The sequence below is a fragment of the Musa acuminata genome, chromosome BXJ3-5 (assembly GCF_036884655.1).
Source record: "Musa acuminata AAA Group cultivar baxijiao chromosome BXJ3-5, Cavendish_Baxijiao_AAA, whole genome shotgun sequence".
NCBI classification, from domain to species: Eukaryota; Viridiplantae; Streptophyta; class Magnoliopsida; order Zingiberales; family Musaceae; genus Musa; species Musa acuminata.
Window position 1 is genome coordinate 12,860,274 of NC_088353.1, and position 72,089 is coordinate 12,932,362.

General features: G+C 39.7%; 1 protein-coding gene and 1 pseudogene across 3 annotated transcripts; both read left to right on the top strand.

The window, feature by feature from the left end:
- Positions 1 to 8,965: 8,965 nt before the first annotated feature.
- Positions 8,966 to 22,358, top strand: LOC103973441 (monosaccharide-sensing protein 2-like; annotated as a pseudogene).
- Positions 22,359 to 23,671: 1,313 nt separating this feature from the next.
- On the top strand, positions 23,672 to 49,974 carry LOC103973440 (ras-related protein RHN1). 3 transcript variants are annotated; one of them, XM_009388003.3, is made up of 8 exons: positions 23,672 to 23,820; positions 23,897 to 23,974; positions 24,082 to 24,249; positions 24,347 to 24,395; positions 24,465 to 24,562; positions 48,551 to 48,644; positions 49,145 to 49,245; positions 49,726 to 49,974. In XM_009388003.3, exons 1-7 carry the CDS (start codon positions 23,782 to 23,784, stop codon positions 49,243 to 49,245), a joined length of 627 nt encoding a protein of 208 aa, XP_009386278.2. In that variant the 5' UTR covers positions 23,672 to 23,781; the 3' UTR covers positions 49,726 to 49,974. The 3 variants fall into 3 exon arrangements, with proteins under 3 accessions (XP_009386278.2, XP_009386280.2, XP_065007069.1); XM_009388005.3 differs by having other exon boundaries at positions 24,489 to 24,562; XM_065150997.1 differs by lacking the exons at positions 48,551 to 48,644; positions 49,145 to 49,245; positions 49,726 to 49,974 and adding an exon at positions 25,701 to 26,323.
- Positions 49,975 to 72,089: the final 22,115 nt, after the last annotated feature.

The window sequence follows — 72,089 nt, forward strand, 5'->3', positions numbered from 1 at the left end:
TTGTTTACGAGTTCAAAATCCAAAAAATATTTTCCAAGAGCTCTTAAACTATTGACGACATCCGTGAAACGGGTGTATGTGTCGCCTATAGTCTCGCTTGGTTGCATTTGAAAAAGCTCAAAATCATGCAATAAAATATTAACTTTCGAGTCTTTGACTCTACTAGTTCCCTCGTGCGTGATTTCAAGTGTTCGCCAAATGTCAAAAGTCGTTTCGCACGTAGAAATCCGATTGAACTCATTTTTGTCCAAAGCGCAAAATAAGACATTCATAGCCTTTGCATTTAAAGAAAAATACTTCTTCTCCAAATCCGACCATTCGTTTATCGGTTTAGAGGGAAGTTGAAAACCGTTTTCAACGATATTCCATAAATCCAAATTCATATAAATCAAGAAAACTCTCATTCGAGTTTTCCAATAAGTGTAGTCCAATCCGTTAAACAAGGGTGGACGAAAGACCGATAAGCCCTCTTGAAAGCCATGAAGAGCCATTTCTCTCGGGTGTAAATCCGAAATGAGAAATACCGAGCTCTGATACCAATTGTTAGGATCAAGAGCACTAAGAGGGGGGGTGAATTAGTGCAGCGGAAATCTTTCGACGATAAAAACGTTCGAACGATAAAAACGATTTCGGTGTGAAAGCCGATTCTAAGATTACTTTAACTTAAGATCAAGCGAGATGACGTTAAAGTCAATCTATGAAGACAGTTTACAGTTATGATGAAAACCAGCATACGAGCGCAAACTGAAATATGACGTTCGTACGAAGAAACTGATTTACGTCTAAATGCTGATTTGTAAATCACTTGATTAGGCGAGATGTAGCTTAAGCAAGGATATTAAGGCAGTTTGCAGTTAAGATAGAAATCAAAACGTAAACGCAAACTGAAATATGATGATCGTACGAAAAAACAGATTTACGTCTAAACGTTGATTCGGAAAGTGCAAAGCTGAAACCCGATCGTATATGCGCAGAAACTAGTAAGCTTTAGAGGAGGTTTGCAGTAAAGATAAAATGCTCAAAGTAAATGCAAACCGAGATTTAGAGTGGTTCGGTCAATCTTGACCTACTCCACTTTTGGCTTCCTCCACCGACGAGGTCACCGACATCAACTAGAGGCCTCCTTCAATAAGCGAAGGCCAACCACCCTTTTATAGTTTCACTCCTTTTGACGGGCTTAGGAGACAAGCCTTACAGAATTTTCTCTCCTCTCCTCTCTTTACAGCTCAGAACTTGGAAGAAAAGAGGGAGAAGGACTTTTGGCCTTTACAATAATTTTGAGCTCTAAAAATCACAGAACAAGATCAAGATTTCGGAGTGTATTCTGTATACTTTCAGTGCTGAATGGGTGGGGTATTTATAGGCCACAACCCAGTTCAAATTTGGAGCTCAAAACTGTCAATTCCCGAAATTTCGGGATCAGGCGGTTGCACCTCCTGACTGGAGCGGTTGCACCGCCTGGTAGAGCTCGAAGACTGAGCCTCTCGGCGGTGCCACCTCCTGTCAAGGGCGGTTGCACCTCCTGACTGGAGCGGTTGCACCGCCTGGTAGAGCTCGAAGACTGAGCCTCTCGATGGTGCCACCTCCTGTCAAGGGTGGTTGCACCTCCTGCCAGAGCTCGAAGACCGAGCTCAGGCGGTGCAACCTCCTGATTGAGGCAGTTGCACCGCTCACCCAGTGCTCGGAGACCAAGCCCAGGCGGTGCCACCTCCTATCAGGGGAGGTTGCACCGCCCAGTCTCGCTATGAGACTGAGCCCAGGCGGTGCCACCTCCTGGCTCGGGCGGTTGCACCGCCCAGTCTCGCTCAGAGACTTAGCCCAAGCGGTGCTACCTCCTGGCTTGGGCGGTTGCACCTCCCGCCAGAAATCAGGGTCTGAATGGGTTAATTCATTCGGCCCAATTTGGGTTTTTCAGGGGCCCAATTGCCCCAAGATTAAGTTAATGGGATCACCTCCTATTTCCAACTTAATCATTGTGCTAACTACGATTTTTCCTAAGACATTTACTGTAACATGCTCTGGTGCATCAATCGCTTCTTCCGACGAGCTTCCGATGAACCCTCGGTGATGCTCCTGCGGACTTCCGGCAAACTCCTGGACTTGCGATGATCCACTTGGTAAGTTTCAACGAGCTTCTTTGGCAAGCTCATGGACTTCTCGGATTTGTTCCCGTAGAACCTCCAACGATTGTCCGAACTTCCGTCGAACTCTCGAACTCCCAACGTGATCATTGTCTTTACTCCGGTGCAACTCCTACTGCATGTCTTTCTTCTATCGTAGTTAATCTTGCACACTTAAAACAAAACTTCGATCGAGACAATTAATCCTAAGCAATTAACCAAGTTGTTTGGCATGTCATTGGTCCCTCGACGCTTCGTTCGATTCTTCGGCGCATCATCCTCTCCTGCAGCCTATTGCCCAATTGGCCAGTTGACTCCGCAACTCCGATATCCTAGGCACAATACCCGCTCTTTTTGGCCCGATACCCAAGTCCACGGCCCGAAGCCTTCTGTCGATACGTCGACCGATCCACCGGCCCGACGTCCAATCTTCTGAAATGTTCCTTCGGCACAACATGATTTTCCTGCTTTAATTGTCTCATCCTGATCGAAGCATCCTGCATCACTCAAAATGCAGATTAAATCATAAACATATATCAAGTGGTTTCATCATCAAAATACGAGATTCAACACTCTTGCCCCGTGCTAGGGCCTTCAGAACCCAATTTCGCCTCCGCAAATTGAGTCGCCTTAGTTCCTCCATCAAATGCTTCTCCGAGATAAGGTGCATGTGCCCAGAAGCTCCCTTCGTCTTCGGCACCATGCAAGATAAGTCCGCTCCGTCAAAATGAAGGACCCATGGGACAACATGATCCTACTCTTGCCTCTGCAAGAGCTCATGTCCTTGACCTCTATCTAAGGAAAGCATTGTGCCTCTGCTCCATGTTCCAACTTCTATGCTGGCTCCCTTCATGCGGCTTGGGTAGTTCGCCAAGTTACACCCAAGTTACTCCGCTCCTCATTTTTGCATTGAGTCGATGGTAGCCCTCGGGCCCACCATTCCACGGGTCAGCCCTCCCTTGAGTCCGATCTCCATATCGACTCCAAGTATTCTTTCATTTGAGTTGCTTTGGGTTGCTCCCCCACTTAATCTCGCAATGCATCCACCAATGCATTCTCTCGAGCAAGATCATGCAATGACTCCTCGCTGCTTGCTCAGTCCATTGAGCTTCGTATAGTTGTTGTTTGTTGAGGTACTCCTCAACTTGTGAGGTCTGTCCCACATGATTCTCCCTATAGAGAGCAGGGACTTATCCCTCCTGGATAACTGTCCCATTGGAGCAACATCACTCTTTGTTTCGGAGACCACCATCCCCTTGGACTACTCCGATCTGCTGAACAAACTGTGCATTGTTCTGCCTCCTGCAAACGCACTTGCTAGATTATGACTCCACATCAATACAGCCCCCGCTACACCACTCAAGGCCTAGCAACATGCTGAACTCGTTGCACACTTTAGCCTCCTACGGACGTACCCTTCACATGCCGAAGAGAAAGTTTTAATGCTCCATGGTACCGAGTTTCGGTCGCCTTGGGATGGCCACGAACATTCCATCGTCCGCATATAAGCCTATACATGAGTACCAAATTCTTCGAGTTAGCAATTCCCCTTACCTCTATGAGCTTTATATAACACTTTTGGTCGTTAAGCAACTCATTCCACCTTGCATGGTCTCATCCTTTACCAAGCGCCTCGCTTGTCTTGAGCATCATCAAGTATAGTTGTCAACGTTGAGCCATAGCTCAAACTCAACCATCCCAACCTTTGTGCACTCCGCATTCTTCCAAGATTGCCTATTCTCGTGGTGCCTCTTGCACGAAGGGTTGGCCATTCCTCTGAATGCCAATGTCAAATGCCCGCTCCTCCGAGCGACTCCGTTTCCCTACATCTCCATGCCCGTTTATTAGGACTCTAGCTAGGAGAGTCCTAAGTGAGAGGGACGTTCTGTTAGGACTCTAGCTAGGAGAGTCCTAATTGAGAGGGACATTCTGTTAGGACTCTAGCTAGGAGAGTCCTATTTGAGAGGGACATTCATGTAGGAGGTTTTTTCTTAGAGAAGAATTAGGAGTTGTAAGGGAATAAGAGTCTTGAGTAGGAGTTCTATTAGGAGTTGGTTAGAAGTAAGAGTCTTTAGTAGGAGTCCTATTAGGAGTTAGGGTTTATAAGCCCTATAAATAACTATATATTCCTTCTCTTTTGATAAGCAATAGATGAATCTTTTCTACAACCTTTGAGCAGCAACTTGGAGGGAGGAACCCCTATAGAGTTCCAAGGAGGCCGATCCCCTAAAGAGATCAACCCCAAGTTTAGAATCTGCAAGGGTTCTAACACCTGGTATCAGAGCAGTGTTCTTGGCATCTCGCTACCCTTCCACTGCCATCCATCAACCCTCCACAACCGCTCAAAGCAATTCCCACAATTGCTTAAAAGATCATCGCCAAATTCCACCGTCATCTCCTCCATCGCAGATCATCCTTTGATCTCCCCGTGAATTGCAATAGGTTCTGGTTTCCTACCTTATTGCTGCTGCAATTTAGTTATCCCTATTCGAAAATCCAAAAAAAAAAAAAAATTCGTTCCTATATTGCTTCAAATTTTCATCGTAAGTTGCTGAAATTTTTCGACGAGAATTCTGCTATCGCAACTTACACCAATTTTCTTGCTGTTACTGCTAAAATTTTCTTGATTAAATTGGACATCCTTGTCATATAAACTAAGATATTGCTGTCAATTCCCTCCCCAAATCTCTCAAATTTTTTATGGAGATTTCGTCGAGAAACCACTGTTTCTTCGACGATAATTCTGCTCTTACAAGACAACACAATTCTGCAGCAAACTTTCATTGATTTCTATCAAACCTATGCATGCCTTTAACCCGTCAACAAAAGAGAGATCTTAACATCACAGATTTGGAGTCATACACTATGGCATCTGAGGAGGCAATCAATACTAAATTTGAAGCCTTTGAGGCACGAATGGAGGATAAGATTCGGACTCTCCTTACCGAATTCAGTTTGGGCCGACCACCAAGCCCGAAGAAATCACATCAAGGAGAGAGCTCTAACCAATCACATTATGCCTAAAGAGATGACTTCCAAGAGAGGGGAGACTCTATGACTGACCCCAACTATTCGCACATGAGAGTGGACTTCCCTAGATGGGAAGAAGGAGACCCAATTGGTTGGATCTCGCGCGCAGAGCGATATTTTCAGTACCATAAAACTGCGGATGCATCCATGGTGGAAATTACAGCTATACATCTTGAAGGGGATGCCATACAATGGTTTGACTGGTTTGAACACACTTATGGAGTCCTTTTATGGCGATAATTCAAAGAAGGACTACTGATATGCTTCTGACCAACTTATTACGAGAACATTGACGGACAACTAGCAAAGATCCGACAAACCTCCACCATTCAGGAGTACCAAACCAGGTTTAAAAGATTATCTAATCAAACTTGTGATTGGTCTGAAAAACTACTATTGGGGATTTTTATTGAAGGCTTAAAGCCGGAGATCCGGGGAGAAGTTAAGGCGCGACAACCATACACGCTTATGGCAACCATCTCTTTCGCACGACTTCAAGAGGAGCGATTGAACCATGAAGCCCGGAGGACTAAGATCACTCCACGACCTACAATACTAAAGCCCTTAGCCCCCCCTACTATCAACAGCGTCCCTGCACCGAAAAGGTTAACAAGAGAAGAACTTCAAGAGTGATCTACGAAGGGGTTATGTTGTCATTGCGACGAGCCGTGGAGCCGTGAGCATCGCTGTAAAAAAGGTAGACTTCTTATGATTGAACCAGTAGAAGAAGAGGTCATTGAACATCTAGAAGAGAGCCTTGAACATGAAGAAGAAGTTATGGAAGAAGAGCCACAGTCGACCGACATTACGGTACACGCACTAGCCAGCTACTCAAATCCGCAAACGATGAAAGTTGGATGCCTTCTCAAACAACAGTCGATCACTGTTCTCATCGACATGGGTAGCACTAATAACTTCCTGAATAGTAAGGTTGCTGCTCGGATGACACTGCATATTGAAGGTTGCAACAAGTTCGATGTAAAGGTTGCCGACGGCAGAATCCTAAAGTGCGACCAAAGATGCCTGCAAGTGAAACTATTACTGCAAGACCAAGAAATTATCACCGATTTCTTCCTCCTACCAATCGATGACTATGAGGCAGTGCTTGGTATAGAATGGCTGACTACACTAGGTGATGTCTCTTGGAACTTTTCTAAATTAATTATGAAATTCTACTGTAAGGGCAAACATATCATTCTACGCGGGAAGTGCGGAAGCAACGTTACCACTGTTTCGACCCAACGAATGGAGAAAGTTTTGCACAAGATAAATGGTGGCTTTTTGATGCATCTCCAGCCACAACCAGAAGAGAAGAAAATAGAAATTGAAGATCAAAATCTTGCCCAATTGCTTACTGAATTTGCTGACATATTTGCTAAACCACGCGGTCTTCCTCCTTCTCGGCAACATGACCATCGAATTACAATCCTTCCGGGCAATCCACCAGCGAACACTCGATCGTACTGATATCCTCACCTCCAGAAAGATGAAATTGAAAAGATCGTAAAGGAGATGCTTGAAACAGGGGTGATTCGGCCAAGTTGCAGCCCCTATTCCTCATCGGTGCTACTTGTACGCAAGAAGGACGGAATTTGGCGGATGTGCATCGACTATCGAGCTTTAAATGGCATCACTATCAAGGACAAATACCCAATACCAGTGGTGGATGAACTTCTTGATGAATTGAAAGGAGCTCGAGTCTTCACAAATATGGACCTCCGATCCGGTTACCACCAAATTCGGGTATGTGACGATGACATTCCAAAATTTACATTTCGCACATATGATGGCCATTATGAATTCTTGGTAATGCCTTTTGGACTCACTAATGCTCCTTCAACCTTTCAAAGTCTAATGAATAATATATTTCGGAGCTTTCTTCGTAAATTTGTGCTGGTATTTTTCGATGATATTCTCGTTTACAGCCCTTCTCTTGAGACTCACTTTCAGCATTTACAGATTGTTTTGACGATCCTTCGGGAGAATACTCTTTTTGTTAAGCAACCAAAGTGCAGCTTTCTCCAACAAAAAGTAGAGTACCTTGGGCATATAATATTAGAAGAAGAAGTGGCAGTAGACCCAACAAAAATTGAGGCAATGCAAAGCTGACCGAAACCTACAAATGTGAAATTACTGCGGGGGTTCCTTGGACTAACGGGCTACTACCGAAAATTTGTTAAGGACTATGGGAAGATCAGTGCACCACTCACTTCTTTACTGAAAAAAGATGCTTTCCAATGGTCGAACAAAGCCTCTGTTGCCTTCGACAAACTTAAAGTAGCCATGACAACGACGCCGGTGCTTGCGCTACCAGATTTCAATAGACCCTTCATCATTGAGGCCGACGTATCTGGAGTCGAAATTGGAGCTGTTTTCATGCAAAATGGTCGACCACTCGCATACACTAGCAAGACATTATCTCCCTCCCATCAAAACATGTCAGTATATGATAAGGAGATGCTTGCCATTGTACACGCAGTAACGAGGTGGAGACCCTACTTGATCGGTTGACAATTTCAAATTAAAACTGACCATAAAAGCCTCAAATTAAAATGCAAGACTCAACATCTGCTATTTTAACATCATTAAAATGCAACACAGTAATTAATAATTACACATGGAGACATCTAAACAACTTCATTTACTACTAATTACTGCGTCATGTCTTTTGCTTTGTAGCTGTTGGCTGCATATATTTCCATCGCAAGTAACCAATTGTCCTCTTAGTTAGATACTATTCTTATTCCGTGACATAATGTCGCTTTATTGATGATGCAAACATAATGCAGTGAATGATATTTCAAACTCCATGCGATGGCAAGGAACGTACGAATAAATGCAAAATCAATTATATTACTAAAATCAATCATATTGCTCAAATGTTGAGCGTTTAAGATTTTATCTAATATTTTTTTACATCCAAAATATTAGTCTAATAATAATATACTGGATCAATTTATCAAAAGCTGAAAGTCCAAAAATCTCATCCATCATATATTTTGAATGTGCTATTTAATATATCTTTTGAATGTGTTAAGCTAACTTAACTGAAAAAAAGATGTTAGATCGGCTTAAGAAGGTCTTAGGATCATATACTATTTTCATCACTTCAAAAAAAAAAAAAAAAAAACGAAAAACCACTGTAAATATCTAAAATTTTTAATCGATGTCTTAGACCACATTAACGTGAGACTAATCAAATCGAAGTATTATAATCTCTTTCTATAAAAATCAAACATCATGTCATCATTATGTTTTTCATGTAATTATTAGTTGCAGATTTTTTAATTAAAAGATAAGATTCGAACTTAAAGTCTTGTGATGCCACCTACTCCCGTATGTACAACAATATTTTCAATAGCAAGGCACACGATGTATTCCTTTCTCTTAGTGATGCAATGAAAGCATCTATCATGAACTTGTTACAATTGCTACAAAGTTTAACGTGTTAGCAACAACCATATGGTTGAGATCCCCAGAAATTTTTCCACAAAAAAATTTCATAATATCCGAGGAGAGGAGAGGAGACGAAGACTAATGAGAGTTGATCGATGAACTAAACAATTAATTTTTCATAACAAATCCCCATATTATATATATATCATAAAGAAGAAACGTCTTGAAAAATTGGATTAGTTACTAGGCATCTAGATTTTGGATTTATGTTTATTTTGAAAGTGATATTCTTTAATAAGATCTTTTATTTTCATGCGTATTTTTTGTTATGTCTCTTATTAGTGCGAGGGATGAAAACTAAATTAAATATATTTTTTCAACACAATCAATATTCATCTTGATAACCCAAAGAGGGAGGGCGTCATCAGGTCCGAGTAGAGTAATAGCGCCGTCCCATTCGTTCGTTAGAGAGGAGCAGGAAACACAGCGGACGGGGCTCCTCTTCCTTCGTCTTCCTACTCCCATCTCTTTGACGGGTAGAACAAATGGTAGCTACCACGTTCAGACTCCACGAGGACAGCCCAAAGCTGGAATCTGGAACCGCCTTCTATATCTAGCGACATGCAAAGGTCCAGCAAATCCAATACAACAAAAGGAATCGTCTGATAGCCTTCATACAGCTGCGGTTACAGCCACTGATTGATCCCATTACTACTTTCCTTCTCAGATTTCCCAAGCTTTCTGAGGATTTTATGGCTTAACTAAAGCAACACGGAGGATTTTGGAGGTGTGCAGCCGAGTGAACTGACCAAAGGTCCCAGCATTTTGAACCGAATGATTTCATTTTTCAGGGCACTTGACGCGTTGCTGAAAGCCGTCGGGGGTTGTTCGCGTGAAAGGTGTGAACTTGGAGACGTTCGGTGGAGAAAACCCTAAAACTCTGAGATCCTTACCCCTGTTTCGACGAATCGAAGAGGCCGTACCTGTGAGTTCAGTGACTTTTGGCGTTTTCTGCAGCTTTCACTCGCTCGTTTAATTGCAGTGATAAGCTCCAAACTCCAAAGAGAGGAGGGAAGACAAGGGGAGATACAGTATCCCAAGTCTCGTATGCTAAAGGGCTGTAGCGAAATCTCCTGCTGCTGTTTAGCCCCATTTCTTTTATTTTTTTATTCGGCCACCAAAGAGAGTATCTCTCCCGCTTCTCTGAGCTTCGTATCAACGCGCAGAGCCCGTGAAGGTCCAGCGTGGGAGCATCGAATCTGCTCTGGGTTCCACTGCAAGTAAGTTGTCTCTTTTCTTCTTGATCTGTTGCCATTTCCGGGCAAAATCATTTTGTTTCGTTGGTTTAGTCACCAAGTCTTCAACATTTTGATATATCAACTCGCTTCAATGGTTTCGTTCAGGGTATGAAAAATTCTCTAAACTTTGTGTTAGATTATGTGGCCCTATTTAATTAGGTAAGATATATTATAGATATTATTGGATTTTGATTATGGTTATTGGCCAATAGAAAAGAAGTCCATATTAAGGTAGGATTCCTTAGGAGATAATCTTGATGGGAGGAACTCTCCTAATAACTTATCCTAGACCCTCTGCTCTCGCCTATAAATAGACAGGACCTTTAGGGGCTAAGGGGGCATATGATAGATAGGACCTTTAGGGGTTAAGTGTGCATCTGAATAGTGCATCAGAGTGCGTCTGAGTAGCATCTCCTAATCCATCAATCTAGATGGTCCTATGAAATAAATGGCACTTCCTTTATTATTACTATGGCACTTCCTTTATTGTGTTTCTGTAAATGTCTCTATACTTTCTGAAATAAATGGCTTGAGCATATACAAGTTGTATTGAGTAAGTGAGACCTTGATCATATTAATTGAACAGAACACAAACTTAATTACAGAAAGTTCTGTGAAATAAATAATTGAGGTGACTGATCAAGAAAGGTATGAAAGACTCAATTTTAAATTTTATGATATTTAGATTTCAGTACAGTTTACAACTAGCGCATGAGAATATCTAAGGATCAATTTAAATTATCTGATAAGTCATTAGTTGATACTTTACTATGATAGTATTTGAGGAATTTAAAATTATATCCTCAAAATAAATGATAAAGCTGTAAGCTCAAGACTCATAATATTTTGAGTACTACTCAAGGAGTAGGTAACACTAAAATAAGGATGAAGCGTAATTCCACCTGAGTTTATAATTATTATATAAACTCATAAAAGAATATCTTCACAATAAAGTGTTACTTTTGTAGCAAATAAAGTTATGTGAAGAAGAAATATATTATAAGATTTGATTTGAAATGAAAAAGGTATAATTATAACCTTTGTATGGTTCAAATCAAATATTACGGATATTATTGATGGATTAATTTAATAATTCATCATATGTTACCAATAATAGATATTTTTTATTAAAATAAGAAAAAAAATAAGAGGGATAAAACCAAAAGAGAATGAGATATTTATCAATGTAGGGAATCGTCTTAAAGTAAAAGCGATATTAGTTTGTATTTATTACTTATATCTATAGATGATTCAATTTGATAAATCTTGAGGATTCATGCTTCTTATAATTCTGGGAATTTGAGTTCTTTACATAGAATTATTAAAATATTATTTCCCTTTTGGTGGTTATAAACTTATTGTGATTCAAGAAAATTAACATTTGAATTCTGTATAATAGTCTATGCAGAATTAATATAAATCATAAGTTTACAATGATCCTATAATTAAATATTGAAGTGAAATATAGTTTTATAAACTCCTTGAGGTTATGTTTATCACTCTATGCTTTTGTCTCATTAAAGAGAGACATTTTATCATCATATAAATAATATATTGAGATATGATTATATATATCTAATTCATGTAAAGTCTATGATTGTTTACACTCTTGAAGTGTATATAAATGAAGTTGATAAACAATTAGATAGAAAAGTCAAAATCATCATATCTGACAAAGTTGATAAATTTTATGGTATTTATGATGAACCTAATTCTGTTGCTAGATTCTTAGAAAAATAAGGTATATGATTTACCAGATGTGTTACAGCAGAATATGATTGCTAAAAGATGTCATCGTACCTTATAGATATGGTTAAGAGCAATGATAAGTTATTATTTTGTATCTAAATCAATGTGAGAAGAAGCTCCGGACAACTATGTATATCTTGAATGGTGTTCCTAGTAAGTAAATTACATGACTTCTTTTAAGTTATGAAATAATAGGAAACTGAACTTAAGATATTTATATATTTGAGATTGTCCTATGGAGATAAGGATCTTCAACTTACATAAAAAAAAATTAAATTTAATAATTATTTCTGAATATTTTATTATCTATTCAGAAAAATTTAAAAGGGGTACATATTTTATTGCTCTAATCATAGTACGAGGACAATTAAATTTGGTAACATAAGATTCCTATAAAATAGCAAATCAATGGGAGTGAAAATCTCGAAATTTAATTTTGATATAAAGGAGATACAAGTTAATACTCCTTTATTATTCGAGAGATTATTGTTACTCAAATTATTAAATGATTTGATGAAAATGAACAACAAAATAACATTATTAAACTCTTACATTATATTGATATCGTTGTTAATGGTCTTGTAGAACAATCATAATTGATAACTTTGAGAATATCTCAAAGGGGAAGGAATCATGTCATTTATGGTTATTATGTTGTATATCTACAAGAATTATATTATGATATAGGAATCAGAATGGATCCTTTATTTTTGTTACGGGTCATGAAAAGTAATGATTCTGAAAAGTAATATGATGCAATAAAAGAAGAGTTAAAATTAATAACCAAAATGGTATCTGATAAATTTATCGAATTGTCTAATAATTGTAAAAGAGTCTATTATATAAATGTGACTCAAAGAACAATGTCAAACGATATAATGGTCAGACTTGTGGTTAAAAGTTTTACTCATAAAGAATGTATCGATCATAATGAGATTTTTAATGAACTCGTTAAGAATCATCATGACATTAATGATTCATTATGAGTTTAAATTATATCATAATGATATGAAAATATTTTTTTAAAAGATCTAGCTTTATATGGGTTACTCTAAATGATTTACAAAGAAAATGAAAAAAATATAAAGTTTGATATGCAAATTCAGGAATCCATTTATGACCTTAAACAAGTTAAGATAATGATATATAAAGGTTCTTAATATCATTATTTCAGATTTAAGGTAAATACTATAATCAGTATTTATATCAGTGAGAGCAAGTTTATTATATTGGTCTTATATATGGATAATATTTTGCCTTACTAATAGTGATCTTGATTTATTATACTAAATCAAGAATTTATCACTAAAAGTTTTAATATGGTTGATATGAATAAGACATCTTATATTATTAACATTGAGTAATTCAAGGATATAATTCAATGATTATGAAGATTGTCTTAGAAAGTATATATCAACCGAGTCTTGAAATGATTTTAATATATAGCTTTGTTCAGTCAATCATAAAAGCAAAATTTTAGTCAATAGTAAATGCTTGAAAATGACTTGAAAAGGATAAGACAAAGAAGATATTCTTTGTATATACGTAGTTGGAAGTTTATGCTCAAGCCTGTGTTAGAAAAGATATCAGTTTTTACAATTAAAATGTTGGGTATATATTGAAATCACCCAGAAGTAAAAACATTAAAAGACTACAGAGAAAGTAATAAGATATCCGGAAGGGACAAAAGATTATATGCTCACATGTATGAAATTATATCAGCTTGAAATAATGGTATTTTTCAGATGTTGATTATATAAATTGCCTCGATAATAGGAAGTCCACCTTACGGTTAATATCTATGTAATTAGAGAGACAATTTATTATTATTAATAATAGAAGTTGATTTTGTGGCATGTTTTGAGGCCACTAATCAAATTTTTTATTGCAAAATTTTTATCTCAGGACTTGGTGTAGTCAAACTCAATTACCAAGTCGTTGAAGATATTTTATGACATTGCAGTAGTTTTCTTCTCTAAGAATGACAAGTACTATTGCATCTATATGCATTATGGTATAAAGTACTTGATGGTTAGAGAAGATGAGTCCAGAAACATCTAATGTCAATTAATTACATGAGTTCCACTGTATTGATTGTTGATCCATTCACTTAGGACTTACAGTCTAAAGTATTTTGAAAGAACATGTTCTTATGATTGGGTTTGTGAGCAACCCATAAAGGATATGGTGATGTATGTTTGAGTGGATATTATAATTGACATTCTTACTTACGTACTTAAAGTTATTTGTTTCTGCTATCTTGTTCACAATTATGTATGTACATATTATGGTTGAATGTGATGACAGGATTGTCTTGACAAGACAAATTATAGGGGTTATTTTTGGACTGCATTAGGAAAGGCTAACAGTATTGTGGTATATAGAAGGAAGTGTGACACTGATGGCATACAACCGCTATGACTCATATTGTTAGTCAGACTTAATGTAGTATTATTATTATTATTGGATTTATTGGCCTATTTTCTAAAATTCATGCGCGTGTATATAGTTTTTCCAAAAATTTCAGAATCCAATTGAGTCAAATTATTTTTTTAAAAATAAATTTTGTTTATTTATTTTTGATTTTTAAGTCTTTTTGTATCTTATCAATTATTGGGCCAAGTGGGAGAATGTTAGATTATGTGGTCCTATTTAATTAGGTAAGATATATTATAGATATTATTAGATTCTGATTATGGTTATTGGCCAATAGAAAAAAAGTTCATATTAAAGTAGGATTCCTTAGGAGATAACCTTGATGGGAGGAACTCTCCTAATAACTTATCCTAGACCCTCTGCTCTCGCCTATAAATAGACAGGATCTCTAGAGGCTAAGGGGGCATCTGATAGACAGGACCTCTAGAGGCTAAGGGGGCATCTGATAGACAGGACCTCTAGGGGTTAAGTGTGCATCTGAGTAGTGCATCATTGAGTGCATCAGAGTGCGTCTGAGTAGCATCTCAGCAATTGAGAGATTGGTTTTTCTCTCAATCTCCCTCTTCCATAATCCCCTAATCCATCAATCTAGATGGTTCTATCTAGGATCTAGTTTTCCTTGCAAATCCTTGCAGATTGATATTTCAGATCTGAAGATGAAGTACTTGTAGATCAGATAAAGTTTATTTTTCTGAACAACAAGAAAAAGGTACGTATCATAATATTGTTAGATCCAATTTATTTGATTTCAATCTTGGCATAAAAATTTTTCCGCATTACAGATAGCATGATTACAGATTTTATGCTAACACTTTGATGTTTTAGTTGCTAAATTGTGTGTCTCCATCGGTATTGGAATCATTTTTTTCGCTTTATACAATCTGCCTGAGATGGAATAAAGTTTTAGTCTGCAGTATGGTTATATATCTAAAGTTTTCTTTTACAGGAGTCATCATCCTTTGCTGCAAAGATGCAGGGAGCTGTTCTGGTTGCCATAGCTGCCTCAATTGGTAATTTGCTGCAGGGATGGGACAACGCTACCATTGCAGGCATGTCGTAAGTGATATGTATATATGTATATATATTATATATATATGTGATATGTGTATATATATGTGTGTGTGTGTGTGTGTGTGTGTGTATTTATTTATTTATAACTGATGTATTGCATTTTTATCATCATTGCTACGACCTAGTCTAAAGTCAAGAAAATTTTTATGTTTAACATGATATCTATAACTAGAATTAAAATATTTGATCATCTTTTTATCAGTCTGGGTCCTCATTAGGATTGTGGTTGATAGCTCATTAATTGTCACTGCCAATGAATAAAGCTTCAGTTTCATCTGATTGTGCAATCCTTTCATTTCATATTAGATCCAGAGAAATCTCGATATTGTATTGCTCTGTCTCTTTTTCTATACCAGATTGCTGCTTTGTTTTGTAGAGGCATATGAAATATGATACAAATTCTTATCTTTGTAAATATTTTCTTCAGGAGCTGTTCTATACATTAAAAAGGAATTTAAATTGGAGAGTGAGCCCACTATAGAGGGTCTAATAGTAGCCATGTCACTTATTGGTGCTACTATTATCACAACATTCTCTGGAGCAGTATCAGACTTGGTTGGTAGGCGACCCCTTCTGATTATTTCATCAGTCCTGTACTTTGTCAGTGGTTTGATAATGTTATGGTCTCCGAATGTTTGTCTTGCTCTTGGCAAGGCTTATTGATGGATTTGGCATTGGTCTTGCTGTCACACTTGTGCCTGTATATATTTCTGAGACAGCTCCATCAGAGATAGGGGATTGTTAAATACGCTTCCACAGTTCAGTGGCTCTGGAGGCATGTTTCTGTCATACTGTATGGTTTTTGGAATGTCACTAATGGCAAATCCAGCTTGGAGAGTGATGCTTGGTGTACTCTCTATTCCTTCCCTTTTATATTTCTTATTGACAATTTTCTGTTTGCCGGAATCTCCAAGGTGGCTTGTAAGCAAAGGGAAAATGCTCGAGGCAAAATTGGTTTTACAAAGATTGCATGGAAGGGAGGATGTTTCAGGTTTGTGGCAGCAGGAATTTGTCACTGTACTTGTTTGTTGCAGAGGCCTTTTGCATTTCCTAATTACTAAAATATGCATGTGACAAATAAGTACTTTCTGTTTATTAAAACTTCACAATTGTTTCGTTAACTAAGTCTATCTGTTTTCTTTTTCCAGTCCCCAGCATTGCACAGGCATGTGTATCCTCTTAAGCAACTAGAATGTACTTTAAAGGCAATCCGTAATCAACTGAATAATGGCGGGGGATAAATCCACTTGAGCAAGATAACCAAACTTTTGCTATCATGTTTATGGGAAAACAGTTGCTTTGAAAGTGTTTGTGGGCCACATGAGACCACCAAGTATAACTTTTTGGTATTCATGTAATTATATATCTTAGATATAAAGTAGAAATGACTAAAGACGAAATAAATTTAGTTGCTTTCCTGGACTCTAAAAAAGTTGGGATCAAACTTAGATATAGTATCTCATAAGTTAGAGTTCCTAAATGAGTTGTGAATGTTTCCAGAATCAAAGTCCTCTTATATTTGGAGTATTATTTTCTGGTTTTAAGTAGCACAATAGTAGCAAGGAATGATTGATTGTTTCTAGATTTCTTTCTAGTACAAATCATGTTTTGGTAGATATCTAACTCCAAAGATATGTTTGTAATTTACAATATTGATGATTTTATTGCTTAGTGTCATTTCTGTTTTTTTTCTTACAAAGGATAAATAGCGAAGGCAGGATTTGAGCCCAGAATCTTGCGATGAACTATCAAGATCTTTACTAGCTAAGTTTGTTGACACCTTCAACAAAAATCTAGCTGTCATTTCTGTCTCTATGTTACATGTTACCTGTATTGCTTTCTTTACTCATGAATGTTAACAGTAAATAGGTCATGCAGACAAAAAAGGTATGTTGTACATAATCTTACACAATATGACAGAAAAAGTTAGCATCTTTTTTTTTTCTTCTTTTTGGTTTGAACCACTCATCCACTCATCCAGTTGGCTTTAACTAAAGTTTGTCATTAGAACCATGATAAAAAGAAATCCTTTGGCTCAATTTTCTAGTTGTTATATTCTTTGTTGATATTTTTTAGTACCAACATTTTTATGACCTGGTTGGGTTAGCTTTATTGGTACACATTTTTATGCATGCTCAATACGGTACTTCTTAAACATTGTTTTTGCAACTTAATTATTCTTAAAATTCATGTGACTTTTGTATTTGTGATATTTATAGGAAGTTGTTAATGAACCTTGCAAATAACCGAAAGGATTAAATATTATGATCTATTCTTTTTCTTCAATATGTCATTAATTGTTGACAAGTCAGTTAATTTTGAACTCTAAAACATCCAAAATTATTTAACTTGATGAATACTCATCACATTGTTCTTTTCTTTTTGTGCTATTAAATTTGCCTTCATGGTGTTTTAGTCAAACAAAATAAAGTTTTAAAGAAGTTGGAGACATGATTTGCTTATTTCTTTTCCTTTCAAGTACACAGGAGAAATGGCCCTTCTTGTTGAGGGCTTGGGAGTAGGTGGTGAGACATCCATTGAGGAGTACATAATTGGCCCTGCTAATGAGCTCCCTGATGACCAGGGAGCAACTGCTGATACTGAACAGATCACATTGTATGGGCCAGAAGAGGGTCTTTCCTGGGTTGCACGACCTGTGAAAGGACAAAGCATCCTCGGAAGTGCCTTCACCCTTTTATCTCGCCATGGTAGCATGGAGATGCAGAGTAGTGTACCACTAATGGATCCATTGGTGACCTTATTTGGAAGTGTCCATGAGAAACTACCTGAAATGGGCAGCATGCGAAGCACAATGTTCCCTAATTTTGGAAGCATGTTTAGTGTAGCAGAACAGCAACTAAAAAATGATCAGTGGGATGAGGAGAGTCTTCAACAGGGTAGTGAAGACTATGCGGCTGATGCTGGAGGAGGTGAGTCTGATGACAATGTTCGAAGTCCATTACTCTCTCGTCAGACAACAAGCTTGGAAGGGAAGGATATAGCCCCACCACATGAGAGTTCTTTAAGTTTGAGACAAACTAGTAGTCCTATCCATGATAACACCAGAGAGGCAGTTGGTAGCATGGGTATTGGTGGGGGATGGCAATTGGCTTGGAAATGGTCTGAGAGAGAAAGTGAAGATGGGAAGAAGGAAGAAGGTTTCAAAAGAATTTATCTACACCAAGAAGCTGTCCCTGAGTCACACAGAGGTTCTCGGGTTTTGCTACAAGGAGGTGAAGCCCCAGAAGGCAGTGCATTTGTCCAGGCTGCAGCATTGGTGAGCCAGCCTGCTCTTTTTTCTAAGGAGCTTATGGACCAGCATCCAGTTGGACCAGCAATGGTTCATCCATCAGAAACAGCCGGTAAAGGCCCAAGGTAGTCCGATCTATTTGAACCAGGAGTAAGACGCGCTTTGTTTGTTGGAATTGGAATCCAGATCCTTCAGCAGGTAAGTCTACATGTTAAGAAATGATAATTAAATTCTGGTTGAGACCAGTAAGATTTTGAATATTTGAGTGTTGGACATCTTTGTTAATTACTCCAAAGCTTTCATTTGGTTGAAGTAGCTGGGAAGGTTTTTCTTCTTGTACCATGTAATGGGCACCAGGCAACCTCTATGAGTAACCTTCTGTTAGCTATCATGATTTTTACATTACTATAATAGATTTTAAATTTTCTAGTGAGCCTGTTCTTCCAGTTTAACTTGTCAGCATGAGCTAATTCAGAGCCCTGCTCTGTATTTGTCATCTTTTTCTATCATACCCTTTTAGTATGCAAAATTCGATGAAGTATGCTTTGTTTTACACATTCATAAACTCCTGAATAACTAGATAACTATGTACGTAATTCACCTACTCCTATTTATAAGTTTGTCTCCACTTGTTACCAATTATCCTTCTATCATTTGACATGATGACGAGAAACTTTTGATAATTTGTTGTATTTGTGGTTGTGTTAATTTTGGAAAGAAATAAAGAAGTTCATGCTATATCATACATCTGCCAGTGTTTGTTTTTGGCTTGTATTTACTACTCAGCACTAGTTTCTAGTGACTTGACATGCAGATAAAACTATACCAATCCTGCAAATGTGAAGATCTTATGTACGGTGTACCCTTGGCATTATTTGATGAAAAAAAATGAATTTGCATGGTGAATTTGTTATCTGATCATCCACTTGCTAAACAATCATTGCTATTATAATTATTTGTGTTAGGTCATTTATATTGTTTGAATTTTTTTCCTTGCAAACGAAGACTGAGCCTTGATGAAAGAAACTGGAATTTTCATACTGGACAGTCACAATTCTCTTCCTATTATTACTAATTTTTTGTTTCACGCCTTAAATTCACCTTTAATATGATTGGAACACTAATTTGTAGGCTTTATTGAATTGAGGGGAACTTATGTTAACATCTGGTTTTCTTTGATGAATGATCAAGACAAGAATTTATTATGTTTAAAGTATAAATAGTCTGAGCAGAAAAAAGATATATTCCAAAAGATTAAAGAAAAAAATTAGTTAAGGAGTTTGTCCTTCTAACTTGTAATATTGGAAAATGAGGTTCTGAGATTGCCTTCATTGGAAAAAAAAGTTCCAAATTGATCTATAATACAGTTCTGCATTTACATACACCATTGGGTGAGACCTTTTTCTTTTTAGCAGTAGATATTCCAGGGTTTACTAGGTATTATCTTTTGATGTCTGGCTGGTCTGCTTTAAGGCCTTAAAGACATGATATTGCATAGTGGATCAGATAATGGAAAGAATGCATCTTGATAAACATTAGACTTCTTGTAGATACTTTAATAAGTATAATAAGATACTTCACTCTTCTTAGACAAGCTATATCAGAGCACCACTCCTAGGTTTGGTTATTTACATTTCTTATGGTATTGAGAGCAAGGTTTTCAATTTCGGTCTGTATCGGTGTATCGAGCCCTACTCAGTATGGTACGTATTAAGGTGAATTGTGACCACCCCATCAAGATCCAGAATTTAGTATATCATCACTGCAAATTGCAACATGTACAAATACCACTAATTTGTTATCCAGAAGATTTTCGTCTTTGCTATTTTTTTTAGGATACATCGTTATTCTATTACCGGTTCTCTGCTATGCAGTTTTCTGGGATAAATGGGGTTCTCTACTACACTCCTCAGATACTTGAGCAAGCTGGTGTTGAAGTACTACTTTCTAATATTGGCATTAGTTCAGATTCAGCATCTATCCTTATTAGTGCTGTCACGACATTGTTAATGCTTCCTAGTATTGGTGTTGCTATGAGGCTCATGGATATCTCAGGGAGAAGGCCATTCCGCTTCTTGTTTATCAGTTTGTCCATCCCTTTTTTATTTGCATGATTTCACTGTTCCCTTAAAAGTCCTTGTATTATTTGCATATGTCATGAACCAAGGATTTTAATTTCGAATAATACCGCCTGTACCAGGCGGTACATACCAGTCTGTCCGCCAGCAGACCAGTATGCGGACCACTCGCTATCGGGTGGTACCATCGATTGGGGCTGCTTTCGCCCCATTACCACCCTAAATCGGTTGGTGACGATCAATTTCGACTATCGCCGCCCACTATCGGGTGGTATTAGCCGAGGGAGAGCTAAGGGAGAAGAAAGAAGAGGGAGAAGAGAAGGTAGAACTTGGAGATCCGCGTCGCTCTCCCTCAACGATCCTGATCCCTCGTCGGACATTGTAGATGAGATGTCGCCTCCTCGTCTGAGGCGACGAGGCCTTGACGTCATCGGCGACTTCTCCTTATCCGCTCAGGGAGAAGAAGACTCGGTGATGTCGCGGGCAGCCGCCTTGTCGCCCTTTTTTGCGCGGGGAGAAGGAAACATTGGTTTCTTCTCCCCACGCAGGCAGAAAAAAGAGGCGACGTCACCTATTTTTGAACTTATATATATATATATATATATATATATATATATATATATATATATATATATATATATATATATATATATATATATATATATATATATATATATATATATATATATATATATATATATATATATATATATATATCGAGCGGTACACCCCTGGTATATCGCCCGGTACAAAATTACGATCCTTGTCATGAACAAATAGACAATGGCCACTTTGTAACTTCTTTTCCAATTTTGCAGGTTTCTTCTGCTGTCTACCATCCCCATCTTAATAGCATCACTGGTTGTCTTGGTTGTGGCCAACCTTGTGGAGCTGGGCAATGTGGTTCATGCAGTGCTCTCCACAGTCAGTGTCATTGTATACTTCTGCTGCTTTGTCATGGGTTTTGGACCAATCCCAAATATCCTCTGCTCGGAAATCTTCCCAACTCGGGTCCGTGGTGTCTGCATAGCTATCTGTGCACTTATATTCTGGATCGGAGATATCATAGTCACCTACACCCTACCTGTGATGTTGAACACAATTGGCCTTGCTGGCGTGTTTGCAATTTACTTAGTAGTCTGTATCATAGCTTTTGTGTTCGTGTTTCTAAAGGTTCCCGAAACAAAAGGCATGCCTCTGGAGGTTATTGCAGAGTTCTTTGCTGTTGGCACAAAACAAGCTGCTCCACAAAATTGATGACATTTAACTTGGCATTTCAAACACGGACATCCCAGCCATCATCTTGCATCTCTGCAAGTTAATTACAGTTCATTTGAGCATTAAGTGAGTGATTAAGACAGATGAAATAGAAAGAGACAGTAAAACCGGAAGAATGGAATTTTAGGTGTCACCGAGAAGTTGCTGGATTTGGTGCATCGTGTTTCATCTGGCGATGAGGAGATTCCAGATTTAGGAATTGAATTCCTGTTATTTCTTTGGCATTATTATCTTTCACTTGGGTATATTTTCTTGGCTTTCTATGTCAACTGTGATTGGATGGAATTGTTACCGCTCAAACTTGTATGAAATCCTAAACCTCAGGGAGTAGAATCATGTATGGAATCTTTCAATCACATGTTTGACTGTTATTGGCATTGCTCCATGATGTGAAGGAAATATCAGTGTTTGCCTTCCAAAGGATCTGATTTGTGAACCAAACTAGTTCGACCTCCGGTACACAGTTTTAAAACCAATCCGACCAACGGATCCGATCCGGATTTAATAACTATGATGGTAAGTCTCGAAACAAAGAAGAAAAAGTAGGTTTACCGACGTGTCAATTGTTATTAGATATGAAATATTTTCTCTTTTGTCATATTTTCATAACGACATTGTAACAACATAACACTGTTAAGCCTTTTGACTTTTTTTTTTTTTGGTCTCTTTTAGCTTAGCTTTTTAATATGTATTTAGAGAAGGAGTTTTAAGTGAAAGTACAATTGTGAGATGCTTTAAATGTTTGGTAAGTAATAAATTAAAATTTTATTTAAATATGTATTTACATAAATGTTGTTTGATAAAATTATATTTAAAAAATATTTCGAATATCATGTGATAAATTTACCCTTTTAATATTTTTAATCTTTATTCAAAAGTATATGTATTATATTATATATATATATATATATATATATATATATATATATATATACTCTTATAAAAAATTTCATGTAGCCCATATACATAATAAATAAAAAATATAATCATACAATTGAATATAAAATAATATTTTAAAAAAATAAATAAAATTTTATCTTATAGAAAATATAAATTCAAAGAATGAAACCGATAAGAGAAAGTGAGAGAAAATAAGAATTATGATTTCTATCACATAATGACAATTCTAATGATTTTAGTGAATATCATAATTCTATCTTAAGACAAGACAGCATGGGGCATTTGCACTGTGGTATCTAAGTCAAACGTGATTTGAAAAAAAAATTATCAAATACCAATTGATAATTGAAATAAATATTGAATTATAACACACATCTCTAATGTGTTCTCAGATAATAAGATTAATATTAGAAGAATGACTAATTGTTTGCTGTTTCTGAGTTCCTAACAAGAAAAGAAAAAAAGAAGACAGTGGTGCAGGAAATTGTATCGCGACTTTACGCTTATATACAATGAAAAGTCAAGGTCTTGTATTCTTTCAGATTTAAGGTGACTTGTGGCAGAGCGATACCGAATACCATGATTGATGAGCATTACTCTTAAACTCCATGCATATAATAAATTTAATTTACGGTGTGAAACCGGTAAAGATGAGATTGTAATTTGCAATCAATAATAATAGCTTCAACCTGGTTACAAATTAAAATCGATTCAACAATCATTAAGGAAATACTGAGCACTGAGAAAGATCCACCGTGGATCAGACCATATCATTATGTGTATCACAGGTCCTCCTAACGCAATCGAGTTTTTTTCGTTATCTTATATTGATTTTGTGAATATAATTAAACAGATAATTAAATTACAAAAAGGATAGGATATATAAATCTGTTGCTTTCCTTTAGTGTTACTGTTTCTTTGCCCATATGAAGCATGACATCTTAGTAGACTTTATTTTTGGTAAAAACCAGTTACGGTGGTTTCTTCGCCACGTCGGTTCGTTGCTTTACAGGGACATATATGTTAAATTAAAGTTTAAAGGGGTAAAGTTTAAAATTTACCCCCAGGAGATCTATGCAATTTTGCCTCGCAAGTAATCGAGGCGAAGAAGAACTCGATCGATCGAAACTTCACGTTACCGTCCTCGTCGCCTTCTCTGATCGCAATCGGATTCCATGGCGACGACCGGGAACAGCAGCATCAACGCCAAGCTCGTGAGTCAACTCCTCCTGTCATTTCTCCTGCATAACGAATTCTTCGATCTAAGATTCTCCCTTCTCGAAATCCCAGGTCCTGTTAGGTGATATGGGCGCGGGGAAGTCCAGCCTCGTTCTTCGGTTCGTCAAGGGGCAGTTCCTCGAGTTCCAGGTTCCCGTTCCTCCAGATTGTCCGTTCCTTCGAGATTCTGGCTCGATTACGGTACGGTTCCGGGAAAAGCAAGGGTTTTTGGGTTGATTTTCTTGGTTTGATCGCAGGAGTCCACTATTGGCGCGGCATTCTTCTCGCAGATGTTGGCGGTGGGTGATGCCACGGTGAAGTTTGAGATTTGGGACACGGCCGGGCAGGAGAGATATCACAGCTTGGCTCCCATGTACTACAGAGGAGCCGCGGCGGCGATCATCGTATATGATATCTCTAGCTCGGTGAGTCGCACTCCTTTGCCGTGCTTACACGTGCCCGATGCATAAAAATCATTATTTCCTTACCCTTTTTTACTGAACTATTATATTTCTATGTAAGGAATCATTTGAGAGAGCAAAAAAGTGGGTGCAAGAGCTGCAAAAACAAGGTGGATTTATATTGGATTTATATTGGATTACGTTACCTTTGGAATTTGATTATATTTATGATTTGTTAGCTAATAGGGACGCGACAATATTAGGTAATCCAAATATGGTGAGAGCTCTTGCAGGAAATAAATGTGATTTGGAGGATAAAAGAAAGGTGACAACTGAGGTAACTCCTGTGCCTGATAAGTTCTGATTTAGATTCATTTCTTCGGTTTTCTTTTTGGAATGCAGAATCAAAGGTCAGTAATAGAAAAAGAACTGAAGTTCTGCTTTAATATATGACAGATACAAGAAAATGGACATGGAAACTAGGATAATTTTATACTTTTAGCTTATAAGTTTTTGCCAAGGTATACTGGGAAAAATTTGCAAGTGACTAGCTAATTGTATATGTTCTGGCAATTCTTTGTCCTGCCTTAGTTTTAGGAGTATCTTTCTTCCTGCTAGAGCAGCAGCCCCATGATCGTGTGGTTTGTTCTTTTCTTTTATAAATTCAAGGCCAAGGCCCTTTTTGTTGCAACCATTGCTTACACTGCCATAAAAAGGTTGAAAAATTTGAGTATCTTCCTTATCTGAAATCTTCACTGATCTTTTATTTTTCTTCATAATTTTATGCACATTGACGGTCAATAATTTACAAATGTGTAATGTGTATCAAGGACCACTGTATTGTGTTGACCAGTTGTATCAGTCCATGGGCATATTAGTATATATTGGTCGGTACTTGACGTACCATATTGTCACGAACGACTGTCATGTGCCCATAACACCTTCGTCAATGGATCATTCGTTGCTTATGTTTGCTTGTATTTGTTTGACACAATGTTTTGCTTTCTTTTTGTATGTTTTTCTTGTTTTTTTGTAAGCATAGATAGTTTGCAAGGCTGCACGATGATTGCTCGCTAGGCAAATTGGTCCAAAACTATCTCGTTTTCATATGTTGCGGCCTGTTTTCTTAAGGCTGGCTGCTATGTGGTGCAAAACATCGGCAATCTCAGCCCATTGGAACCACCTAGATGACATAGCATTAGATGGGGCTTTCGGATAGTGTTGGGCTCTGTTTGGATAAACAAGCTTGTATGTAGTGTGCGTAGACTTGCCTTATACCCAATACCCATTTGAGCAGTCGTTTATGGACTTGTGGTTGTCTTTTACCCTTTTAAAGTCCTTAGTTTCCCTTTCTCCTTCTCTCTTTGTACTCTAAGTGTTTGTTGAATTGCTTGTTTGCTATACCTTTCCACGAGATGTTTGGGATTTGTTCGTCGTTCATTTTCTTGAAATCTAATCCACTTTATTCCTTCTAGGTTGACCCTTTGCAGACAGATATCACAAGGGTGCATCACGACTTGGGCAATTCTAGTTAAGTTTGTGACATTTGGTATCGGAGTAGGCAAGCGATTCGAGCAAACAACAAAAGTTCACACACTCGCCATGGCGAATCTAGTAAGACTACTAAGGGGGCAACTTCCTAAAGTGGCCATTGGGGGATTGTAAGTGTAAACATGCTCTTAAGCTGTTGGAGTCGCTTATGAGGAGCATGATTGCTAAAATGGTGACCAAGAAGTTGGCAATTTTCCACGAGTAGAGAAAGCGCAATTCGAAATGCCGATGGTGGGAAAAGAAAAGGACCATAAGGAGAGTTTTGCAATAGCGGAAACCCGCCTCGATGTCCTCGAAACAAGCTTGGAGGAACTCTACCAAGGCTAACAACGACTTCTTGGGTAGATAATTTGCAAGAGGCAAAATCTTGGATTGACATAATGGAGTCTCGAGTTGATCGACTAACGAAAGATTTTGCAAGAGGCAAAATCTTGGATTGACACGGGAGTGTCTAATTTGCTACAATCTGCTCATATGGATCATACTGATAATATGATATTTTTTTCAGCCAACAATATTGCTACATAATCTTCAACTCAGCCTACTCAGATATAACAGCTCATCAGCATATTCCCAGCACAAAGGAATACATTAATGGAGTTGGTTGGCAGCTGTAAAGCTGTATCATGATGCTTTTCTTCATGGCTAAGGAGTTCATTAATGGAGTTGGTTGACAGCTGTAAAGCACTTAATTTCGAAATTTCCTATGCATGAAGGGTTGTTTCATGCACTAGTATTTATTTTGGGGTTTAGGGCTTAGAAAAGACTTTAGAAAACTGAGAATATTAGCAGAAGCTCTCTTTGAGTGCTCTTTTGAACTCTGTATCTCTTGGATGTGTCCTTGAGTGGTGAGTCTTTTGCTTTCAGTTCTGTATCCTTGTTTATTGTCATTAGGGTGGTGATCTTTCTGTATCCCTTTTGATTTTAAACTTGGTGGTGAGCTATTTTTCGTTTTACCGAAGTTTCTTCAAGAGTTCGTTCATTGCCTTCTGTGATATTTTCTATCTGTACAACTATTCTATTGGTGTTCTTTCGAAATCCATTCTGCATTTTTACCCTCCCCGGTATCAGTTTAGTATCAGAGCTAAAGGCTAGAGATCATGGCAAGGCGAAATGGAAAAGATGTAGTTGGTGAAGGTAGCGATCACGAAGATGACGTTGAGTCGTTGAGGCTGCAGCTACGAAAATTGCTGTGTAGCCTACAAGAAAAAAATGAGATAATCGACAAACTTCAAAGTAGACATAACCAACATGAAAATGAAGCTCGAGAGTTTACTTTTGATGATGATACACCTCTTCCAAGGGAGTCGAGAAGATGTCGGAGAAGAAATGAAGTCCAAGACGAGTGACAGAATAAATATAACCCCAGATTTGATATTCTAGAATTTGAAGGTAAAATAAATGTTGATGACTTTATCGATTGGCTTAATATAGTAGAAAGAATTTTCGATTTTCATGAACCACCAGAACAAAAGAAGGTCAAACTTGTGGCGCTCAAACTCAGGCGGAATGCATCTTTTTGGTGGGAAAATCTGAAGAAACAAAGAGAACGTGAGGGGAAGAGTAAGATCGTTACATGGGAGAAAATGAAAAGGGAGCTAAAGAGAAAATATTTACCTCATAATTATAGGCAAGAGATCTTTCTCAAAATACATGATTTCAAGCAAAAAGATCTTAGTGTGGAGGAGTATACTGCAGAATTTGATAATTTGATGTTAAAAGGAGAACTTGTGGAACCGGAAGAACAAACAATTGCAAGATACTTGGGAGGTCTGAAGTATGAGATTGCTAAAGTTGTTCAGCTATAGCCATATTGGTCGTTGAATGATGTGAGCAAGCTGGCATTAAAAGTTGAAAAGCAACAGAAGTTTGAAAAGAGTTTTCGGTATGGCTCAAAAGAAGGCTACACAAAAGGAGGAAGTTCCAAGCCTACTGTCCAAAGCAAGGTGATATCGAAGGTACAAGAAAAGGGTGAAGAATCTGCTGGCAACAAAAAAACACTTAATTCTTCTACCCCAAGTGGCCGAAAATGCTTCAAATGTCATGGTTTTGGGCATATCGCATCAGATTGTCCAAATAGAAGGATTGTAACTTTGGTTGAAGATCATAGTGATGGAGGAGAAGATAAAACTGATGACGAACCAAAATACGATGATGATGAGGAAGAGATTACTTATGCTGATCATGGTTTGTCTATTGTACTGCAACGTAGTTTACAAGTGTCATATGTGGCCGACGATGAAAGTTGGGTGAGAAAAAATGTGTTTCACACTAAATGCACTTCTCTTGGCAAAGTATGCTTGGTAATCATCGACAGCGGCAGCTTTGAGAATGTGGTATCTTTGGAGATGGTACAGAAGCTAAAGTTGGACACCATCCCTCATCCGTATCCATACCAGTTATGTTGGCTGCAAAAAGGAAATGACATCAATGTAACTAAAAGATGTTTAGTTTCATTTTCTATTAGCAAGTATTATAAAGATGAAGTATGGTGTGATGTTGCTCCTATGGATGCTTGTCATTTGCTGTTGGGAAGACCTTAGCATTATGATAGAAGGGTGTTGTATGACGGCTACAAACATACTTATTCTTTTAAGGTGAATGAAAAGAAGATTATTTTAGCTCCATTACAACCATCCGAAATCAGTGCACCAAAAAAGAAAGTTAGCGCTTTTATGTCCTATGGTGAATGCAAAGATGAATTAGACAAGGGTGGTCATGTTATGACTCTACTAGTAGTAGAAGAAAATGAACAACACAAGGAGACACCAGAAATCATGAAACAAATCTTGGAAGAGTTTGAAGATGTTATACCAGAAGAGATTCCACATGGCCTTCCACCCTTGAGAGATATCCAGCATCACATTGATCTTATTCCTGGGGCTGTTCTACCTAATAAGGCAGCATATAGAATGAGTCCCAAGGAGCATGAAGAACTTCAAAGGCAAGTTGATGAATTGGTTAAAAAAGGGTTAATCCGGGAGAGCATGAGTCCTTGTGCGGTTCCTGCTTTGTTAGTGCCTAAGAAGGATGGTTCTTGGAGAATGTGCGTGGACAGTCGCACCATCAACAAAATCACAGTGGACTATCGCTTTCCTATTCCAAGGTTAGATGAGTTACTTGATCAATTGTGTGGTGCTTGTATTTTCTCAAAAATTGATTTGAGGAGTGGCTATCATCAAATAAGAATGAGGCCCGAAGATGAGTAGAAAACAACATTTAAAACTAGAGAAGGCTTATATGAATGGTTGGTTATGCCATTTGGGCTATCTAATGCTCCTAGCACCTTCATGAGATTTATGAATCACATACTTAAGCTATGCATTGGAATATTTGTTGTAGTTTATTTTGATGATATATTGGTGTACAGCAAGAGCGAAGAGGAGCATATGAATCATCTGAAAGAGATCTTTCTTATTTTGAGGCATCAAAAGCTTTATGCTAATCTAAAGAAGTGTGATTTCTTTACTTCTAGTGTGGTGTTTCTGGGGTATGTTGTTTCAAAAAATGGAATCATGATGGATCAAAGTAAGGTAGAGGCTATTCTCAGTTGGCCAACACCTGCTTCGTTGCATGATGTGAGGAGTTTCCATGGCTTAACTTCGTTTTACAGAAGATTTATCAAGGGTTTTAGCTCTATTGTCGCTCCAATCACCGAATGTCTGAAATGTGGCAAATTCAAATGGACTAGTGAGGCTAACGATGCTTTTGAGCTTTTGAAAAGAAAGGTTACTGAAGCTCCTATCTTAGTTCTACCAAATTTTGATAATGTGTTTGAAGTTGAATGTGATGCATCTAATGTGGGAATTGGTGCTGTTTTGAGTCAAGACGGAAGGCCCATTGCATTTTTTAGTGAAAAGCTGAATGATACAAGAAAGAAATACTCTACTTATGATAAGGAGTTTTATGCGATTTATCGAGCTTTGTCTCATTGGAGTCAATATCTTCTCGCCAAGCCATTTGTTCTATATTCTGATCATGAGGCATTAAAGTTCATTAATCACCAGCACAAGCTAAACAAGAGGCATGCAGCTTGGGTGGAGTTCTTACAATCTTACAATTTTACAATCAAGCACAAATCTGGTGTTCAAAATGTAGTTGTTGACGCATTGAGCAGAAAGCATTCTTTATTATCAGCAATAGAAGTCAAAGTGGTTGGATTTGAAACATTCAAAGATCTATATGAGAATGATGTGGATTTTGGCTCGATATGGCAGAATTGTAAATCAGGTTCCTTTCAACAATTTTCTATCTTTGATGGTTTTCTTTTTCGAGCTAATGCTTTGTGTGTTCCATCTTGTTCTTTGAGACAAATAATTCTAGCTGAAGCTCATGGTGGTGTTTTGGGAGGACATTTCGGTAGGGACAAGACTCTAGCTCTTGTTCAATCAAATTTTTACTGGCCTAAAATGTTCAGAGATGTGGATAGACATGTGAAGCAATGCCGAATGTGTCATTTGGCAAAAACAAGAAGTCAAAATTCTGGTTTGTACACTCCATTGCCAGTGCCAAATGCTTCATGGGAGGATGTGAGTATTGATTTCGTTTTGGGACTGCCAAGAACTCAAAGGAACAAGGATTCTATCATGGTTGTTGTTGACAGATTTTCAAAAATGTCTCACTTTGTTCCATGCAATAAATCAAATGATGCATCTCATATTGCTGATTTATATTTTAAGGAGATTGTTAAATTGCATGATATTCCAAGAACTATGGTGTCTGATCGAGATTCAAAATTTGTTAGTCATTTTTGGAGAACTCTTTGGAGGAAGCTGGGTACTTCTTTGAATTTCAGCAGCTCGCATCATCCACAAACCGATGGGCAAACTGAGGTAACAAACCGAAGCTTGGGAAATTTACTTAGAAGCTATGTTGGCAAGAATATTAAGCAATGGGATGTCATTCTTCCACAAATTGAGTTTGCCTATAATCGTTCTATGCATCATAGTCTTGGTAAGAGTCCTTTTGAGGTAGTTTATGGTGCTAATCCTGCTGGTCCTTTGGACTTAATCCCTCATTCTACAACAAAGCAATTTAGTGGAGATGCTGATGAAAGAGCTAAGCAGATAAAGAAGCTACATGAGGGTGTGAAAGCAACCATTGAGAAACAAAATGAGAGGTACATGTAAGCTGCTAACAAACACAAAAAACTTGTGGAGTTTAATGCAGGTGATTTGGTTTGGATTCATCTAAGGAAGGAGAGGTTTCCGTCGGGAAAATTTGGAAAACTGAAACCTAAGGCTGATGGTCCATTCAAGGTGCTTAAGAGAATTGGAAAAAATGCTTATGAGATTGAGCTACCTAAAGATTACGGAGTATCCCCAACATTTAATGTGGCTGACTTAAGTCCTTTTTATAATCATGATGACGAAACAAACAAGAACTTGAGGACAAGTCTTTTTCAACCAGGGGAGATTGACACGGGAGTGTCTAATTTGCTACAATCTGCTCATATGGATCATACTGATAATATGATATTTTTTTCAGCCAACAATATTGTTACATAATCTTCAACTCAGCCTACTCAGATAAGACAGCTCATCAGCATATTCCCAGCACAAAGGAATACATTAATAGAGTTGGTTGGCAGCTGTAAAGCTGTATCATGATGCTTTTCTTCATGGCTAAGGAATTCATTAATGGAGTTGGTTGGCCGCTGTAAATCACTTAATTTCGAAATTTCCTATGCATGAAGGGTTGTTTCATGCACTAGTATTTATTTTGGGGTTTAGGGCTTAGAAAAGACTTTAGAAAACTGAGAATATTGGCAGAAGCTCTCTTGGAGTGCTCTTTTGAACTCTGTATCTCTTGGATGTGTCCTTGAGTGGTGAGTCTTTTGCTTTCAGTTCTGTATCCTTGTTTATTGTCATTAGGGTGGTGATCTTTCTGTATCCCTTTTGATTTTAAACTTGGTGGTGAGCTATTTTTCGTTTTACCGAAGTTTCTTCAAGAGTTCGTTCATTGCCTTCAGTGATATTTTCTATTTGTACAACTATTCTATTGGTGTTCTTTCGAAATCCATTCTGCATTTTTACCCTCCCTGGTATCACTCGAGTTGATCGACTAACGAAAGATAACCAAGAGTCCATACAACTTTTACAAGAAGTCATGGTGGATTTCATGGCAAGATCACAATGTTCACGAGAGCTCTTCACGTGGGAGGGAACAACACTCGTATCGCTCTGCAACAAAACTTGAGAGTACACGAGCCGTACTACTACAGGGGTGGTAGGGATGAAAAGGAACTTGAGAATTTTCTATTTGATATGGAGTAGTAGTTTCGGGCAACGAGGCCCGATTCTGAAGAAACCACAATGTTGATAGTAACCATGTATTTAATTGAGGATATAAAACTTTGGTGGCTTGATGAGAAGAGATCCAATAAGGTCGATGTCAGGTGGATACGTGGAAAGAATTGAAGCGAGAGTTATGAACTTAGTTCCTACATGAGAACACTGAGTTCGTCACGCGATGGAAGCTAAGACAACTCTGCCAAAACACTTCCATCCGGGATTACGTGACGTAGTTCTCAACAAGACATACAAGATACGTCCAAGAAAGACAAACTGTTTAAATTCCTTGATGGCCTAAATCCATGTGCATAATAGGAATTGCATCGACGAAATGCCAATATTTAGTTGGGGCAATGACAGTTGTAGAAAGGCTCACCGACTTAGTTTCCTCAGAGGAGTCGAGGAAAAGAAGAGATTTTCGGGAAATCGACTGTGTAAGTATTTCAGAATGAAAGAGATTGCAATTGAACAGAAGAGGAAGAGTTCACAAAAGGAGCCGAGTTCAAACGCAAAGCCTCGAAGATTTGCGAATGCTTTTTTTGCGGAGGGTTACATATGGTGAGAGAGTCTCCTCAGGAGCAGGCACTCAATGCACTAACAACAATAATCTATCCTACAAAATCGGACAATGGCAAGGCTATCACCCTTAGTTATAGCAACTCAGAATCTAATAGTGATGATTTTTTAATGTGTTTGTTGAATGCATTGCGGGGTCAAGTGGGGAGCAATTCAATGCAAAGCAACACAAAGTAGGGAGTAGGGAGCTGCTATATATATGGACATTAAGCTCAATGGACGAACAAACCGTGTGATGGTGGATATGGACACTTTGATGGATTGATGCGCCGTGGCTGATAGAGTCAGCACGGCCTGGTCCACAGGGCAATGTCGAGAGTCTCTGGTCGGTTGAGCTGGGTTTCGAGATCGATCGAACACCACTTTGAGCGTCGGCAGTGGGGGTCTGATCAACACCTTCTAGCCTGCGATGACAGCTTTCCTGCAAAAATGACCGTCGTCGGATGTTTCCCGACTTTGGTCCCTCTAACGATCAAGTCAGTGGCGGGTTGGAGTTTTTTTCCTCCCCTGGCCGGATACCGGCCAGGTGCTTTTATGCTATTGTATGAGGGTCGGTCGTACGTGGGCGTAGCGATCGATCCTCGGGAGATGAGGCGATACCTTTGTGCGGTCGCTGCTCCAGGATGCGCGGAACGGCGCCATGCGGCGCTGTCCCGAGCTTTCCGGGACGGGATGTATCGAGCCACGCCTTGATATGGTCTCTGGCTCGACGTGTGGGGGTGCTCTTGACTGTAGCGCTATGTGGCATCGCTCTTGACGCGGCGTAGACCCAAAATATACCTTATCACTTCCCCCCCCCCATCGAGGCGTGCCGTGGGGTCTTCGAGAGGGCGAGAGGCACGCCTGGGTCGGAACGCCGTTGATGTGGATTGCTTGCGAGGGGAAGTTAGATCGGCTCATCGTGGGGCAGTTCTGGGCGGCGCCTTGGCAGGGCAATATTGGTAGGTCGTTGGTCAGAGGACCAAGCAGTCGGGAACCGATCTGGAGCGACTCGGGCGATGAATTGGGCCGGCGAGTCGCAAGTCGGGAATCGATCTGGAGCGACTCGGGCGATGAACTAGGCCGGCGAGTCGCAAGTCGGGAATCGATCTGGAGCGACTCAGGCAATGAACTGGGCTAGCGAGCCGCAAGTCGGGAACTGATCTGGAGCGACTCGGGCAATGAACCGGGCCGACGAGTCGCAAGTCAGGAACTGATCTGGAGCGACTCGGGCAATGAACTGGGCCAGCGAGTCGCAAGTCAGGAACCAATCTGGAGCGACTCGGGCAATGAACTGAGCCAGCAAGTCGCAAGTCGGGAATCGATTTGGAGCGACTCGAGCGATGAACTGGGCCAGCGAGCCGTAAGTCAGGAACCGATCTGGAGCGACTCGGGCAATGAACTGGGCCGGCGAGTCGTAAGTCAGGAACCGATCGGAGCGACTCGCTACTGTTGTCATTTCTTCTTTTTCTCTTCTATCCTCACTTCTCAACTTAGGGCCGGCTAAGCACCTAAGAGGGGGCATGACTTGGATTGTTTTGGGGATGCTTTAGATAAGGCTCTCCTCCCTTTTTTAGAGCTGAGGTAGGGGGGTGGAGTCTTATGATAGAACCCCAGAGGAATTCTATGTAAATTGATCTTTGAGGGAGATCACTCCTTGGAACGCTATAGGGGTTCCACCCTCCTAGAAGTCGGCCAAATGGCTGCAATTGTAGATAGATCTTATTCTCAAAGAGATGGAGGCTACATACTTATATAGGGCTCCAAACCCTAGCCCTAGGGGCTGCTTCCTAAGTGAGTTACCCCTTTTGCCCTCAACCCTAACCAACCAGCCCAATAAAAGGGGGCGGCAGCTAGGAAGCCCAAAGGCCCAAATATAAACCCTAGCCACTCTTCTTTATAGGATAGAGGTGGCGAGGTGGGGTTTATTACAATCTCACAGGGTTTTATTAGTTGCTTCTTGGTTGAGTAGGACCTAACCCTGCTAAGGTCCTATCAAGCCCGCCCTCTCCAAATCAATCTTGTTCTCAAGGTTGAGGTTCCATGAACTCAGGGAACCGGGTCTTTAGCTCCTCATGTGATTCCTATGTGACGTCTTCAAGTGGTAAATTATTTTAATGCACTAGTACTTCAGTAGAGGGACGTCGGCGATGCATCACGATTCTGCGGTCGAGAATGGCTTATGGTTGGGCTTGAATATCTCCATCATCAGTGGTGTTGGGCAGTTGGATCTGGGGTGACTCGTGTTCTCCAAACTTGGGCTTCAAGCATGACATGTAGAAGACAAGGTGAATTTTGGTATCCTTAGGCAATTTAAGTCTGTATGTCACGACTCCAATACGCTCTGTGATCTGATAGGGCCCATAAAAACGTGGGGATAGCTTTATGGAGGCTCGTGTGTTGATGGAGAGTTGCTTGTATGGCTGTAGGCGAAGATAAACCCAATCTCCTACTGAAAATCTCTTTCGCTTCGTCGTGTGTCGGCTTACTACTTCATTCTGGCTTGAGTGGTAGAGAGATTATCCTTTAGCAGTTGTAGGAGTTTGACCCTGTCAATCAATTCTTGGTCGACCTGATCTACCTTGGCTGAGCTAGTTACATACTTTGGAATTACAGGGGCCGGCCGACCATACAGTGCTTCGTAAGGGGCACATTTTGTAGATGAATGATATGTAGTATTATACTACCATTCGACCCAAGGAAGCCATTTCGCCCACTCTTTTGGCTAGTCACTAGCGAAACACCGAAGGTACGTCTCTAAACACCTGTTCACCACCTCTGTTTGGCCGTTAGTTTATGGATGACATGCTGTGCTCATCTTGAGTTTGGTGCCCCGTAACTGAAATACATCGGTCCAAAATTTACTGGTGAAGATCATCACTTACAATGGACCTTGGCATCCCATGTAGTTTAATAATATTTTTTATGAAAATCTGGGCAATACTAGTAGCACTGTAGGGATTTCGTACAGCACAAAAATAAGCATATTTCGTAAGTCGATCAACCACCATGAGAATTGTGCTTTTACCTTTAGAAGGTGGCAGCCCTTCGATAAAGTCCATGGAGATGTCAGTCCATACCGAGTCCGGTATGGGTAGTGGTTGTAGCCAAGGTATGCAATATCGTACTGTACCGGTGTTTCGAGGTTGGCTCGGTATGGTACGGTATCGTGTATCGAGCGGTACGCTAGGACGTACTGAGCGGTACACCTAATTTAGGTGTAAAACTCTCTGAAAATACCTGAAAATAAAAAAAAAACGTTATGATAGAGTTTTTAAGTTAGAAATAAATATAGTAATAGCATAAGTTTAGCAAAATCAATGTAAATTAAGTAAGAATAGTATCACATATCTTTTTCGGGCTTTGAAGAATATCTTGTGCAAGGTTCGTATTTCAGTCCATTATGGATTGTTCTTATTGAAACATACCTCTTGATTAGAAAGTCCTTCCTCTTAATATTCCTAAATTAGTCTCGATACAATTCACAAATCGTTGTTTTGTAGAGTTTAGGAGAGCACAAATGTGAGAAAAAAAGAGTTTGAGATAGTTTAAGAGAGTATGAGAATATAATGGAGTGAAATAGGGGAGAAGAAGATTTAAATACTATGAGAAAGGGCTCCAACGGTCAATTTTAATTGACCGTTGGAGCACTGTATCACTGTTACCGAGCGATTTTAAATATTTCTTCCTCTTTCTGTAGCACTGCTATAGTATAACACTGTAGCACTGTAGCACGTTCCTTCCGGTAGCGGGCGGTCCGCGTACCGGTATGTCGTCGGACCGGTACGTATCGCCTGTATCGGCCGGTACCATTCGAAATTGCATACCATGGTTGTAGCTTCCCTGGACTTGCAACTGTTTCACCCTTGTACTGTTTCATCCCCTTCCAATAAAAATTTTTCTTCACTCTTTTGTAGGTTCTCAGGAATCCGGAGTGCCCTGCTGAAGGTGTGGAGTGCATTTTATGCAGGATGATTTTGATGCAAAGGGAGTTAGGTATAAGCACAATGCGACCTTTGTAGCGTAGATCCCTCGAATCCCAAGTGTAGTGGGCTATTGCGCTTGGATCCTCCTCCAAATTTTTATGATGTTGCTGATCTCTGGATCCTTCTTCCATTCTTCCCTAATGTCCTCGAGGAAGCTGGTGGTAGGAAGGGAGATGGCTGAAAATTTAGCTCAAGTAGCCGTGAGAGTGTATCTGCAATAACGTTTTCTTTCCTCTTTTTGTAAATAATTTCATAATCAAATTCTAGAAGTTTGGTTACCCATTTTTGTTGCTCAGGGGATGATATCTTCTGTTCCAAAAAGTACTTGAGGCTTCTATGGTTGGTTTTAATTTGAAATCGTCGGCCGATCAGGCAGGGTCTCCACCTCGTTACTGTGTGCACAATGGCAATCATCTCCTTATCATATATTGACATGTTTTGATGGGAGGGAGACAATGCCTTGCTGGTGTATGCGAGTGGTCGACCATCTTGCAAGAGAATGACTCTAATTCTGACTCCAGATGCGTCAGCCTCAATGATGAAGGGTCGGTTGAAATCTGGTAGCGCTAGCACCGACGTCATCGTCATGGCTACCTTAAGTTTGTCGAAGGCAGTAGAGGCTTTGTCCGACCATTGGAAGACGTCTTTTTTCAGTAGAGTAGTGAGGGGTGCACTGATCTTCCCATAGTCCTTCACAAATTTTCGGTAGTAGCCCGTTAGTCGAAGGAACCCACACAGTAATTTCACGTTTGTAGGTTTCGGCTAGCCATGCATTGGTTCAATTTTTGTTGGGTCTACCGCCACTCCTTCTGATATTATGTGTCCAAGGTACTCTACTTTTTGCTGGAGAAAGCTGCACTTTGGCTGCGTAACAAAAAGGATATTCTCTCGAAGGAACGTCAAAACAACCCGTAAATACTAAAAGTGAGTCTTAAGAGAAGGGCTGTAAATAAGAATATCATCAAAAAATACCAGCATAAATCTATAAAGAAAGCTCCGAAAAATATCGCTCATGAGACTTTGGAAGGTTGAAAGAGCATTAGTGAGCCCAAAAGGCATTACCAAGAATTTGTAATGGCTGTTATGCGTGTGGAATGCAGTTTTTGGAATGTCGTCTTCACATACCCGAATTTGGTGGTAACCGGATCGAAGGTCCAACTTCGTGAAGACTCGAGCTCCTTTTACCGGTACCGGGCGGTCCGACAGGTTACCGGTACGCGGATCACCCGGTACCGCTATAGTGCTACAGTATGAAAAAAAATATAAAATTATTCGGTACACCAGGGTGTACCGCTCAGTATGCCCTGATGTACCGCCCGGTACATCGGTACCGTACCGTACCGAGCCCGGGTCGAAACGTCGGTACGGTACGGTACGACGAACCTTGGTAGATGCACATTCGCTAAGTTCCATCTTTCTTACGTACAATTAGCACCGGTGAAGAATAGGGGCTGCAACTTGGACGAATCACCCCTGTTTCAAGCATCTCCTTTACAATCTTTTCAATTTCATCCTTCTGGAGGTGAGGATAACGGTACAACCGAGTGTTCGTTGGTGGCTTGCCCGGAAGGATTGGAATTCGATGGTCATACTGCCGAGTAGGAGGAAGACCGCACGACTCAACAAAAATATCGGCAAATTCAACAAGCAATTGGGCAATATTTTGATCTTCAATGTCTATTTTCTTCCCCTTTGGTTGCTGTTGGAGATGCATTAAAAAGCCACCATTTACCTTGTGTAAAACTTTCTCCATTATGTCACAACCTTAGTTGGAATTGCCTAAAGGCGTGAGGCACCCTTGCGGCAAAGATGCGAACTTAGCTTGCGTTACCTAAGTCGCGAGGCACCATTGCGGCAAAGACGCGAACTTAGCTTGCGTTGCCTAAGCCGTGCTTCGCTCTTGCGATTTGCGTCCGTAAAGATCAGCCCACTTGTAACCTCTCGCAAGTCCCGAAGGACCTGTAAAAAGAGAAAGTTGATTAGTTCGAAGAACGAGCGACGGACAAGTCTCGACGTCTCGCGAAAAGGGGAAGCTTTACAAGCAATTCAGCGAGCACCTTGCATGCACAAGAGAAAAGAGGGAGAGTGGGAAAACAAGGACGTTAGAAGGTTGAACGAACAGCTGCAAGTCCACAAATAGCTGCTCACTGGGTGCCGGGCGTGATAACAAGTTCCCATCAAGGTAACGTGCAAACATGCGAAAGATTGTTCAATGCCCGACACTATACCGAAGCCCCATCCAGCCTTGTGCCACTTGGGTGGTTCCAAGGGGCTAAGATGGCTGACTTTTTGTGAGCGGAAACGGACTGCAGAAAGCAGCTCGTGACACACGAAAACGGAGCTGTTTTGGGTTGTTTTGGGGCTGTTTTGCTCGGTTCAGTGAGCGGTCGCTTTGTAGCGCTGCAACTTGTTCGAACTTACATTTTTACAAGCAAAATGACTCAAAACCAAAACAAAACATGCTGCCAAGCAGCTGTATATGTAGATGAGAGCGATGAACGGTTCGTTGAACGAAGTTGTTGCGGGTGCGCGACGACCATTCGTGACATTCTCCCCCACTTCAACTGTCGACGCCCTCGTCAACGCTTGTTGGTAGTTGTTGATAATTGTTTCTTCATGTCGCAAGGCGTCTTCGAGCTCCCAACTAGCTTCAGTTCGGGGAAGCTTTCGCCACTTTACCAGGTACTCGGTCTGCTCAGCTTCATTGGGTAGCTTTATCTTGCGATCCGCTAAAATAGTTTCAACTTTCTTTTCGTAGGAGACTCTGGTGGGGGGTAGCCGTGTTGGAACACTTCGGGAAGCATCTTGCATATCCGAGTGGTAGGCTTTTAGGTTGCTGGCGTGAAGAACGTTGTGAATTTTGAACCACGCCTGCAGCTGCAACTTATAGGAGACGTTGCCTACCCTGCTGATAATTGGGAAGGGCCCTTCATACTTGTGCACCAATCCTTTGTGGACTTTGTTCCTAAAGAATTGGAGTGATGCTGGTTGGAGCTTTACCAACACCAAATCGCCGACCTTGAACTCTTGCGGTCGCCTTCTCAAGTCTGCCCACTTCTTCATCCTTTTTGCTGCCTTCTCCAAGTAAGCCCGCGCAATATCTGTATTTCGGTGCCACTCCTTTGCAAAGTGGTAGGCTGACGGACTACTCCCAGTATACCCGATTGCCATGGTGTGAGGAGTTGACGGTTGTTGTCCTGTAATGATCTCGAAGGGGCTCTTGTTGGACGCAGAGCTCCGCTGCAAGTTGTAGGAGAATTGGCCAATGTCCAACAACTTCACCCAATCTCGTTGGTTGGCACTCACGTAGTGCCGAAGATATTGCTCTAGGAGCGAGTTTATCTTCTCGGTTTGGCCATCCGTTTGGGGTGGAGGCTTGTGGAGAAGTATAACTTGGATCCCAACAATTTGAATAGCTCGGTCCAGAATTGTCTCAGGAACCGAGCATCTCGATCACTGATGATATTGTGCGGGACTCCCCAATACTTCACAACATCCTTCATCATCAGCTTGGCCGCCTCCTTTGCTAAACAGTGTAGGGGAGCAGCAATGAAAGTTGCATACTTTGAAAATCGATCGACTACTACGAGTATCGATTCGAGTCTCCCTACTAGTGGCAAGCTTGATATGAAGTCCAAAGAAATGCTCTCCCACGACCTTTCTGGTATGGGCAACGACTCCAAAAGTCCCATCGGCTTCCGCTGCTCCGCCTTGTCTTGTTGGCAAGTGAGGCACGTTCGAACATATTCCTCCACATCAGTCCCCATATTCGGCCAGTAGAAGGCCCTCTCCACGAGAGCCAACGTTTGGTGAATACCTGGGTGTCCAACCCAAAGAGAATCGTGACACTCTCTTAAGAGTTCACGCCTCAAATTGTCCACTCGAGGAACATAAACCCTATTCCCTTTTGTATACACGAGTCCCTCCTGGACCCAAAATCGTCGTGCCTTGCCTTCTTTGATGAGTTGCATCAGGATAACTGCCTCGGGGTCACTATACAGTCCATCCCTGATCCTAGAAAGGAAGTTGGAGTGCAATTGACTTGCTTGGCCTCTACCCTCCAATTGTATAACATTCACGCGCTCCACTTTCCGACTCAATGCATCGGCCACGACATTTGCCTTTCCAGGCTTGTACTTCATTGCCATATCAAATTCAGTCAGGAAGTCCTGTCATCGTGTTTTCTTTAGGGAAAGTTTCTTCTGCGTTTGGAAATAGCTCAGAGCGACGTTGTCTGTCCTCAGCACAAATTGCGATCCGAGAAGGTAGTGTCGCCAAACTCATAGACAATGGATCATCGCTATCATCTCCTTCTCGTGCATTGGATATCGTCATTCCGCAACCGCTTGCACTTTTGATTTGTCCATCCGAATAGAACCATAATCGATTCGATACCCCAAGAATTAGATCTCCGTTTGGGCAAAGTAGCATTTCTCCCTTTTCACGAACTAAGTGTTCTCCCTGAGAACCTTGAAAATTGTCCGAAGGTGCTTGACATGCTCCTCAAGTGTTTGACTGTAGATGACGATATCGTCCAAGTAGACGACCACAAACTTATCCAAATACTCCTTAAATAGCTGATTCATGAGCGTGCAGAACATGGCCGGAGCATTGGTTAAGCCGAAAGGCATCACCAAGAACTCAAACGCTCCATACCTGGTCACACAGGTAGTCTTCATTTCATCTCCTTCAGCAATGCGCACTTGCCAATACCCCGACCTAAGGTCAAGTTTTGAGAAATACTTGGCTTTGCCCAACTGGTCGAACAAGTTCGTGATGAGCGGGATGGGATACTTGTTCTTCACTGTCACTTTGTTGAGGGCTCGGTAATGGACGCATAGTCGGAAGCTCCCATCTTGTTTCTTCTGGAAGAGAACTGGAGCTCCGAATGGTGCTTTAGAGCTACGGATGAGACCATCGCTTAGCAGTTCACCTAACTGCTTCCTGAGTTCTGCCAACTCTGGCGGGGGCATGCGGTAGGGTGGTTTCGCTGGAGGCTTCACTCCTGGCTCCAACTCGATGTTGTGATCCACGCCTCTGCGTGGTGGAAGAGTCTTTGGCAACTCGGGTGGCATAACGTCATTGAACTCTTTCAGAACGTTTGCCACCGCAGTAGGTTCTTGAATGGCCTTTTTGTCGAGTGGCTCTAGCTTCATAGCAGTCACGAATGTTAATTCACTTTTTCGTACCCCTTTCTTCAGTTGCAGTGCCGATATATGTTGGGGTTCCTTGGTTCCTCTCCGAGAGACGAGAACCACGCAGGGGCCGTCACCTCCCATCATACACAAGGAGTTTAGGAACGGCATTGGCACCAACTTCGCCGCGTGCATGAACTCCATTCCAAGAATCACTTTGAAGTCGTCTAGTGGCACCGCCATCATATTGGTGTTCCCGCTCCATGTTCCGATCTTAATGGGAACTCCCTTTGCCAACCCAAAGATTCACCAGTCCTCCGAATTCACCACCTTCATTCGACTTGGGCTCTTCTCCACGATCAACCCAAGTCGCTTTGCTTCTCGATCGGCAATGAAGTTGTGGGTAGCACCCATGTCCACCATTGCATGGGTTGTTTGGCAATTTAGCTTGATGTCTACGCACATCAGCTCACCACTTCCTTTTTTTTGTAGCTTTGTCTTCGTGTTCTCCCCCAGTTGACCCCGCATGGTGTTCAACAAACGCATCGCTCCCATCCGGGATCCTTGCGACTCCTCATCGTCACTACTGGCTTCAGAACTACTCGAACTAAGAGCGACAGCCTTGCCCTTGTCCGATTTAGGAGGGTGAATGGAAGCTGTTAAAGCATTGAGTGCCTGTTTTTGTGGGCACTCCCTCACCATGTGCGGCCCTCCGCACAAGAAGCATCCGCTAGGTTTCGGGGCCTTGCCTTTCGGGCTTGGCCCTTTGTGGGAACTCTTCTTCTTTTGTTCGCCCCCGAGCTCCTTCCCTCGAGAATATTTTGGAGGGCGATTGCTTGAAGATTGTTTCTTTCTTCCCGGGTCTTCGAAAGAAACGAAGTCGGTGAGCCTTTCTACGGCAGCAATTGCCCCGATCAAATCAGTTACATTCCTTCGATGTAGTTCTTGTTGCGCCTATGGTTTCAAACTATCAAGGAAGCTGAACAGCTTATCCTTCTCGGACATGTCTTGGATGTCCAGCATTAGCGTAGAAAATTGCTTCACGCAGTCTCAGATGGAAGTATTTTGGCGGAGTTGTCTCAACTTCATTCTTGCGACGAACTCGGTGTTCTCTGGTAGGAACTGAGTTCTCAACTCCCGCTTCAATTCCTCCCATGTGTCAACTCGACACCGACCTTGTTGGTTCTCCTCCCAACGGGTTCTCCACCAAAGTTTTGCATCTCCGTTCAGATACATGGTTGCTATAGAAACTTTGGTTTCTTCAAAATCAGGCCTCGTAGCTCGAAAGTATTGTTCCATGTTGAATAAAAAATTCTCGAGCTCTTTGGCATCTCTGGCCCCTCCATAACCATGAGGCTCGGGTGCCCTCAAGTTTTGTGGCGGCGCAACGCGGGTGTTGCTTCCTCCCGCATTTAGCGCTCTTGTGAGTATGGTCACCCTTGAAGTGAGTTCCGCTATAACTTCTTGCAAGTGTTGTACGGAGTCTTTGCTGTCATCTGACAATCGGTCGACTAGGGCCTCAACCTTGTCGATCCTAGACTCTGCTTCTTTTTTCAAGCTCTCTACCCCAACAAGCCTTTGTTGGCCATGGTAGAGTTCCTCCAAGCTCGCTTCAAGAACATCCAAGCGGGTTTCCACCGTTGTGAGTCTTTCTTTGTGACTCTTTTTCCCGCTTGGCGCTCCAGATTGCGCCTCCTCCGCTCGCGGAGAGTAGCCAACTTCTCGCTCATCATGTTCACTGCCGCGCTCCACTTGAGCGGCTCCAACAGCTTGAGAGCGAGTGTGCACATGCAGCCCACCTGCGACTGCTTGGGGCAAGGGTCCGGCTTGCCCCGTCTTACTTGATTCGCCACGATGCTTTGCCCTGGCAAAGTTGCGAAGTTCCTTCGCTGCTCGCTCGAAGTGCTTGCCCGCTCTAATACCACAATGTCACGGCCTTAGCTGGAATTGCCTAAGGCGTGAGGCACCCTTGTGGCAAAGACGTGAACTTAGCTTGCGTTGCCTAAGTCGCGAGGCACCCTTGCGGCAAAGACGCGAACTTAGCTTGCGTTGCCTAAGTCGCGCTTCGCCTATGCGATTTGCGTCCGCAAAAATCAGCCCACTTGCAACCTCTCGCAGGTCCCGAAGGACCTGTAAAAAGAGAAAGTTGATTAGTTCGAAGAACGAGCGATGGACAAGTCCCGACGTCTCGCAAAAAGGGGAAGCTTTACAAGCAATTCAGCGAGCACCTTGCGTGCACAAGAGAAAAGAGGGAGAGGGGGAAAACAAGGACTTTAGAAGGTTGAACGAATAGTTGCAAGTCCACAAACAGCTGCTCACCGGGTGCCTAGCGCGACAACAAGTTCCCGTCAAGGTAACGTGCGAACTTGCGAAAGATTGTTCAACGCCCGACACTATACCGAAGCCCTATCCAGCCTTGTGCCACCCGGGTGGTTCCAAGGGGCTGAGATGGTTGACGTTTTGTGAGCGGAAGCGGATTGCAAAAAACAGCCCGTGGCACACAAAAACGGAGCTGTTTTGGGGTTGTTTTGCTCGGTTCGGTGAGCGGTCGCTTTGTAGCGCTGCAACTTGTTCGAACTTACATTTTTACAAGCAAAATGACTCAAAACCAAGACGAAATATGCTGCGAAGTAGTTGTACATGTAGATGAGAGCGACGAACGGTTCGTTGAACAGAGTTGTTGCGGGGGCGCGACGATCGTTCGTGACAATTCGTTAGGTCGAAACGGTGGTTACATTGCTTCCGCGCTTCCCGCGTAGGATGATCTGTTTGCCTTTGCAGTAGAATTTCATAATTAATTTGGAAAAGTTTCAAGAGACATCATCTAACGTAGTCAGCCAATCTATGCCAAACTCGACCTCATAGTAATCAATTAGTAGGAGGAAGAAGTCGGTGATAATTTCTTGGTCTTGCAGTAATAGTTTCACCTACGGGCATTTTTGGTTGCATTTTATGATTCTATCGTCGGCGACCTTTACGTCGAACTTGCTGTAACCTTCGATGTGGAGCGCTATCCGAGCAGCAACCTTACTGTTTAGGAAGTTATTAGTGCTGCCCATGTCGATGAGAACAATGATCGGTTGTTGTTTGATAAGGCCTCAAACTTTCATCGTTTGCGGGTTTGAGTAGTCGGCTAGCACGTGTACCATAAAGTCGGTCGGCTGTGGCTCTTCTTCCGCCTCTTCTTCTTCATGTTCAAGGCTCTCTTCTGGATGTTCAATGACCTCTTCTTCTACTGGTTCAATCACAAGAAGCCTCCCTTTTTTATAGCGATGCTCGCGACTCCACGACTCGTCGCAATGCCAATATAACCCCTTCGTAGATCGCTCCCGAAGTTATTCTTTTGTCAACCTTTTTGGTATAGGGGCTCGACTGACAGTGGGGGGGCTGAGGGCTTTGGTATTATTGGTCAGGGAGCAACCCTAGTCCTCCGGGCTTCATGGTTCAATCACTCCTCTTGAAGTCATGCGAAAGAGATGGCTGCCATAAGCGTGTATGGTTGTCGCGCTTTAACTTCTCCCGGATCTCCGACTTGAAGCCCTCAATAAAGGTCCCTAATAGTTGTTTTTCAGACCAATCACGAGTTTGATTAGATAACCTTTCAAACCTGATTTGGGACTCCAGAATGGTGGAGGTTTATCGGATCTTTGCTAGTTGTCCGTCAATGTTCTTGTAATCGGTTGGTCCGAAATGGATCAGTAGTCCTTCTTTGAATTGTCGCTATGAGAGGACTCCATGAGTGTGTTTAAACCAATCAAACCACTATATGGCATCCCTTTCAAGATGTATAGCTATAATTTCCACCATAGATGCGTCTGCGGTTTTGTGGTACCGAATATATCGCTCCGCGCCCGAGATCCAACCAATCGGGTCTCCTTCTTCCTATCTAGGGAAGTCCACCCTCATGCGTGGATAGTAGGGATTGGTCATAGAGCCTCTCCTCTCTTGAAGTCATCTCTTCGGGCTTGGTGTGATTGGTCAGAGCTCTCTCCTTGATGTGATTTCTTCGGGCTTGGTAGTCGGCCCAAACTGTGTTCGGTAAAGAGAGTTCGAATCTTATTCTCCATTCGCATCTCGAAGGCTTCGAATTTAGCATTGATTGCCTCCTCTGATGCCATAGTATATGCCTCCAAATATGTACTGTTAAGATATCTCTTTTATTGTCGAGTTGAAGGCATGTATTGGTTGAGAGAAGTGGTGGTCGAAAGGGTTGGTGGATTGTAGATGTAGGCTGTAGTTTAGGCTTGTTTTGTGGCTGTTTTGAGTGCGGTTTGAGGGTGTGGTTTGGTGGAGTTTTAGGGCTGTGATGGTAGTGGATGAAGGTAGTAGATAGAAATTGGTGGAAGTTGCTGCAGATAGGTGTTGTCTTGTAAGAGCAGAATTGTCGTTTAAGAAACAGTGGTTTCTCGACGAAATTTATAGCAAAAACCGAGAGATTTGAGGAGGGAATTTGATAGCAAAATCTCGGTTTAGATAACAACAATAATGACAAATTTAATCAAGAAAATTTTGGCAGTATAACATCGAGGAAATTGGTGCAAGTTGCGATAGCAGAATTCTCGTCGAAAAATTCCAGCGGTTTGCGACGAAAATTTGCAGCAACACAAAAACATTTTTAGAGATGAATTCCTCAATATATCAATCTTAGATGAAAGCTAAGATGATCTATGAAGCGTATAAGAAATTTCGTTCAAAAAGGATTGCAAATAGATCGGTTAAATGCAACAATATGTGGCTGAAATTTTCTGCAGCAATCCTTTGTTTGCAAAGATGATAACTTTTACGACGAAAGGAATTCATAACACGGGATAGATAAGAAGACTTCTTCTTGGTATTTTGAATGGAAAATTGCAGCAGCAAAAGGTATTGGTGATAGGAGAATACTAGATCTATGATGCAATTGGAGGTAACAGTAGTCGATTGATTTGATCTACAGCAGAAGATGACGGTGGAGATGACGACGTCAAGAGCAATTGTGGGAATTGCTTGGCTGGTGGTGGGCAGCAGGGATGGCAGCAAAAGCAGCAAGATCGTTGCTCTGATACCAGATGATAGAACCCCAGAGGAATTCTATGTAGATTGATCTTTGAGGGAGATCACTCCTTGGAACGCTATAGGGGTTCCACCCTCCTAGAAGTCGGCCAAATGATTGCAATTGTAGATAAATCTTATTCTCAAAGAGATAGAGGTTACATGCTTATATAGGGCTCTAAACTCTAGCCATAGGGGCTACTTCCTAAGTGAGTTACCCCTTTTACCCTCAACCCTAACCAACCAGCCTAATAAAAAGGGGCGACGGCTAGGAAGCCCAAAGGCCCAAATATAAACCATAGCCACTCTTCTTTATAGGATAGAGGCGGCTAGGTGGAGTTTATTACAATCTCACAGGGTTTTATTAGCTGCTTCTTGGTTGAGTAGGACCCAACCCTGCTAGGGTCCTATCATCTTAATTAGGTTAGGATTTGGAGAGTCCTAATACAGTTAGAACTTGGAGAGTCCTTTTTTGAGCCGAATTTTAGTGAGGCTTGAGCTAACTAGAATATGGTCTTTTAATTTGAGATTGGCCTTGGTCTTTGTTTGGTTTGATCAGGATCGAATTGGAGTCCGACTGAAACTCCAATTGGGCCGAAGTGGAGCTTGGCTTGAACTGTCCTGGATTGTCCCTGATCACAACCTGCATTAAAATGTTGTTAAGCATTAAATGAGAATTTTGTTTGAAAATAGATTCCCACTTGAAACTTCTGGAGTTGCAATTTAATTCCTCAAGCATGCATTTCTACATGCAAGTGAACTGTTTGCTTGCCAAATTGTAATGTAATAGTTGCTACTTGAGAGTAGTTACTCTCATCAGCCCATTGTCCACTGTAGTCCTTCCACCATTTCTCATGACCACAATCACCCCTCCAATTAACTGTTTGCTTGCCAAATTGTCAGGTAATAATTGCTACTTGAGAGTAATTACTCTCATTAGCCCTTTGTTTGCAGCCCCTCCACCATTCCTCATGACCACAATCACCCCTCCAGCCACCTACCTCAACCATGGGAGCCCTATTTGTTACTGCTTCCAATAAGGATTGTATCTGTTGCAACAAGCTAATACATGAGTCCCACAAGCACTACGGTTATTTAGTACTAGAATTGGGCAAGTTTGAGATCCAGAAAGATAAGAAAGACGATCTGATTTTGTTGGAAAAGCTTTTCCACCTATGCTAACAAAATATATGCATCGGAACCTGCAACCAAACACAAAAATAGGTTGGAATTTGGAAATCCCAACCTGGATAAAAAATGTAGTCAGCATAAAATAAGGATTTTGTTTGAACGTAGATTCCCACTTGGAACATTTGGAGTTAAAGTAAGATTTCTAATTCCCGTACCAAACAGGAGCTAAAGGTTGATGATCACATGCATGGGACAAATTGAACTTCATTGCATTTTATAGGTATAATAATATGTGGGATGACTATTGTTATTGACTATTCTTATGCTATGGGATAATGTGGTTGCATTATTAATTAGTTGGAATATGATGACCACCCATATAATATCATTTCGCATTAGGTAGCAGCTTTGGAAATAAATCTGACATGTTATTTTTGTGTTTGTGGAATCATTGTTGGTAACATCTTGTAATTACTGTTGCATAGTTTAAGTAAATAAAATAATGATTCTGGAAGAACTTTCCTGCATTTGATTTATTGAATAACCTGTGGAATGCATTTCACATGTTTTATTCCATCTCATGTACCTTTATTTTAAAGAGTAGAGAATTATCTGGTGCAGTTTCCTAACGTTAACCTTACAGGAAGCACGTACATATGCTGAGGAGAATGGTCTTTTCTTTCTGGAAACTTCCGCTAAAACAGCCATCAATGTGAATGACATATTTTATGAAATAGGTACATACTTCGACTTTGTGGTTTGCTATCTAGATTTTCTGATCTATTTACTGCAATTGAAGTGGTCATCTAATCCTTATTTGTTGACTACCTCAATGATATTGCTGCTATTCTTTCATATTTTGACAATGTATCATCTTAGAAATCCCAGGTCAACAAGTAATTATTAATGAAACATTATGGCTCGGTTTGTGGATCTTATAATCCATTTCTCATTCACAAAGGGTATTCTGTAAATAATGTTTCTGTTGAAAGCCTAATCACTTTGCCCTTTTTTTCCTTGTAGCGACTACATGCAGCAACTGTTTAATGGTTATATTCTAGATTCTTATGTGGTATTTGTTGAAATTTTTGGTCAGATGTTATAATTTTCGATTTAGCACACTTATCACTGATAATATGTTTTCTTACTTCCAGAACTTTCTGATCTATGGATCTTTGCTCATTCTTTTAAATTTTTAAAATGCATCGTGCCTTCATTTAATTTCTTGTGTAAGCAGCTAGAAGATTACCTCGTGCTCAACCAGCCCAACAGCCAGCAGGAATTGATCTTGCAAATAGACCAGCTGAAAGATCACAAGCTTCATCATGCTGCTCTTAGGTAAAGTCAAGCTTATACGATCATCGTCTTGTGTATTTGTCTTTGAGTGTTATTAAAAGCAGTGGCTATAATAGGCATTATGATAAGCAAGAAACTACTTGGAAAAGGTTTCTCGCTGTGTATCTCAAATATATGGAATCTATTTATATGGTCAAGAAGGTAATGGGGACAGTCATAAATTCTTTTACAGAAATGTTTTGCAAATATATATCAATCACGTTTACTCTGATTCTCCATGTTTTTAGACCTATGCTGCTGCCACGGTAAAACTATCTGCTAGAGAAATTATTTTGAATTACTTTGTCAGAGTTGGCAATTTCTCGAGTTACCCATTTGTGTCTGTTCTCTCTAGCCTTTTTGCTCCTAGCAATTAAAAGAGAAACATTTGAGTTGGTGCTATTATATGGTCTGTTGTCAACTTGTATTTCGACTCGCTGTCTATTTTCTTGTGTTTCACCTGAATTTACTCTCATCTGACAGGCTAGTGCTGTCAAAGCGCATCGAGAGGGTTCAATAATTAGAAGCGTCATGGGTAATTAGTTTGTGTGCTGAAGGATTTAAAGCTAACAAGTGTCACGGGTTTCTGCAGCCTCCTTTATTGGGTCACGTTGGGGTACACCCTGTAAATGTCCTATTGTGTACTTAATCTATACCTATAGGTAAATGTTCTGTTGAATATTGTCGTTGATGCTAAACGGAGCTAATCGATAAATTGATATTCTTAGTACATTTTATGTTTTCCAGAACTGTCATGATGCTGAAAGTTAACGTTCCTGTAAATACATCTGCAAGTTGTCATTTTTGGAGTTAACGTTCTTAAAAAATTAGTGCCAGCCTTGATAAAAGTTTTCAGGACCAATTTGTGAGAAGCAGTGCTCGATAAACAAATTGATACGGGCAACCTAACCTACTTGCAATCAATTTGATACCCATTCAATTGTTACTGTGATTTATATGATGAACTTAAAAGGATAAATAAAAAGTATAATTTTGTTATAAAAAGAATCATGTCTCTCTCATTAATGAATTTGATGCGATCTCTAAAATAGAAAAAAATATTACTATGAAAAATTTAAAATAAGTTACTAAATATATTTTTTGCTAATTAAGGTTATGTATCGAGAAACGAAGGAATTGGCTTCATGAGTTATAACATTCATCAAAAGCTAACAGGATTCACACTACATATTCTTCCTAAAGTTAAATTATATCATTATATTTACACATGCTTTCTTAAAAATAGTTTGAATTCCTAAAGGAACTATAAGTAATTTGATGTTAAAAGTTAAAAAAGATAAATCTAATCACGAAGGACTCAATGTTAAATGAGTATCAAAAGCAAACTCCTCTTTTTTGTAAGTATATTTCTAAACAAAAGCTAGGAGCAAAAAATGGTATCTTGATAGTGGATGCTCCGAGACGGAGGATATATTATCTTTGGAGATAATAATAAAGAAAAAATCATTGGCATTAAAAATATTAGTAATAAATCGAATCTCTTGATTGAAGATGTGCTTTTAGTAGATGGTTTGAAATATAACTTAATAAGTATTAACTATATAATATTAAATTTAAATCTCATGCTTGCATCATACAAATATCAAATAAAAATAAATCTATAATTGCTTTCAGAAGTGAAAATTTTATACTATTGAAATTTTATAAAAATAACTTACATTTCGATTTTGAATGATGATGCATGGATTTGACATAGAAGACTAGGACATGCTAGTATGAAATTAAGTTTACAAATTAAAACTAAAGAACTTATAAGAGGAATGCCTAAAATTATATTTATTAAAAATAAAATTTATGGAACGTGCCAACTGGGTAAACAAATAAAGAATAGCTTTAAACATAAAACCCAAGTGAGTACCTAATTCATGTGGACCTATTGATATCACAAGCCTAAGAGGTAGCAAATACGCTTTTGTAATTATTGATGATTATAGTAGATATGCTTCGATATACTTCTTGTTATATAAAAATAATTATTTTAAATATTTTACCAAATTTTGTAAACAAGTTCAAAATGAAAAAAAAGTTTTATGATTTCTTCTATGGATTATGATGGTGAATTTAAAATAATAATTTTCAAAATTTTGTGATTTGAATGGGTATGACTACAATTTCTCTACTACAAGAAATCCATAATAAAATGAAGTTGTCGAGAGAAAGAATAAGAGCTTACAAGACATAGCAAGAACCATGCTTGATGAACATAACCTACCCAAATACTTTTAGGCCAAAGCCGTTAACTTGACATGCTATGTCATGAATAGGATTCTTATAAGATCTCAGCTATCTAAAACTCCATATGAATTGTGAACAATAAAATACCCAACATTTTATATTTTAGAGTTTTTAGATGCAAATGTTGAATCTCGGATTTTGATGATGAAATCAATTGGTAAATTATTTGATCTAATCCTTGTATTGAGATAAGTGTGCAGGATTAACTACGATAGCAGTAAGGCGTGAAGCAGATGATGGGCCGGAGTCGAAGACTCGGACGATATACCAGGAGCTCAGCGAAAGTTCATCGTGAGATCACCGGAAGCACGTTGGAAGACTCGTCGAAAGCTCATCGGGAGATCGCCTTGCCGAAAAGTTCGTCGGAGGATTGCCGAGTGAAAAATCGACGTGCCAGACCATGCTTCCCTTAATCGTAGTTAGAACGATAATTAGAGTTGATATGGGAGGTAATCCCATCAACTCTACTAGGGGCCAACTGGGCTCGGAGTTGGGTTGGTTTGGATCAGATTCAAGGCCCAACTAGGATGCTGAATTCTTGGTCGACGGTGGCACCACCTGGAAAGCAACAACACCCCAGGTGGTCTGGGTGGTGATACCGCCCAAACTAGGCGGTGGTACCGTTGACAGTAAATGCTGCCATTGGTGGTATCGCCCAATGTCAGGTGTCAAGCGGTGGTACCACCTTGTAATGATGGTGGTATCGCCAATATCCCGAAAATCCGGGATGAGATACTTTTTGGTTCCATTTTTGAAAGCCATTGGGGCCTATAAAAACCTCACCCTTTTCTGCAAGAAAGGGCATGAAAATATTGAGATAATCTTGAGTTATTAGGGTGTAAAAGTGTTGTAAACAAGTGCTAGAGTCCTCCTCCCTTTCTAGGTTTTGAGATCATTCAAGAGAGGTGTAAGACTTAGAAGGGTTCTCTCCTAAACCTGTGAAAAGGAGAAAGCGCTATAAACGGTGATTGGTCTTCACCTATTAAAGAAAGGCCTTTAGTAGATGCCAGTGACCTCAACGGAGGAGGAATCTGAAAGTGGATATAGGTCACATTGACCGAACCACTCTAAATTCTGGTTTACATTTCGTTTTGAGCAATTTACTTTAACTGCAAATCATTTCAAAGAAAAGTGCTTCTCCTCCTCATCTTATTTTCACTATGCTTACGCTCTCTTACGTTTCAAGTTGCTATCTTTCCAAATCGATTTCCATTGAACGTATAAAATATTTTACGAAATCGAAGAATTTTTTGCTGCACTAATTCACCCCCCCCCCTTAGTATCACTCTTGATCCTAACAATTGGTATCAAAGTAAGGTTCACTCTTGTTTAGTTTAAAACCCAAGAGAGATGACATTTGTCGGCAAACAAGAAGGTCATTCAATTACACATCCGCCCATGTTTAATAGGACAGATTACACATATATTGGAAGACTAGAATGAAGATCTTCCTAATTTCAATGGATTTTGAGCTATGGAACATTGTCGAAAATGGTTTTCAAAAGTCTTCTCTTCCAATGAACGATTGGAATGAGTTGGAGAAGAAGACTTTCACTTTAAATTCCAAGGCTATGAATGCCTTGTTTTGTGCATTAGATTAAAATGAGTTTAATTGAGTGTCGATTTGTAAAACGACTTTTGATATTTGGCACACACTCAAAGTGACTCATGAAGGTACTAGTAGAGTGAAGGAGTCAAAAATTAATCTTTTAGTGTACACTTATGAGTTATTTCGGATGAAACCGAGTGAGATCATTGGAGATATGTACACCCGATTTACGGATGTTGGCAATGGTCTAAAAGGACTTGGTAAAAGTTTCTTAGATTTTGAACTTGATAATAAAATTTTAAGGTCCCTTCCAAAGAGTTGGGACCCTAATGTAACGGTCATTCAAGAGGCCAAAGATCTAAATAATTTTCCTCTCGAAGAACTAATTAGGTCATTAATGACCTATGAGATAACTTGTAAAGCTCATGAAGAGCTTGAGGACACTCTTCCAAAGAACAGGAAGGATATGACACTAAGAACCTAAGAAGACCACTTGAAAGAAAACTCAAGTGATGAGGACCTTGATGAAGATTTGACACTCTTAACAAGAAAATTTAAAAAAATTATAAAAATAAATAAATTTAAAAATGACACTAAAAATAAATTTGAATCCAAGAAATATCAAGTAATATGCTATGAATGCAAGAAGCCAGACATTACAAGAGCGAATGTCCCCTAGCCAAAAAGAGGCAACCAAAGAAGAAGGCTCTCAAAGCAACATAGGACGACTCAAGTGCATCCGAAAAAGAGGAGCCTACCATCACCGAGCAAGTTGCTCACTATGCACTAATGGCCATGGGAGATGAGGTAACAAGTTTATTTGATGCAAATTTATCCTTTGATGAACTATTAAATGCTTTTGATGATTTATTTGATGAATGCAAATCAATTAGTAAAAAATATAAATTATTAAAAAGGGAGCATGCTTCTCTTGTTAGTGATTTCGATAAATTAAAAGTTGAGCACAATGATCGTTTAGCTCCTTGTATGGAATGTGATGAACTAGAAGCACTTAGAAAGGAAAACTTGCTACTCAAAGAAACCTTAGAAAAATTTGAGGTTGTTAGCAAGTCCTTGAACATGATCCTTGCCAACAAGGGTCACGTTCATAGAAAAGGCAAAATTGGATTTGTGAGTAGCTCTCACCAAAATCCAACCATTTTTGTTAAAGGCCCTACTTTGCATGTTTCACCCTGAAACAAATGTAACTTTTGTTACAAATTTGGGCATATAGCTTATCATTGTCCATTCAAGAAATATAATTCACATAAATTGATTTGGGTTCCTAAAAGAACCTCAAATGACTCAATGCAACATGATAAACTATGTAGATCGATTTTTGAGGTACCCAAGGTCAAATGAGTGCCTAAAAGTTATCCTTTTTTGTAGAAAAATGTACCATCACAAGCTAGGAGCAAGAGATGGAACCTTGATAGTGGATGCTCAAGGCATATGACCGGAGATCCATCTTAATTCTATAAGTTCACTAGCATAGATGAAAGATATGTCACATTCGGAGACAACAACAAGGGTAAAATCATTGGCAAAGGAACCATAGGTAACAAATCCAATTTCTTTATTGAAGATGTGTTATTGGTTGATGGATTAAAATATAATCTCTTAAGCATTAGTCAATTGTGTGATAAAGGATACCTCATTAAATTTGAATCTAATACTTACATTATTGAAAAACCGCATAAAAACACATCTATGATTGCACTAAAATAAAATAACATGTACACTATTGACATTAATGATCTTTACAATGAAATGTGTTTTTCAGTTTTGAATGACGATGCTTAGCTTTGGCATAGGAGATTAGGGTATGCTAGCATAAAATTAATTTCTCAAATTTTATCTAAAGAACTTGTAAAAGAAATTCCTCATATTAAGTTCGTCAAAGATAATGTGTGCGATGCATGTCAACTAGGAAAACAAATAAAATGTAGCTTTAAACCTAAGAATCAAATACGCACATTTAGATCTTTGCAGTTGATCCATATGGACTTGTTCAGACCAATTGCTACATCAAGCCTAGGAGGTAGCAAATACGCATTTGTCATCGTAGATGATTATAGTAGATACACATGAGCTTATTTTTTAGCACACAAAAGTGAATGCTTTAGGTATTTATCTAAGTTTTGTAAACTTGTTCAAAATGAAAAGGGTTTTATGATTTCGTCAATTCGAAGTGATCATGGTGGTGAATTTCAAAACCATGATTTTCAAGAATTTTGTGAATCTAATGTATACAACCACAACTTCTCTACTCCAAGAAATCCTCAACAAAATGGAGTAATAGAAAGAAATAATAGAAACTTACAAGAAATGACAAGAACCATGTTAAACGAACATAGCCTATCCAAATATTTTTGGACCAAAGCCGTGAATACGACATGCTATGTTATGAATAGGGTTCTAGTAAGACCACTACTTTCCAAAACTCCTTATGAGTTGTGGAACAACGAAAAACCCAACGTTTCATACTTTAAAGTTTTCGGATGTAAATATTTTATTTTGAATGAAAAAGATGCCTTAGGTAAATTTGATGCAAAATCCGATAAAGAAATTTTTCTTAGCTATTCTTTTGTTTCTAAAGCGTTTCGTATCTTTAACAAAAGAACTTTAATTATAGAAGAGTCTATTCATGTTGTTTTTAATGAAGTTTCCAAAGTTAAGAAAAATGATTTTGATGATGATGTTAATTTTGATTCTTTGAATTTAAATGAAACCCTTTCTCCATCTAGCAACTTGGATGCATCTTCTTCCGAAACATCCTTACCCAATGATTGGAAGTATGTAGATACTCATCCTAAGGAGCTAATCATAGGAGACACATCTAAAGGGGTTCAAACTCGTTCCTCTCTTAAGAATTTTTATGCAAATGTCGTTTTTCTCTCCCAAATTAAACTTAAATACATTGGCGAGGCCTTGAAAGATGATTCATGGGTCATCACAATGCAATATGAGTTAAATCAATTTGAGAGAAATGAGGTGTGAAAGCTTGTTCCGAGGCTAAATGACCATTTAGTTATTGGTACTAAATGAGTCTTTAGAAACAAGCAAGATGAACTTAGTATCGTGGTTAGAAACAAGGCTAGATTAATGGCCAAAGGTTTCAACCAAGAAGAAGGGATCGATTATGAAGAGACCTTCGCTCCTATGGCACGATTATAAGCTATAAGGATGCTCCTTGCTTATGCTAGTAGTAATAATTTTAAGTTGTTTCAAATGGATGTTAAAAGTGCTTTTCTTAATGGCTTTATTTCCGAAGAAGTTTATGTTGAACAACCTCTCAGATTTGAGAATGATAATCTCCCTAATCATGTGTTTAAATTGACTAAAGCTTTCTATGGTTTAAAATAAGCCCCAAGGGCTTGGTATGAGAGACTTAACTCTTTTCTTATTATAAATAATTTATCTAAAGGCAAGGTCGATACTACATTGTTTATCAAAAATTTTGAAAATAATTTTCTTATTGTTCAAATTTATGTTGATGATATCATTTTCGATTCCACGAATGAATCTCTATATGAATCATTTGCTAAAAGTATGAGTCTTGAATTTGAAATGAGCCTAACGGGGAAACTAACCTTCTTTTTAGGCTTACAAATCATACAATTAAGTAATGATATTTTTTTTGGTCAAACAAAATATGTTTTAGATTTGCTAAAAAGGTTTAATATGGATAGCTCTAAGGCTATCAATACTCCTATGACCACCTCTACTAAGTTAGACATTGATGAAAGTGGAGAAAGCTTTGATCAAAAAACTTATGGGGGTATGATAGGAAGTTTATTATACCTCATCGCAACTAGATTGGATATCATGTTTAGTTTAGTACTTTATGCTAGGTTTCAATCTAATCCTAAGATATCTCACCTTAAAGCGATTAAGAGAATTCTTAGATATCTTAAAGGTATCACTAACCTAGGATTATGGTATCTAAACTCCGAGAACTTTGAACTAATTGCTTATGCTGATACAGATTTTTCTGGATGTAGATTAGATAGAAAAAGCACATTCGAAACATGTCAATTTTTAGGACACACTTGTTTCTTGGTCTTCCAAGAAGCAAAACTCGATTGCACTATCTACAATCGAAGTTGAGTATATTGCAACTAGTGCATGTTGTGCACAAGTTGTGTGGATGAAAAACACTTTAGAAGATTATAAGATTCATCTTAAAAATATTTCCATAAAATATGATAATACAAGTGTAATATGTTTAACAAAAAATCTCATTCAAGACTCTAGAACTAAACATATTGATATTATGCATCACTTTATACGAGATCATATTAATAATCATGATATAATCTTAGAGTTTATTGATACAAAACATCAATTAGCCGATATTTTTACAAAGCCTTTTAAGAGAATTAGGTAAGATATCACTTTATACGAGATCATACTTGAAATGCTTGCTTGATAAATTTCTTTCATTATGATAAGATACCTAGGGCTTAACTTGCTATTTTACAATTGATATCTTACCATAAAATGATGAATTGCTATCTTTGTCATCTTTCATATTTGAAATATCATACTTGAAAATGGATGTCATGCCTTGACATCATTTTGATAAATACTTGGCATTGTATTTTGAGAATGTTAGATCATGATAGGAATCACGATGTGCATGTTGATAAGTTTAATGAACTTAACTTATTGGTTTAATTCTTAAATTCAAAGGCCTTGAATTCAAGAATGTTTTTTCTCAATTATGGCATATTGATAGGGAGAGTTAAGATTAACTCCATCACCAATTAGTTGTTATCATCAAAAAGGGAGAGATTGTTGAATCTCAGATTTTGATGATGAAATCAATTAGTAAATTATTTGATCTAATCCTTCTGTTAAGATAAGTATGTAAGATTAATTACGATAGCAGTAAGGCAGAAAGCAGATGATGAGCCGAAGTCGAAGACTCGGACGATATACCGGGAGCTCACCGAGAGTTCATCGTGAGATCACCGGAAGCACGTTGGAAGACTCACCGAAAGCTCGTCAGGAGATCGTCGGAAGCACGCCGGAAGACTAGCCGAGAGTTGGTCGGGAGTTCGTCGGAAGCTCGTCGGATGATTCGCTGAAAAGTTCGCCGGAGGATCGTCGAGTAAAAAATCGACATACCAGACCATGCTTGCCTTAATTGTAGTTAGGACGATAATTAGAGTTGATTTGGGAGGTAATCTCATCAACTCTCTTAGGGGCCAACATGGTTCGGAGTTAGGCTGGTTTGAGTCGGATTCAAGGCCCAACTAGGATGCTGAATTCCTGGCCAACGGTGGCACCGCTTGGAAAGCAGCACCCCAGGTGGTCTGGGCGGTGGTACTACTAGTAGTAAATGCTGCCAACGATAGTACTGCCCCTGTCAGGTGATGGTACTGCCAGAGCTCGGTCTCCGAGCTTTGTCAGGCGGTGGTACTGCCTAGTGTTAGGTGTCAAGCGGTGGTACCGCTAGTACCCCGAAATCCGAGATGAGATACTTTTTGGCTCCATTTTTAAAAGTCATTGGGGCCTATAAAAACCCCACCCTTTTCTGCATGAAAGGGCACAAAAGTATTAAGATAATCTTGAGTTATTGGGGTGTAAAAGTATTGTAAAAAGTGCTAGAGTCCTCCTACTCCCTTTCTAAGTTTTGAGATCATTCAAAAGAGGTGTGTGAGACTTGTAAGGGTTCTCTCCTAAACCCATGAAAAGGAGAAAGCACTGTAAAAGGTGATTGGTCTTCACCTATTGAAGGAAGGCCTTTAGTGGACGCCGGTGACCTCGACGGAGGAGGAATCCGAAAGTGGATGTAGGTCATATTGATCGAACCACTCTAAATTTTGGTTTGCATTTCATTTTGAGCAATTTACTTTAACTACAAATCATTTCATAGCAAACTGCTTCTCCTCCTCATCTTACTTTCACTATGCTTACACTCTCTTACATTTCAAGTTGCTATCTTTCCGAATCGATTTCCATCGAACGTACAAAATATTTTACGAAACCAAAGAATTTTCCGCTACACTAATTCACCCCCCTCTTACTGATGCTCTTGATCCTAACAAATATTTTATTTTAAATGAAAAGGATGCCTTAGGAAAATTCAATACAAAATCTGATGAAGACATTTTTCTTGGATATTCCTCTATCTATAAAACTTATCGAGTATTCAATAAGAGATCCTTAGTTATTGAGGAATTTATTCATGTTATTTTTAATTAATCTCTCAAAGTTAAGAAAAATAATTTTGAATTTGATAAACTGAATTTGAATAAGAACTCTCCTTCCTAAAAGCAACTTGAATACATCTACTTCTAAAGAAACCTTACTAATCATAGGTGCCCTGCCAAGTTAATCACATAAGTGATGGCACGTATGACATAACATGCAGTCTTTTTGCTTATTATTATTATAATATTTTCTTACTTTATATTACTTATTGTATACATATATTGTGATATCCGTGGATCTGTGCAATGAGAATCGGATCGTGATGAGATCATGATAATGAGACTGATTTGTCTTTAAACATAGACCTTAAATAATCCTGATCATAGGTTACTTGGGAGGGACATTGAGATAATTGGACAGATTGGTATACTGTATACCCATCCATATGATGGAGGTGGCTGGTCTTATAGCTGCTTTTGTGGGGACACTAGGGATATAATGTAGGTGCTCATTGGAGAATGAGTTCACTGATTAATCCACTTAAGGATGTTAGGATCGAGAGCACTAAGAGGGGGGGGGGGGTGAATTAGTGCAGCGGAAATCTTACAGCGATTTAAAAACCGAAAGCTGCGTTCGTCCGATAAAAATCGATTTCGATATAAAAGCAGAATCACAGTGCAGTTTGCGTCTAAGCGCAGTTTTGCGTCTAAGCGCAGTTTGCGTCTAAACACAGTTTGCGTCTAAGCGCAGTTTGCGTCTAAGCACAGTTTGCGTCTAAGCGCAGTTTGCGTCTAAACTCAGTTTTACGTTCAAACGCAGTTTTACGTCCAAACGCAGTTTTACGTCTAAACGTAGTTTTGCGTCTAAACGCAGTTTTACGTCTAAACGCAGTTTTACGTCTAAACGCAGTTTTGCGTCTAAACGCAGTTTTACGTCTAAACGTAATTTTACGTCTAAATGTAGTTTTGCGTCTAAAAGCAGTTTTGAACCTTGAAAAGCATTTTACGTAGAAAGCAATTTGCAGTTATAAATGGAATCCGAATGTAAGCGAAAACTGCAGTGTGAAGATCGTACGAAAACACGATTTACGTTTGAATGCAGATTCTGAAAGATCAGAGCTTAGAAACTTGTTCGTGAAGGCGCAGAGGGCAGTAGCAATGTAGGAGGTTTGCAGTAATGATAAAGTGCTCAAGGTAAAAGCAAACCAGAGATTTAGAGTGGTTCGGTCAGTCTTGACCTACTCCACTTTTGGCTTCCTCCTCCGACGAGGTCACCGACGTCAACTAGCTGCCTTCCTTCAATGGGCGAAGGCTAACTGCCCTTTTACAGTTTCTCTCCTTTTGACAGGCTCAGGAGACAACCTTTACAGATCCTTTCTCTCCTCTCTTTACAACTCAAAACTTGAAGAACAGAAGGAGGAGAACTTTAGGACTTTACACAAATTTGAGCTCTTAGAATCACTGAAAAGATCAAGAATTCGGTGTGGATCTGTATCTTTTCAGTGCTGAATGGGTGGGGTATTTATAGGCCCTAACCCAGTTCAAATTTGGAGCTCAAAACGATCAAATCGATCAAATCCCAGAATTCTGGGATCAGGCGGTTGCACCTCTTGACTGGAGAGGTGGCACCGCCTGGCAGAGCTCGAAGACTGAGCTCAGGCGATTGCTCCTCTCTGCCAGAGCTCGAAGACTGAGCTCGATGGTTGCATCACCTGGCAGAGCTCGAAGTCTGAGCTCGGTGGTTGCATCACCTGGCAGAGCTCGAAACTGAGCTCAGGCTGATGCACCTCTCTGCCAGAGCTCGAAGACTGAGCTCGGTGGTTGCATCACCTGGCAGAGCTCGAGACTGAGCTCAGGCTGATGCACCTCTCTGCCAGAGCTCGAAGACTGAGCTCGGTGGTTGCACCGCCTGGCAGAGCTCGAAACTTGAGCTCTGGCGGTGCTACCTCTTGACAGAGGAGGTTGCACCGCCCAGTCTAGCTCGAAGACTGAGCTCTGGGCGGTTGCACCTCTTGGCTGGGGCGGTTGCACCTCCCAGCCTCGCAGCCCTGGCGGTTGCACCTCCTGGCTGGGGCGGTTGCACCTCCCAGCCTCGCAGTCCTGGCGGTTGCACCTCCTGGTGCAATCAGGGTCCGAATGGTTCGCTCCATTCGGCCCAATTTGAATCTTTTCAGGGGCCCAATTGCCCCAAGATTAAGCTAATGGGATCACCTCCCATTTTCAAGCTTAATCATCATGCTAACTACGATTAACTCTAAGACAACTTCTGCAGCTTTGCTCCGATGCGTCAATCGCTTCTTCCGGCGAGTTTCCGGCCAACTTCCGTTGATCATCCGATAAACCCTCGGTGATCCTTCTGCGGACATCCGACATACTCCTGGACTTTGCGACGATCCACTTGGCGAGTTCCGACGAGCTTCGCTTGGCAAGCTTCTGGACTTCTCGGATCTATTCTCGCTGAACCTCCGACGACCGTCCGAACTTCCGTCGAACTCTCGAACTCCCAACGTGATCATGATCTTGACTCCGGCGCAACACTTGCTGCTTGTCTTACTCTCATCGTAGTTAATCCTGCACAACAAATCAAAATTTCGATCGAGACAATTAATCCTAAGCAATTAACCAAGTTGTCCGACATGTCATTGGTCCCTCGACGCTTCGTCCGATTCTTCGGTGCATCGTCCTCTTCTGCAGCCTATTGCCCAATCGGCCAGTTGACTCTGCAACTCCGATATCCTTGGCACAATACCCGCTCTTCTTGGCCCGATGCCCGAGTCCACGGCCCGAAGCCTTCTGTCGATACGTCGACCGATCCACCGGCCCGACGTCCAATCTTCTGACATGTTCCTTCGGCACAACATGATTTTCCTGCTTTAATTGTCTCATCCTGATCGAAGCATCCTGCGTCACTCAAAACGCAGATTAAATCATAAACATATATCAAGTGGTTTCATCATCAAAATACGAGATTCAACAATCTCCCCCTTTTTGATGATGACAACCACTTGATGACGGAGTTAAACTTAACTCCCGGAGTTTAAACAAACTCCCCCTATCAATATGCCATATTGATAGAACCTTGAATTCAAACTGAATTCAAGTCATTGCAGTATTCATCATGAATACTTGCAACACGTCAACATGAACATATGCATAAACTTATGCATCACATGTCATGTCATCAACATACTTTCATCAACATACTTCTCCCCCTTTGTCATCAACAAAAAGAAGAAGTATCACAATCAAGTGTTTGTGATATTGATTCAACTCATTGCATGAAAAACATAGTATCAAGTTTTATCATCATGCAATCTTGGAGCTAGAAGATTTAGCAAGTGTTATATCATGCTTAGAACATTCATGCCATCAAGTTTTAGATATTCAAGTTTTATAACATATAAGATAGCACTTTTGGTAATGTTCAAGATAGCAAGTTCTATATCATGCAAGCTAGCAAATTAGAGATGTTCAAGAAGGCAACTCTTGCTTCTTGAAAATTTTGCTCACTTTGCTAGATGCGCAAGTTAGCATTTTTGCCTCTTGAGATAGGCAAGATAGCACATTTGCTTCTTTTGAGATAGCAACTTTTTGCTTCTCTTTAGACCAACAAGCTAGCAATTTTTATGATATACAAGTTTCACAATATATAAGCTAGCAAAAATTTTGAAAGCAAATGCAAGATAAATTTCTTGTGTAAGCTCATGATTCTTGCTTCCTATTGCAATGTGCAAATTGCAAGTTTTGCTTCTTGAGATATTCAAGATAGTGATGTTCAAGAAGACAATTTTTCTTCTTGAAATAAGCAAGTTAGCAATCTTTGCTTCTTAAAATAGGTAAGCTAGCAATCAAGTTTTTGCATCTTCTTGACTTGTACAAGCTAGCTATCTCCCCCTTTGTCATTGTAAAAAAGAAAGAGAGAATACAGTTTTGTAGTTCTCTTTTCCTTTTACAACGATTTCAAAATCATGACAAATGATGAATAATCAAGTTATGAATGTCAAGACAATTTTTCATCATGAATGTTTTATCATTGCATGCATCATTATTGAAGTATTACATGCATGATATCATATCACCATTCATAATTACATTAATGTTTCAATATAACAATTTCTTCTCAAAATGTGTAACTTGGCACTCATAGCATTTTAAATCATGATTTACATTATATGCAATACATCACATCATAATTAGAAAGCACAAGTATTGCATGCATAATTGCACATCATAAATGTTTCATATCATGATGGTATCAATTTTGTCAAATTATATCCTACCATGCATGACCAAAACTTCTCCCCATTTTATCATTGAAAACAAGAAGAAAGTAGGGGGAAGAGCATAAAAGTGTTAAATATTTCAATCATTTCAAGGCATTTACATCATAGATCAAGTCATGATTCGTGATTCATCATAAAGCAAGTTAGTTTTCAATCATCACATAAGGCATTCAAGAAATTTTTGAAACATAGGAGAATGATTAATTTAAGCATACAATGTTTCAATCCAATTTAAGTCATGAATATTAATGTTTTCATATTGTGAGTATCAATTCATGACTACCACAAGATATTATTTGTGACTTCAATTTTGCAAGATCAAGATTATGATTTAGATAAAACTTATTCAAATTAAATCATTAACTTGAAGTTCATAATCAAGTCATTAAAATTAATTTCGAGATTCATAAAATATCATGAAATCATTAATCTCGATCAAATGGGAAAAGCATTTTTTTTTTTAAAAGATTCTTTTTCATCTAAGCATGCCTTAGTCTTTATATGCCAAATTAAGATAAGTATAAGGCAAAGAAATCTTGTATTATGAGATATATGATATCAAGGCTCATGATTCATTTGAAAAGATATAGTACAAAGAGCAACTTGAAACATTCTTATCAAAGATCACATTTTAAAATATTCCAAGTTTCAAGATATCAATATGACACTTCATTGAATTGCATTTCATTTGAAGAAACCCTTTTTGATAAATGTAGGGAGCATAATGAACGATCTTGATTTATAAAGAGCTTCATGTTATAATTATCAAGATCATGATTATGATTATTCTCTTTAGCAAGGAATCACAAAAGCACTTTATTTTTGCATAAGAAATCTCATTGTATTATGATTTATAAATTCTTTTTCTGCACATAAATCATAGGAGATATGAATGTGAAACAAATCTTTGCAAGCAAAAACACTATCATTCATATTTCAAGATGGAATTTATAAGCAGGAATCATTTCATCAAATCTATTTTAGAAAAATATTTTTTAATAAGTGTATGAGAAAATCTGATTGTTAGGATATCAATTGTTAAGTGAATCCGAAAATGAAATTAACATTTTCATATATTCAGACATGATTTTTGCTATAGATCTTGAAATTAAATCAAGAAGATCAAACAAGCTCATGATCATGGATAACTTAAAATCTCACGCATAAAATTGTTAATAACCATTTAATATTACATCTTTATGCATTACTTTAAATCAAACGTGATTTCATTCAACAATGTTAATCAAACATGATACACATTATTACTTCTTAACCATGATCAAAATCATTTTATTTGTTTATCATGTAATATTATCATTTTTGAAATTATCAGCATGATCATAATTTTTGTATTTTTATTTTTAAACATGTAATTTTCAAGAAAATTAATTCTAAACTAAAAAAGAAAATATATCATGAAAGCATCAAGTAATTTTAAAATAAACCAAAGGCATTTTAATTACCTCAATGTCGTAGGCTGGTAAGGCGTAGTTTGCCGCCTCGCTTTTGTTGACTTTCTTGTCTTCAGAGGAGCTCGATTCATCCCAATTTTTGCTCTTCTTCTTGCGTTTAAAGCAAGTATTTCCATTCTTTTTGCTTTTTAATTTTCGTTTCATTTGTATTTTAAGTTCACCATCACTTGAGCTTATGCTCGAGTGGTCTTCAAATGTTCTATGTCCCAAATCCTTCCTGTTCTTTGGAAGGTTGGTTTGTTCATCATTGTCCTCATCACTTGAGTCATCGCTCAAGTGGCATTCATTTGTCCAGAGTTCCAAATCCTTCCTGTTCTTTGGAAGGTGATTGTGTTCAACAGGTTCATCATGTGCATTGTGCACCATTTCATATGTCATCAATGAACCAATTAGTTCTTCAAGTGGTAAGTTGTTTAGATTTTTAGCTTCTTGTATTGCAGTTACTTTTGAATCCCACTTTTTAGAAAGAGAACGCAAAATTTTGTTTACGAGTTCAAAATCCGAAAAACATTTTCCAAGAGCTCTTAAACTATTGACGACATCCGTGAAACGGGTGTACATGTCGCCTATAGTCTCGCTTGGTTGCATTTGAAAAAGCTCGAAATCATGCAATAAAAAGTTAACTTTCGAGTCTTTGACTCTACTAGTTCCCTCGTGCGTGATTTCAAGTGTTCGCCAAATGTCAAAAGTCGTTTCGCACGTGGAAATCCGATTGAACTCATTTTTGTCCAAAGCGCAAAATAAGGCATTCATAGCCTTTGCGTTTAAAGAAAAATAATTCTTTTCCAAAACCGACCATTCGTTCATTGGTTTAGAGGGAAGTTGAAAACCGTTTTCAACGATATTCCATAAATCCAGATTTAGAGAAATTAAGAAAACTCTCATTCGAGTTTTCCAATAAGTGTAGTCCACTCCGTTAAAGAACGGTGGACGAAAGACCGAAAAGCCCTCTTGAAGAGCCATTTCTCTCGGGTGTAAATCCGAAATGAGAAATACCCCGCTCTGATACCAATTGTTAGGATCGAGAGCACTAAGAGGGGGGGGGTGAATTAGTGCAGCGGAAATCTTACAGCGATTTAAAAACCGAAAGCTGCGTTCGTCCGATAAAAATCGATTTCGATATAAAAGCAGAATCACAGTGCAGTTTGCGTCTAAGCGCAGTTTTGCGTCTAAGCGCAGTTTGCGTCTAAACACAGTTTGCGTCTAAGCGCAGTTTGCGTCTAAGCGCAGTTTGCGTCTAAACTCAGTTTTACGTCCAAACGCAGTTTTACATCCAAACGCAGTTTTACGTCCAAACACAGTTTTACGTCTAAACGCAGTTTTGCATCTAAATGCAGTTTTACGTCTAAACGCAGTTTTACGTCTAAACGCAGTTTTGCGTCTAAACGCAGTTTTACGTCTAAACGTAATTTTACGTCTAAATGTAGTTTTGCGTCTAAAAGCAGTTTTGAACCTTGAAAAGCGTTTTACGTAGAAAGCAATTTGCAGTTATAAATGGAATCCGAATGTAAGCGAAAACTGCAGTGTGAAGATCGTACGAAAACACGATTTACGTTTGAATGCAGATTCTGAAAGATCAGAGCTTAGAAACTTGTTCGTGAAGGCGCAGAGGGTAGTAGCAATGTAGGAGGTTTGCAGTAATGATAAAGTGCTCAAGGTAAAAGCAAACCAGAGATTTAGAGTGGTTCGGTCAGTCTTGACCTACTCCACTTTTGGCTTCCTCCTCCGACGAGGTCACCGACGTCAACTAGCTGCCTTCCTTCAATGGGCGAAGGCTAACTGCCCTTTTACAGTTTCTCTCCTTTTGACAGGCTCAGGAGACAACCTTTACAGATCCTTTCTCTCCTCTCTTTACAACTCAAAACTTGAAGAACAGAAGGAGGAGAACTTTAGGACTTTACACAAATTTGAGCTCTTAGAATCACTGAAAAGATCAAGAATTCGGTGTGGATCTGTATCTTTTCAGTGCTGAATGGGTGGGGTATTTATAGGCCCCAACCCAGTTCAAATTTGGAGCTCAAAACGATCAAATCGATCAAATCCCAGAATTCTGGGATCAGGCGGTTGCACCTCTTGACTGGAGAGGTGGCACCGCCTGGCAGAGCTCGAAGACTGAGCTCAGGCGATTGCTCCTCTCTGCCAGAGCTCGAAGACTGAGCTCGATGGTTGCATCACCTGGCAGAGCTCGAAGTCTGAGCTCGGTGGTTGCATCACCTGGCAGAGCTCGAAACTGAGCTCAGGCTGATGCACCTCTCTGCCAGAGCTCGAAGACTGAGCTCGGTGGTTGCATCACCTGGCAGAGCTCGAGACTGAGCTCAGGCTGATACACCTCTCTGCCAGAGCTCGAAGACTGAGCTCGGTGGTTGCACCGCCTGGCAGAGCTCGAAACTTGAGCTCTGGCGGTGCTACCTCTTGACAGAGGAGGTTGCACCGCCCAGTCTAGCTCGAAGACTGAGCTCTGGGCGGTTGCACCTCTTGGCTGGGGCGGTTGCACCTCCTAGCCTCGCAGCTCTGGCGGTTGCACCTCCTGGCTGGGGCGGTTGCACCTCCCAGCCTCGCAGCCCTGGCGGTTGCACCTCCTGGTGCAATCAGGGTCCGAATGGTTCGCTCCATTCGGCCCAATTTGAATCTTTTCAGGGGCCCAATTGCCCCAAGATTAAGCTAATGGGATCACCTCCCATTTTCAAGCTTAATCATCATGCTAACTACGATTAAATCTAAGACAACTTCTGCAGCTTTGCTCCGATGCGTCAATCGCTTCTTCCGGCGAGTTTCCGGCCAACTTCCGTTGATCATCCGATAAACCCTCGATGATCCTTCTGCGGACATCCGGCATACTCCTGGACTTTGCGACGATCCACTTGGCGAGTTCCGACGAGCTTCGCTTGGCAAGCTTCTGGACTTCTCGGATCTGTTCTCGCTGAACCTCCGACGACCATCCGAACTTCCGTCGAACTCTCGAACTCCCAACGTGATCATGATCTTGACTCCGGCGCAACACCTGCTGCTTGTCTTACTCTCATCGTAGTTAATCCTGCACAACAAATCAAAACTTCGATCGAGACAATTAATCCTAAGCAATTAACCAAGTTTTCCGACATGTCATTGGTCCCTCGACGCTTCGTCCGATTCTTCGGCGCATCGTCCTCTTCTGCAGCCTATTGCCCAATCGGCCAGTTGACTCTGCAACTCCGATATCCTTGGCACAATACCCGCTCTTCTTGGCCCGATGCCTGAGTCCACGGCCCGAAGCCTTCTGTCGATACGTCGACCGATCCACCGGCCCGACGTCCAATCTTCTGACATGTTCCTTCGGCACAACATGATTTTCCTGCTTTAATTGTCTCATCCTGATCGAAGCATCCTGCGTCACTCAAAACGCAGATTAAATCATAAACATATATCAAGTGGTTTCATCATCAAAATACGAGATTCAACAAAGGAATGCTGGATAGTTGATGATACCTCATTGTCAGATTGTGATTCCATCATCCCAATGGTATACTTGGTTCTTAGACTTGAGATACCAATGATGTCCTATATAAGTACTCAACTCTTCGATACCGGACTTATAGGTTTAGAAGTTCCAAATCTAGTACAACCAGTCATCGGGAGTGCCAGCCAACCTTGCGAGGGATATTAAGTGTCAATAGAGGATCATCTGCTTTTGGTATCATGAGAGAAATATCCCATGTATTCTTGCTCAAAAAAATCCTTAGCTAGGGTCATTTGAATTGAGAAAGAAAGAGTTCTCCGAGAGAATTCGATTAGAGCGAGACTCGAATAGAAATCGTATGTGCATGACAACACTATGCCCGATATACGGTCTCTAGGGTATTAGATAGATGAGAGACTATAGGTACACGATAATTGAGGACAGATAGGTCTAATGGATTAGATTCTCCTGTATTATTTAGGGACTACGGCGTAGTAGCCTAGTACGTCCATAGTTGATGAGCCGAGTGAATTATTATGAAGATAATAATTCATTAAACTAAAAGGAGTTTTGATAAGTATAACTCATGTCTAGCTCGATATTGGGCCTAGAGGGTTACACACATATGGTAAGTGTTGCGATGAGTAGAGGTTCATATATGAGATATTCGTTGGAGCCACTATCTTATTAGATATGCAATAAACCAATGAATTATTGGATCATATGGATGAGATCCAATAAGAGCTAACGAGAGATTATTAGATAGAGATCTACTAATCTAAAAGGGTTGGGTAGTTAGATGGAGATCCAATACCCAATAGGGTAGGAGCCTCTATAAATAGGATAGAACCAAAAGGTCATAGGCTAGGCTTCTTGGTTGCCACCTCATATTCTCTTCTCCCCTTCTCCTCCTTAGCTAGCAGGTGTGAAGATTTGGGTATCGATTTGAGGAGTGTCTTTGCAGCCCCTATTGTGTGGATCACTGCTATAGAGGAGGACACTTGACCTCCTTCATCCTCTCCCGCAGATCTGTAGGAATTCAGGAATATACAATCTCCCTAGTTAATACAACTATCTCATGCATGGTTTTTAGTTTCGTAGGTTTTTGCACCACGACGACGAACACCTTTTAGAAAATATAGGATTTTTATTTTTCTGTTCTTCTACTACGTATATGATATTGCCCATAGATTTCCCTATAAACCTTACCCATGAAATATAAGTATATAGATGCATATCCTAAAGAGCTAATTATTGGATATACATAAAAAAGTATTCAAACTCGTTGTTCGTTAAAAATATATTTATGCAAATGCTATATTTTTATCTCAAATTGAGCCTAATTGCATTCACCATACTCTCAAAGAAGACTCATGGGTCTTGACAATGCATGAAGAGTTAAATCAATTTGAAAGAAATAAAGTTTGGATTCTTATTACTAGACCTAGTGATTATCTCATGATTGACACTAAATGAGCCTTTAGGAATAAGCAAGATGAACAAAGTATCGTAGTTTGAAACAAGGCTAGATTAGTGGCCAAAGGTTTCAACCAAGAAAAATGTATAAAGTATGAAGAAACTTTGCTCTTATGGCTAGACTTGAAGCCATCAGGATACTCTTGGTCTGTGCATATTTTAAAAATTTTAAATTATTTCAAATGGATGTTAAATGTACTTTTCTTAATGGCTTTATATTTGAAAAAGTTTTTGTTTAGCAACCACCTAGATTTGATAATATTTTTTTTCAAAACCATGCATATAAATTATCTAAGGTTCTCTATGGGTTAAAGCAAGACCTAGGACTTGGTATGAGAGACTTAGCTCCATTTTTATTCAAAATAATTTTTTAAAAAATAAGATTGACACCATATTATTTATTAAATATTTTAAAAATATTTTTTTTATTATTCAAATTATGTTAATGATATTATTTTTAGCTCTATAAATGAATCTTTATGTGAATCATTTGTCAAGAATTTAAAATAAGTTTGATGGATCAATTGATATTTTTCTTAGGATTACAAATTAAACAACTAAATGATAGAAGTTTTATTAGTTAAATCAAGTATATGTTGGATCTATTAAAACGTTTTCGCATGGATCTACTAAGACTATTAACAAACCAATAAGCATATGTTGGATCCACTAAATTAGATATGGACAATGAAGGAAAATGCTTTGATCAAAAGAATTTATAGAGGTATGTTAGGTAGTCTATTATATCTTATTGCAACTAGACATGATATAATATTTATGTTGGGCTTGTTAGGATCAAGAGTCGGGGACGACACTAAGAGGAGGGGGGGCGGGGGGGGGGGTGAATTAGTCCAGCGGTAAAAATTATGTCTTCAAAAACATCGGTGCGATAAAATCGGTTTCATAAAGACGCTAACTTGAAATTGTATGGAAACATAGCGAAGGAGGAATTCAGTTTGTAGTAAGGTAAATAGCAAGAATAAAACGTAACCCAGATTTTAGAGTTGTTCGGTCGTCGTGATCTACATCCACTTCACCGATTCCTCCTCCGACGAGGCCACCAGCATCCACTATTGATCTTCCTTTAATAAGAGAAGATCAACCTTCTTATTACACCCCTCTTCTACTTTTATTGGGTTTAGGAGACAACCCTTACAAGTACTCACACTCCTCTCTTACAGAATTATAAACTTAGAGTGGAGGAGGGAATTTCTAAAGAGATTGCAGTAGCATTTCTTCACTTTTGAACTCTCTGTTCTTATTGGTGTTAACTAGGGAAGAAAGCGGTATTTATAGGCTTCAAGTTGATTCAAATTTAGAGCCTAAAAATATCTTATCCGGGGTTTCCCGAGCACGAGCGGTACCACCGCCTAGTGTCAGTCTGACACTAACACTGTACTGGGCAGTACCACCACCCAATTTGGCAGTACCACCGCCTGGGGTGCTGTGCTGGGCAGTACCATCGCCTAGCACCCTGCCAAGGGCAGTACAACCGCCTAGACTGGCGGTACCACCGCTTGACATAGTCTCAAAGACTATGCCACGATGGTGAGACTTCTTGGGGCACTGTTTGGGCCTCTTATTGGGCCCAACACAATCCTTACATGGGCCTAGCTGACCCCTAATTGGGTTGGCCCAAATCCAAACCCAATTACGTGCTAACTACGAATTCCTAAGACATTTGCTAAGTTAAACAAGTCCCTATGTCTTGGTTTCTTCCGGCGAGCTTCCGGCGATCTTTCGGCAAACTTCCGACGAGCTCTCGGCAATGTTCCGGCGGACTCCCGGCAAGCTCCCGGACTTCACGACGATCTTCTTGGTGAGTTCCTATGAGCTTTATTGGCAAGCTCCGAGACTTCTCAGCTGGTTCCGACAGAACTTCCGACGAACGTCCGGACTTCTGACGAACTCTTGAACTCTCAACGAAATCGCATCCTTGACTCTGGGACTTCATTTTGCTTCATGCCTTACTATCGTAGTTAATCCTGCACATATAAAACATACTTCGATCTAGAAAATTAATACTAAGCATTAATCATGTTGTCCGGCATGTCATTGGTCCCTCGACGCTTCATCCGATTCTTCGGCGCATCGTCCTCCCTTGCAGCCTATTGCCCAATCAGTCAGTTGACTCCACAACTCCGATATCCTTGGTGTAATATCCGCTCTTCTTGGCCCGATGCCCAAATCCATGGCTCGAAGCCTTCTATCGAT

Coding starts and splice junctions, on each gene's coding strand:
- LOC103973440 (XM_009388003.3), top strand. CDS start 23,782: ATGGCGACGACCGGGAACAGCAGCATCAACGCCAAGCTC. Junction 24,563..48,550: donor AAAGAAAGGTGACAACTGAG/GTAACTCCTGTG, acceptor TTAACCTTACAG/GAAGCACGTACATATGCTGA. Junction 48,645..49,144: donor TGACATATTTTATGAAATAG/GTACATACTTCG, acceptor TTGTGTAAGCAG/CTAGAAGATTACCTCGTGCT.